General features: G+C 44.9%; 7 protein-coding genes and 1 pseudogene across 20 annotated transcripts; 4 read left to right on the top strand and 4 right to left on the bottom strand.

Annotated features, from left to right (window-relative positions):
- The first annotated feature begins 4751 nt into the window (after positions 1–4751).
- Positions 4752–5766, top strand: LOC100843197 (bZIP transcription factor 11). Its single transcript, XM_003576593.4, has one exon. The coding sequence runs from the start codon at positions 4990–4992 to the stop codon at positions 5554–5556; it is 567 nt and encodes a 188-aa protein (XP_003576641.1). The 5' UTR covers positions 4752–4989; the 3' UTR covers positions 5557–5766.
- Positions 5767–7549: 1783 nt separating this feature from the next.
- Positions 7550–13357, bottom strand: LOC100835583. The gene is made up of 4 exons (XM_003578232.4): positions 13010–13357; positions 10738–10850; positions 8096–8150; positions 7550–8022 (listed from the first exon to the last, which is right to left on the bottom strand). Exons 1-4 carry the CDS (start codon positions 13042–13044, stop codon positions 7806–7808), a joined length of 420 nt encoding a protein of 139 aa, XP_003578280.1. The 5' UTR covers positions 13045–13357; the 3' UTR covers positions 7550–7805.
- Positions 13358–18869: 5512 nt separating this feature from the next.
- LOC112268774 lies at positions 18870–20343 on the bottom strand. The gene has a single exon (XM_024454875.1). It carries the CDS (start codon positions 19591–19593, stop codon positions 19135–19137), a length of 459 nt encoding a protein of 152 aa, XP_024310643.1. The 5' UTR covers positions 19594–20343; the 3' UTR covers positions 18870–19134.
- A 1677-nt stretch (positions 20344–22020) lies between these two features.
- On the bottom strand, positions 22021–23506 carry LOC100842893 (protein WHAT'S THIS FACTOR 1 homolog). Its single transcript, XM_003576592.4, has one exon. The coding sequence runs from the start codon at positions 23472–23474 to the stop codon at positions 22275–22277; it is 1200 nt and encodes a 399-aa protein (XP_003576640.1). The 5' UTR covers positions 23475–23506; the 3' UTR covers positions 22021–22274.
- A 139-nt stretch (positions 23507–23645) lies between these two features.
- On the top strand, positions 23646–30116 carry LOC100834446. The gene is made up of 4 exons (XM_003578228.4): positions 23646–24483; positions 26090–26219; positions 26303–28324; positions 29502–30116. Exons 1-4 carry the CDS (start codon positions 23756–23758, stop codon positions 29883–29885), a joined length of 3264 nt encoding a protein of 1087 aa, XP_003578276.1. The 5' UTR covers positions 23646–23755; the 3' UTR covers positions 29886–30116.
- A 12521-nt stretch (positions 30117–42637) lies between these two features.
- Positions 42638–48022, bottom strand: LOC100834145 (ABC transporter G family member 11). Its single transcript, XM_003578227.4, has 8 exons — positions 47322–48022; positions 47003–47082; positions 46293–46763; positions 44464–44550; positions 44191–44322; positions 43882–44076; positions 43698–43784; positions 42638–43604 (listed from the first exon to the last, which is right to left on the bottom strand). The coding sequence occupies exons 1-8, from the start codon at positions 47830–47832 to the stop codon at positions 42921–42923; spliced, it is 2247 nt and encodes a 748-aa protein (XP_003578275.1). The 5' UTR covers positions 47833–48022; the 3' UTR covers positions 42638–42920.
- An 11610-nt stretch (positions 48023–59632) lies between these two features.
- On the top strand, positions 59633–62449 carry LOC104584692. Of its 14 annotated transcripts, none has more exons than XM_024454865.1 (7): positions 59633–60007; positions 60112–60436; positions 60710–60774; positions 60858–60944; positions 61578–61652; positions 61864–61972; positions 62120–62449. In XM_024454865.1, the coding sequence occupies exons 2-6, from the start codon at positions 60376–60378 to the stop codon at positions 61969–61971; spliced, it is 396 nt and encodes a 131-aa protein (XP_024310633.1). In that variant the 5' UTR covers positions 59633–60007; positions 60112–60375; the 3' UTR covers position 61972; positions 62120–62449. The 14 variants fall into 14 exon arrangements, 7 of the variants coding, with proteins under 7 accessions (XP_024310633.1, XP_024310632.1, XP_024310631.1 ...); XM_024454864.1 differs by having other exon boundaries at positions 62105–62449; XM_024454863.1 differs by having other exon boundaries at positions 61864–62000.
- A 4233-nt stretch (positions 62450–66682) lies between these two features.
- LOC112269057 lies at positions 66683–66830 on the top strand (annotated as a pseudogene).
- Positions 66831–70372: the final 3542 nt, after the last annotated feature.

The raw sequence follows: 70372 nt of genomic DNA, 5'->3' as shown, positions 1-70372 counted from the left end.
TTAACTAGTGGGTCGAGTGCGGCCGCCAGGGGGCACTATTTCTTTGTGTGCATGAGCAGCCAAAGAACAAGCACATGAAGCATGATGTGCAATATACCCAATTCGGATCAGCAATGGAGTACGGAGAACATTGTTTAGGAGCAGAGGACATACGCGTGGGCGGCGGCTTGCAGCAATCCCCACTTTCTGGCTTGAAAATTATATCCATTCAAGTCTGCTGTCATGCAATTCAAATGTAAAATAATAATTAACGGAGTTAAATTGTACCCTTATAAACACTTTTCAAAGAGGGAGGGACAACAATTCCCTGTATGTATCTCTAACTCTAAGGAGAACTCCTCTAGTTGATCTCGTCAGTTGGACGGGAACTTATCAATAGACAACAAAAGAGACGTTTTTGGAGAGAATAAAAGCACAAGAAACTGTACTACCGAGTACAACATTTTCAATTACGACTTAACAGTGGCAGGCAAAGTAGTTAAGGCAACCGATAAATGTAGCAAACACGAATGCATGTTGCGACTCGATCGGAATCTCGACACCCGGCATATCATCTCGAGCTGATGGGGAGCTCTCTTTTTCTTCCCTTCACTCATGGTCTTTGCAACTTTGCCCTTGAAGGAGATGGATGGTGCATTCGTGTCTCCGCAAAGCAAGATGTGCATATCCACCAGTTTCTCGGAATGCTACGAAATTTACAGTATATTTTTCGTGAGACATTTCACTGCTTTTTGCGAAGAAAAAGGGTGATTTAATTTGAGGAGTGCCAAAGTATCGTGTCTCAAACACTGTCAGGTTAAATTCAGATTGATATTACGAATTTGGTCGAAGATCATCGATTCCTTGGTAAAAAAAATTCGATCATTACAACATTTGCTGAAGTTTTCAGACCATACCTTTTCCAAATGTTAAATTGAAACCTTAGGTACAATAAATGCCTAAAATGAGTGAATTAATTTTTCATCTTTCAAAGGTACCCCTAGGCCCTAGCAATGGTTATATATATTTTTTAATTGCCCAAACACTAATCCGTCTCTAGACATTCCTTCCCCACCCCAGCACTAATATGTGTCTCTCTTGAGTCGATCTTGATCTCCTCGTCTACTTCCTAGCTATGCCTCCACAACCTATAATCCAGACAAGTCACTAGAAACCGGGGTTGTTTAAACTGCTCTTTATAAGATTGACTTCTTTTTGTCATTTTAAGTAATAAAAGTGGGAGAGCCGAGTTCGAAAAATCTTCATGGGTGAGGAGAAGCAGAGTAGATTTTTTCTACATGACCGGTAGAGTCGAGTTCCTTTGTTGTGTTAGATGTTTGGAGTTGACTCTACAAAAATTCCAAACCAAAAGTGAGGCATGCAACAACTAATTAATGGGTGTCCCATAATAAAAAAGCGACATTATTGTACCTACCACATTCTTTTCACTACTTTCCGAAGTGCAGACACAGTTTATCTGCATTTCACGGCTCATGTGTTTCCGAAGTCCATTCACATGAGGTTTCATCACCCAACACCGCATCCAATTCTTGGATTACTCAAGTAGATATATAATTCCATTTGTACAGGGGCTTCCCAGATATGCTAGGCCACAGGCGACCCATATCTGGCAAAACAAACATAACGACCCAGGTCAGGTTTCTCTGTCTCACACTAACCCTTGGCATATATTCTTTCACCTCCTCATGAGTCATGACATGACTTTGTTGCATGAACGGAGAAAGCACGGCCCAACTCCTAAGTCCCAAGAATATATATATCTGGGTAATTGAAGAGAAAAAGAGAATACTCTAAAAAAAGAAGAAGAGAAATTTTACCCAAGGATCAGGGAAGGCTGCAACCAGGCAAAAGCCAGAAATGCAGAAACATTGTCGCAATAACTGATCAAGTGGCACCTTTCATCTTCATTTTATTTTAACTTGTAGAATGCTCATAACACTCTGACAAAAATGAATAACCCCCTTCTATTTACGAGAAGAGTAAATTTCAAGAAATCACAGTTCTTGGGACAGGTTTCTCACGGAATCACACCTTTTCTTTTTGTAATTTGCTCGCAAAACCACACATTTTGGGGCTCATTGTCTCAACTTACCCAAAACCGATGTTTAAACCGTTTTGACAGTTTTCCTTACATGTGAGGCCCGTTGTAAGTTTCCATGTCGGACGCAAACACGATCCGACCCGTTAATCCGGACAGACTTTCAACTCTCTTTTTTCCGACTTTATGGTTTTTTCTTTGATTAAAAAGATATTTATAGCGGGCCCAACGTGTAAGGAAAACTGTCAAAATTGCTTAAGCATCAGTTTTGGGTAAGTTGAGACAATCAGTCTGAAGAAGTGTTGTTTTGCGAGCAAATTACCAAAAAGTGTGGCTCCGTGAGAAGCCTGCCCCAAGAACTGTGGTTTCTTGAAATTTACTCTTACGAGAATTATAACGGATCGTGTATCATTGCATTGAAAGAAGAATTGTCTCCACATTTTCATTTTAAACAAGCTTGTCTTCACTTTGCAATCTACCTTTTGAACTACATGATTGCTGTTGGCTTCTGTTCTTTTCTCAATTTGAGGATTAATTTGATGCCCAGTTCTTTACGATTAACTAGCACCACAAAGACACAAACAAACTCGGACACTGTTCCGGTTCACAGCCAAATCTTTCTTTTATTGAAAATACAAAAAGCTAGATCTTTGAGCCACATAAATTGAACGTACGCACGCAGACGACAATAAATTGAAAATACAGAAAATAAAACGAAAACGACGCATTCGACAAGCACATCCCAATGAGCAAGTGCTTTATATATTATTGGTAGTGATCGTGGTTAAGTGTCGTATTAGTGGTGGCCTTCTCTCTCTCTCTCGACCCCTCGGTGCTGCGGCTGCCGTTGTGATAGAACGGGAGCCCAACTATCCATTTCAGCTTCGCTTCAATCATCCAAAATCTTGTCCATGTCGTCCCCCTGCTTTTCCAAAGCGACCAGCAGCACGTATGGCGTCACCTTTCGGGCCCAACTAACGCACAGCCGACGCTGCTAGTGCTAGCTAGCTTCCACAAATGGAGCAACAGTGTTCCGGGTTTGTGGACAGCGTACGTAGAGGCCAGTTTGACAGAGCATGTGATGGGTTTGAGCTCATTGATATGAGCATGTGACGTGAATGTTTGAAGAGATTTAATTGCTAACATAGTTCAGCTGCACCAATAAGACCTGATATACCCTGTGTGCGTTGTGAACTTGTTAATTGCATACTACTATTTAAGGAAGATGATTATTAACTGTTTTCTAACCTGGAAGTGCAGTGTACAAATCGCTTAGATATGAGTACCGTTACATTCTTAATTTGGTCTATATGGTGTCTCTGGAGTCTGGTTGAGTCTATTTTCATGATTTGGTTGTGAAGTTAAAACATATATTATTTTTCTTCCAGGAATTGCTTTTAGTTGTCAAACAAAGGTTTGATGGAGGCCTCCTCTCCTGTTTAACTTGATTTTCTATATGTGTTTTAGTTGTCAACTAAAGGTTTGTGGGGGGCCACATATCCTGTTTCGATCTTTTTCCCCAAAAAGAAGAAACCTAAAGAACGATCAGAGCGTTACGTTGATAGATGTATCATATATGTGCATCCCATCCACCAATGTGGCCAAATTGGGTCGTCTATTAGTTTATGGCAAGGTTTAAGGAAACTCGTTTAATTAAATTGCTAGGTAGTGTGTTGGTATTCAATAGAAAATGTGTTCTTGCCATTGAGAAGAGAAGGCATATATGGGTTATAGCTAGGCTCTTATATATAGTACTGTACCGTGTTCTAGCTAGTACGAGTGTATGAAGAGAAATCTACCATTTTAACCTAACAGCCAGAAAACTATAATTTAAACATGCATTTTAAAAACCTGGTTGGACTTAATTTGGATACACCGTGGTTCGATCCCTTCAGACAAACACAGGCAACTAGAGCTAGCATGCCTTCTAGGAATGGGTCTAATCCTTCCCTACCAGAACAAGCCCTGAAGTTCCATAGTGTGCCTCAAACATTTCTAAGCTATACCAACATATCCTTCCTCGTAGGTGTGACACCATGGCAGTAATCCAAACTTAGTATACTAATTTAATCAAAGCACTTGCAAATTGTGAACTTAGGTGTCGAACTTGCACGGTCCATTCTGGAACATGTAGAAATTCTATAATGCTAATGCCCTAGAGCTAGCCGATCTAGCTACTTCTCTGACTCTCTAGTGGCCTAACATTTTTTGTTCGTTTATTCCCACAGTAGCTACATGTCCATCCATCCATCAAGCAGCTGGCTGATGTGTCTGATGTCCCTGTGGTGGATGTCATGCCACTCTAAACTAGGCACAAGAATTTTTATCTGCGAACTAATGTGAGTGACGAGAAAAGCTAACGGCAGATCGAGCATCTAGTTGGGTTACCGATGGGGATAAAAAAGGAAGGTTTGGCATGGATTAACTGGAATAAGATTAATTAATTACCGTAGACAAGACTACTCAGTACTCACGCAAGTCAAGTCCCCGAATATGCAAGCAAGAGGGAAAAGAAAAGAGACCGCAATGTTCTATCCGAAAAGCAAAGGTAAATTGATGGGAAATTAATCTATGGCAGGCATAATATTGTTTGGATATTATGGCCCACGAAAGGCGGAAAAGGTGGGGAGTGCCTCATGGCCATGTACCAAATCGACAAATCTAAAGCTACGAAAATTCTACAAAAACAAGGAGAGGAGAAGGTGGCTGGCTTCTCTCTCTCTCTCTTTCGATCTCTAGCCATAGGCAGCAAGCAAAGGTGACCTTTGCTGCCACGCTATAAAACGCCCTGGCACCAACCCTTGTTTCCTCCTCCGCTCACCCAGAGCTAATTAAGCAAACCCATCAACAAGCTTAGCCTAGCCAAACCATACCAGTTTAACTACATCTATTACTTCCAGCTCTCTAAGCTAATTAAGCAAGCACAAGTACTGAAGCTAGCAAGCAACACCATGCTGCACCATTACCATGGCGAAGTGGCCAGCCTGCACTGCCTCACGCCTCCAAACCCACCATTATTCCACACTCACTACCAGAGCAGCATGATCACCATGACTCCCCCTTCCTTCCAGTTCTCAGCGGCTGCCTACGACGACGACGAGCCTGTCCAGGAAGCGCTGGCTGCTGCTATCAGCAACAACAGCTCGGCCCGCTCCGGCGGTGCCGCCGGTGACACTGACATCCATGGCCGGGCGGCAGCGGAGGAGGAGGAACGGAGACGGCGGAGGATGGTGTCCAACCGCGAGTCGGCGAGGCGGTCCCGCGTGCGCAAGCAGCGGCAGCTCAGCGAGCTGTGGGCGCAGGTCCTCCACCTCCGTGGCGCCAACCGCCGCCTCCTCGACGAGCTCAACCAAGCAATGAGGGGCCGTGATGACGTTCGCCGCGAGAACGACCGGCTCAGCGACGAGAAGGCCGAGCTGGAGGCCAGGCTCCAGCAGTACCTCATGCAAGCACAGGAGAATAACAACACCCCGTCATCGAGCTCATCCTACAAAATTACTGCCACCGCTACTGAATAAAACCTCTTCTTATACTATATCTTCTCAATTTTTACTACTACCAGGATTGCAATTAGTACACTGGAATAAGACCGTGTGTTGAGGTGGTCTCGTCGGATTAATTATTTCTTAATTTTAAGACTGTCCTTATTAGTCCTTACTGCACATATATATTGACATGTTTTTGGCAAGGTGGCTAGATATATAAAATATTGATATTGGGAGTACCAACGAGTTGCCATCAAAGACAATAGTGCAGTAGCCACAACATGATACATATACGATGAAACAAGAAACCGCTGCAAAAGCATCGAGGAATGAGAGAACCTTACCGATGGGTTCTTCCAACCAAACGACGTTTTCCACTGAAAATGATGCAGTGGATGGGGCTGCACATGTTGCCACAGTAAACTTTGCCTGCTTCTGGGTTCCTCAGTACTTGCACAAAGTAATGATCCCCGAAACAAAATCATGAAGTTGATGTTTCCCGAAACAATGCCAAATGATCTTATAGCTCGCTTGGCACCCCTCCTTTCATTTCATTTGGTAGAAATGAAATGAAATCTAATTTTTTGATAGGATTTCATTTGGTTGAATTTGTATTCTAAGTTCAAAAATCATGTTTGTCTACCACATGGATCTGTAGAGCGAAAGACAATTCTGAAAAAATGATAGCTTTTAAAGAAGAATTGAAATTAGTTGTAGTGTGGTTCCATGACATTGCAAACTGAATTCATGTAACCAATTCCGTGCCAACCAAACAATTTAGTTTTTAGAATGCAAAATGAATTCCACAATTCTAGTCCCAAATGATGGTGCGAAAGGAACCGTTACATTAAATATTCTAATGGAACAGATAAGCATAAGCATAGATATACTGATACATTGCTCACGTTTCTTGTTACTAACATAGCATAGCGGAGAAGAGAAAATCGTAGAAAACAAAGGTGTGGCAGTAGGCTTATTTATCAAATCCACTGAACTCACCGAAGATCCAGACTTCCCAAAGCAGGATATAAAGCAATTTTGAAACGGCCATGCACTCTTCCAATAGCAAGTGCAGAATTACATAGCAAAAATGTGCAGTCTCGAACCCAAAAGTGAAACTCAAAAGTTTAGGTGTCATTGCAGCAAGACAGCAATGGTAAACCAGGCTTCTGCTTTTCCTGCTTGTTTACCTACAGCATACATGGGCATCAAAATTGCCAATGACAACCCTGAACATAACCAACAAACAATTCAAACAAGACAGGCTTCAGGTATATACGCATGGATTTCAAATTTGCAGTTCGTAAGAGTGTCATCAAATCCACGCTGTCCAAGCTTATGTGAGCATGTGAATACAAAATTGAAAGGCATACCAGTGCAATGTGCTCACATCACAGTGGACCATGCAGAAGTGGTCAGAATTGCATCAGAAAGCAAGAGCTTTTGATACATACTTGCATGGGTGAACAGCCCGGGACAAGCACAAAATAATGTCTTTGCGGTGGTGGAGATGGAGCCTTTTCCATGCAACAGAAAGTGAACTAGAAAGTACTACTGTACATCACTCCAAAAGGCTAGGCAACATTCACATTTTACCTATGTATTTCCAGCTGCGTGTAAATAAGGCTAACTACAGTTTTGTATACGGTTATGTAGATATGGATAGTCTACCGCACATAAGTCCATAACTGATTGCATAAGCATGTTTGAGAGTTCAGCTGACAAGGATAACTTAAATGCTGGAAGTGAAGAAAAACATTTGTCCTTCGTTTCGATCAGTACTGGAACAAGATGACACAGCCCTACAATCACTAGCACAGTGCAACAGGGAAATCCTGGAAAAGGGAAAAGCAAGTATTGAATTGGTCATAAACAAGAGATAAAGTATAGAAAACATTGCCGTGAATAGCAGCCCCATCAGCATAACTTCCAGAGCTATCTATGGTCTACCGCAATGTGAAACAGTAGCTTCGGGTTTTCGTCTATTTGGGTATCACAGAGCATGTTATCACAAATGAAACTCAAATTGCATAGCGAAATTCAGAATACCAACCGATTAATGTTTCACCACGAATGTGCTATGTTACCTCAGAGCAAATATCAAGAATACAACAATTCTTGGCAAAAGACGCTGCTGGAACAGGTTCAATGAAATGAATCTAGCACCGCATACAAAGATCTGCAGGGAGAATTTTCCTTTCTCATGACAACTTACATGCTTCAGGCTGCATACCTTCTGACTTCAGAGGAAAATACAACCCCGCTAGCCTACCATTATCCCATCAGGTCTCCTTGGATGGCTGTTTCTTGCCAGATGTTAGACTGTTTTCTGTTGCCAGAGCAATTCCATTATTCTTTGGTGAGGCTTCAGCTGCTACACATGGAGAACTGTTCTTGGTAGAGGATTCTGCTGCAAAAGATGGAGAATGGCTTCCCTCATTGCTGTTCTTGTCTCGGATAAAATTTACTGGGTTTGCAAATGAACTTGTACATGGCCACCTAAGAACAAAAATGCAGATCGTTGCTATATTCAAATGTGAGATGGTTAATGAAAAGCACACAGGAAACACACCTGCTTGACTGGATAGTTTCACCTTCAACAACGGTTTCTGCTTCAAAGATTTTTCCTATCAATAGAACAAAGAAAATGAAGAACTAAACATTGACATAAGAAGAAAAGGCCAGCTGAAACAGACCTATTAATACTCAGGAAATGATAACATAATTTTTCACATTAAAAACTGAACATGGAAAAAAATCAAGAAATGAAATGACTATTTTTAAGTAAACAATAGCAAAACAAAATTCACAATAAACTAAAATATCTAACATTAGATCGTTTTTTAAGATGAAATAATAGACAAGGATTTATTTGAGTCATACACCATTTCAGCCATTTACACATGTTTGTAGACTAGTTGTATTCACTATTGACTCCTCAGAATGGCCAAATATGCAAATTGACCTAAAAGAATATCATAGTAATTAGCTGTCCGCCTGTCCCATTCCATAAAGTCACTTTTTTTTATCTCTTTTCCCCTGAAAATCATTTTATGTAGGAGTGTGCTAGTGGAAGCTAGCAAAGTAAATGGGAATTCAGGAGAAGAATGGCAGCTTATCAAAAAAGTGTGAACATAAAGTACTTGTTGTATTGTTAATAATTTTCAGTAGGTATATTTCTGTAACCACAGATTTGTAGTGCTTTGATATGTTGATCAAATGACCTATTAACATAAAAGGTCCATTCACAAAGTGTGATTAGTAAGTCACACGGCCCCATATGAAGAAACAATGGATCATTGTCAATATGAGGTGACAAACTAGGTATAAATATCACAAGTAACATGTACTTCAGATGTAACAAAAAAAAAACATGATGGTGATACATGTACAAATAAAACACAACTCAAAGTTCATAACATGTACTCCCTCTGTCCCATATTAAGTGACGAAATATTACATGTATCTAGACACTTTTTGGGTATAGATACATCCATATTTGGGCAAATTTGTACGTGAGAGATCATGTGGGAGATATCATTGGCAAAAAGAGAGTTGTGGTTCTTGTTGAAACTTATGGTTACTGGTACTCTGGTAGTAATTTAGCTAATATAAAGTTAATCCCCACTAAAAGTCATTTAATGTTTGCAAGCTCAACATGCAAAGTGTCCATATCATCATGTTGATTTCCACTAAGCACAACATGCAAGGTGTCCACATTATCAAGTTGGTTCCCACTAATCCACATCATGTGCATGCAAAGTGTCCACATCGTCATCTACATCATATGTTGCAACCCCACTAGCAATTCATTTTGGTGGTCCCTTCTACGATTCAACATTTTAGCTCATAATACTTTTCACCTTCACATTCTATATAGATATTTCACCAAGTAGCAATATTTTCATAATATGTATGTTGATCTTTTTAAGAACTTGATTCGGATATTCAGGTTGCTGAAACTTCTCCTTTTGGTTTCCCCGAAGTTATTAATGTGTACATCAAAATTACTCTTATTATTTTGTTGCATATGTGTTATGGATGATAAAGTCGCTTGGCCCTATGGTATTCATACTTATTTTGCATTTGATCGTATTATTGTCATTTGTTCCTAACATCATGTCCATATCTGCAAACAGAATTGCCCGCAGTAACACGCGGGGAATCACCTAGTTTATCCTATAAAGATGTGATCTTTCCTATTAGTATTTTAAACTTTATGTATTAGTTGTCCGACAAAACACTTCAAATTAGATTTTCAGTAAATGATATCTGGCTGCTTCAAATGAAGATGCGTAAGTTAGTTCCTTATTAAGTAAGTAAACAAGACAAGCTTCTTTTCTTCATTTGCTATATGAAGCGTTAAGATCATATAGCTAACCTTAACTTAAAACAGCTCAAATCAACTCTACCTCTACTTAAAGTCTTCCATTGGAAAAATATAAAGAAATTGTTATTAGATTTGGTGGATCAACTATCAAGATACCATGACACAGAGGTTGTGTGCTTCTTCATATGGAGCTCTGGTCCTTGTAGGCTTGAGGTATTTCAAGTCCAGGTAGGCTTGAGGTATTTCGGTTTCTGGTAGAGGTTATGATTAGAGACCATGTTCCTAGCAACATCATGAGTCGAGAATGTGGTTAGTTTGTGTTTATATGCCTTTTTTCAATTCAAATATTGATTCATTTCCATATAATAAGCAGGGAAGTATTGTACTTAATATTTGTGGTTTAAGTATGGAGTACTGCATAATGTCCCATTCTCTCTTTTTAAACTGATGGTAATTGGCTTCAAAAGGCGTACCATTCGCAACATAATTACGTCCTTGACTTGCTTGTAGAACAGATAACTGCTCCCTCCGATCCATATTAATTGTCTTAAATTTTGCCCAAATATGAATGTATCTATGTCTAAAAGGCATCTAGATACATGTAATATTTCTACAATTAATATGGATCGGAGGGAGTAATGAATAGGAAAATTTTCGTCCTGGCCCACACTGAACAAAAATATGAAGAGCACCACCACCACTATGTATAATTCATTTTGCTTATTTCATCCTAATACTTTATTTTGGAAAAACTTCATGCATTGTGAATCAATGGCAAAGCTGATACAGCTACAGACGAAAAGAACTACATATCTGAGATAAAAATAAGTGAAAAAAAATACAATGATTCTAGTTACTGTATGAAGCTGAAATTCATAAAATACCTCCATCAAAAGCTTTGTCAGAGAAGTATTTGGCCTTTATACGTGCTGCAAGTACAGCTTGGTGTTTCTTTATCCTCTGTTCATCCTCCTCAGTTTGCTGAATTTCCTCTTCTCTGCACATGATGACACAGTAAACTTACTATCATGTTTGATGATTTCTTATAGCAAAAACAAGCAGAACCTAAACTACATGACAGAGGAGGAACTGTACTCTGTCAAGGATGGGCTAAGATGTTCTAAACTCTTGAGCAATTTGACTTTGAAGTAATGTGGAAGGGCATTTCTCTTTTTCAAAGCCCGTGTGTGTATAATTTGCCTGCTAAAACTTTTGAATGATCTAAGATACTTGATGAAGAAGTTCCAATATTATATGAACACAGAAAGTTGTTCAGGTTGAGATTGTCAGAACTAGAATATGAGTACATGGCAGCAGGGGATACGAGAACTAAAGCCTCCTCATTTGTTAAGTTTTTTTTTTTATTTGGCACTGTTTCTGCCTTATTGTTCTACCTCTAATGTCTGTTAAAAGTGACATGGCACTATGCACTTCAAAAGTTGGCATCTGCATATTAATACCGAACAGGAACACTTGGTTCATGCGGTTTATGGTTTTCGGTATGGTATTAAAATTCTGTACCATTTTAGGGTCAGTTCAGAAAGAAACAGAAAATTTCCGGTATAAACCAAATTACTGAATTTCTCTTGGGCTTAGGTTCAGTTCTGGCAATTTGCTCCCTGCAGGGCCCATCCCAATAGATAAGGGTGGCTCGATCTGCACAGACCCACATTGCACCGCTCTCTACTCCTGCATGTTCACCGCTGCTCACCTTGCCTAATCTTCTCGAGTCACAAGGTACATCAAGTCACTGGCTGCAGGTTAATGCTACTAGCTGAACTAATGTTAACTTGGAGTAATATGCTAAACTTGTAATGCACCAATGGTTCATGGCTGGAGCCTAAGTCCCTGTTGATCGATATTGCCGATTGTTATTATCTATGTGGTAAACTTAATGGAGTGATAAGTAGTGATGTCTAAACTTAATCTTGTAATGCACCAATGACTCATATATATATTAACTGACTAATTGTTTGTCAAAGGAAAATACGCCATAGATTTTCAAACGGATGGAGTATTTTGGTATTGGTTGGTCAGTGAGATAACATTGCACATTTACACTGGCATGACAACTTAGATATACATGTCTCATTTTTAAATTCACGTCAAATTTGGTTACTTTGGTATTTACCGAAACCAGACCATATTTTGATTCCATACCATACTGACCAAGCAAACCGAATAGACAGGATATTCAAAAGATAGTCAAATGATATCAGCAAGCATCACCAAGTCTAGCACAAAACTACAAAGTGATATATATGCAAGTTAGTCCTTCTCTCACAAAACTACAAAGTGATATATATGCAAGATCATACTGATCTGTTGAACTCCGGCCTTAGATCTTCTGTTTGAAATAATCTGCACTAACATTTGTTGACAAGGAGAAGATTCACTGTGTTACTTGCATAGTCAAAACCGTAGACATCAGCTTCTCAAGCATGGGATAATATTTGGATGTGAAATAAATTGATGATCACACCTAAACTCTACGAGATACGATGCATGCCAGTATGAAATTACAAATGTGAAGGATCAGAAACAGACAAAAAATATAAAGCATATAAGCACAAAGTCTAACTTTCTGCATCAACTACTAGAGGACAAAAGGTACCCTTCTTATTTTCTGCAGAACCCAATATGCTGAAGAGGAACAAGCAATTATCCTTAAGGCAGCAGTCTCTTCGAAGTAGAAAAATACCCTTCCCTCTCTCGTAGATGCCCATTGCCCACTCGGACACAATTATCTACGTCAGGATCATACAGCACACCTAACATCTCTCCACATGCCCTCACACTACAACAAATGAAGAGATGCTATATTGTGCAGTGTGCATAAGGTAAACCGCAGAAGTGATGGCGTACTCCTTCCATTGGCCATCTGGTGCACAAAAACCATTGCGGGCGTGTTTTCTTTACGACACGAACTCACCCCACCAAAAAACTGGCCATGCCAAATATTTTTGCTATTGCTTGGTTTGTTGCCAAAAATTTGTTTACCTGTGAATCCTTTGGTATTCCCTTCACAAATTGTTGGCTAACCAGAATCCTTCACCACAAAATTAGAGAGACAATGTTTGGCAGGGCAGGCTGTGAATGGAAACCTAACTATAGGTTTCAAACAGATATTAACAGTAGAAGGCAAGATCGACTCACCTTATTGCGGGTTCGGACTTAATGTTGAGCATCATGGGCAGAGGTCCCAGTACTCCAGTAGGGTGGCCGCTCTACCTTGATTTTTGCCTCAGTTACGAATCGGAGAGATTAAGGAGACGAAACGGGGAGCTAAAGGGCAGAATCGAGAATCGGTTCGTGGGGTGATGGGAGGAGAAACGGCCGAGAGCGAGAGAATCAAACAACCGGCGGCGGCAGCGCTTGCGTTACTGGAGTCAGCCGTGCGCGAGGAGGAAGACGACCGAGGGGGATGGGGCACTCGGCGGCGAGAGGACTAGGAGTGAGGGATCTCCATGGCACCCGGCGGGTTCGGGCCAGGACGCGGACCCGACCCAGAACTGGTATCGGGTCTGAAAATTTACCAGACCCGGCCCGAGTCGGGTCTCGGGACCTGTGGGTAAACCCGACCCGCACAAGGAGAGGTTGGCGGTGGGGGAGGTGTGGAACGGGGAGAAGCGCGGGGGAGGAGTCGATGGAGGAGGCCAGCGGCAGCGAAGGCTGGCTCGCGGCGGCGGCGGTGGCGGTGGCGGCCGATGGGGTTGCGGCGGGCTCGAGGCGGCGCCGGCAGGTGGCGGGAGGAGGCGACGGGCGGGCTGGCCTCGACGGCGTGGGCTGTGGTCGCGGCCTTCTTGGGGAGTCGGGCAGAGGAAGAGGAACGGGGGATTGGGAATTTGGGATCGAGGACTTGCTCAATGGGGACGATTAGGTTTAGGTTGATGGGTGGGCTGCACGTGCGCCTTGGGCTGTGGCTGGGCTAGATTTGTTAGTCGACCAAGTCAGATTCAACGTACATACATACAGGCCGGGTTTTCGAGTTCGGGTAGTGGTCTACCAGACCCGGACCCGTCAGACCCAACGGGTCCGAGATTTCCCCGTTTGCAAACCCGCGGGTTTTATTTTTCCTCGGACCCGCATCTAATCGGGTCTAGACCCGTCGGGTAATCGGGTTTCGGGTACACATTGCCATCCATCGTGAGCGGTGCGGTGCGGTCCAGGAAGGAACAAGAAAAGGAGGTAGAGAGATACATGGGCTCGCAGTCGCAGACGACCGGCGTGCTCCCTTCGTACACAAATATACTTTTAGTTTTGTTCTAACAAAAAAAATTAAGTTTGACTAACTCTATTGAAAAAAATGTCAACACATATGACATCAAATTAGTATATTATGAATCCACATTTCAAAACGGATCTAATGATGCTAATTTAGTGTCAAATGTTTATGCATATTCTAATAAAGTCGATCAAACTTTGATATCTTTGGCTTGGAACAAAACCTAGAAGTACACTTATTTGTGGAGTTGGATTCACTACTCCCTCGACTCATATTACTTGTCGTTTTGTCTGGATGCGCATGTACCTACACAATGAAACGCGTCTAGATACATGCGTATCTAAGCTGCGACAAGTAATATGGATGTATATGTTAATTGGTCGATGCATGATATTGCTATTATCTATTAATTTGTAAAATATACGTATTTGGAAATAACATGTCAATTCATGATTTCTTAAAGTCGCCTCTCTTCGTCACAAGTAGTAGTCAACTTATTTATCTATATTTAGTAATTCCTCTTTTGTTTTCTATATGTGACTCATACTTATACCAGAAGTTCGAAAGAATGCAACATACGCAGAAAAGATGCAAAACAACATAAGATAAGATACTAGCGAACGAGGGTTGTCGGATTTTCTTTTTCTTGCCTTTGTTGGCTTGTTATTTATTTATTTATTCAAGATTTGCTTTTGAATTTTTAATTTTATTTTTTTGCTTTTATTTTTACGGTGTGATTTCGTGCTTTTTATTTTTTATTTTTAGCCTCTAGTTTTTCCATTTTTATTTTTAGCACATATTATTTTTATTTTTGAAAAAATTAAGAAAAGAGACACGAAAAACTCACCGTTTAAGAGTAGTGTCCGGTAGCAGCACCTCCGAATCCGGCCGGAGGAGGACGCCCGCCTCCTGGATTCGGCCTCCCGCGGGCAGTCGAAAGTTGCGACGACGGATCCAGGCCATCGCGAGGTCGGTGGTGTGAATCCGGCTAACCTCGTGGCGGCCCGAGGAGGGCGGTGGTGTAGATCCAGCCACCTTGGAATTACTTGAGGAAGGCAGCGGTGCGGAGGGTTGGCGGAGAGAGGGGAGCCCAGTAGTGACAGCGGTGCGATGAGGCGCAGCACGGTGCGAGGAGGGACTGCTGTGCGGGAGAGATGGGGAGGTTGGGACAACGTCTTGAAGGAGAGGAGGAGGTTGGGGGCGGCGCATGCTAGTGGAGAAATATGGTTGAGGAGACGAGAGGAAAGAATAGGTGGGGCACGTGGGGAAGTGGGGAAAGAAAGAAGGAAGGATGGCAAGAGATTCATTCCACGTATTTAGCTCCTGGTGGAGCCCATCAAAAGAGCCTTTTTTTAGCATAAGATAGCACTTGGTCAAGATGCATGGTGTACTGCTAGAATCAGTCAAAGTATTTGTTTGCTAAGAGAAATCAGTCCTATATCTCTTTCAATTTTTTTCCTTCGCTTTATGATAGTTTATTCTGGTTTGTTGATTTTAAGTTATTTAAGATCTCTTTTCAACTTCCTCTGCATAATTACCCAACATCTAAAATTTTGAAAATGCTAAAATGATGAGTATTCCATTAACAAGTAGGGTCAAGCTAGTATAGATTTTCCCACTTAGGAAATTAAAACGAGTTGTCGGCTCTCAAGTAGGGGTCAAGCGGTGCGAGTTGGCAGACGTGATAGGTTTGTCTCATGTTAGAGCCAAGAACGAGTTGAGGGGAAACAAAGACCCGGAGTTGCTTGGGTTGGGGCTAGGGGAGGGGATTGCCTAGGTTTCGAACCTTGGGGCCTCGGGCCACCCTACATTTTCGGTCTTTCTGGTTAGTTAGGTTAACTGGTCCTAAAATCGAATACATAATGTTATTGTTTAGTTAGTATGACAGCATAACGAACTAATGACTAACACTAAATTAACTAACAATTCAATTTTACCTTTTGAAGCCCATTCTACTTGTAGGAGGTTCATCGTGCTGTGAGAGTAGGCTTTTGAACGTATTTCTTTCCACTTTGTTCGTCTGTGATCATCTAAATATCTTTTTTATTCTCTAAGGCCTTTTTTATTCTTAGGAATTCTTAAACAAAGCAATTGCAAAAACGTAGAATTAAAGTGGCTTGTACTCTTAAAAATTGTACACACGGCTGAAAAACTACAAAAATTGACATCCATGAGTGTTTGAGACGTCACATGAAAACAAAGATTTTTTTAAGAAGTTTGAGTGGATGTAAATGTTTCTCAGAAGTAGAGTACAAATGAGGCTTAGTTTGACATTGCTGAACTTCGTTGCGCTGAACTTATTTTATAATCCGTTATGAAAAATACACAGAAAAATAGGGAAAAATTGGTTAGCCAAACACAAAAATAGTCAAAAGCTTATTGAAAAAGATGGATTATCATAATCCAGCTCAATGCCAAACTCACCCTGAATCTCTAGGAAAAATCCTTAATAATTCCATCCTTGTGAATCAAATGACCACATTTTGCTAAGGATTTAAATCCTCCAAATTCCTATAAATTTTCTTTCCTAATTCATATGAATTCCACAAAAGTTTGTTTATTTTCCGCGTGAATATGGAGGGCCAATAAACTTGCCCATGAATTTCCAGGCGGCAAGAAAAGCATGGTTAGCAATCTCCAATATAGACTATCATTAACTCGTCCATTCTGTAAAGAAAACTCGTCCATTCTGTTTTCATATTTTCTACTCAGAATTTTTCGAAAGAAAGAAAATCACATTTCCATGTGATTACTGCGTCACGGTTCACAGATGGCACGAGCTTTTGTCCAGGTGGTCGGCTCGCCGCCTCCCCTCCCTCGTCGCGGTGCCGCGTGGCGTGTCGCGCCGCTTCTCCTCCTCCTCGGCTCCTCCCCCCGTCTGTCTGGCCATCTCCGTCTCTGGCTCTCTCTCGATCCGTTGCCATGATATAGGCACTGGTTTTCCCCGAGAAGCGCGCACCGCAGGCGAGGCAAGGGGTCTCGGAGGGAAGAGGATGGCGCTGGGGTTGGTGTTCCACGGCGCGCAGCTGATGCTGGATCTGGCGGTGGCCGGGCTGTCGCTGATGTTTGCGCTCGGCCTGTTCGCCCTCGTCACCACCGTGCTCTGCTCAGCCGCCTTCTTCTATCACTCAAAACCCGTCGCGTCCTAGCCGCGATCTGCCTGCCGCCACGCTCACAACGCCTCGGTACAGCCCTAATCACACACGCGAATTTGAGAATTTCCTCACTTTTTTTTTCAATTCATTTCGTTGTTATTCCGTTGATGATGAGGAATATTGGAGGTTCCCCGCACCCTTTCCCTGGCAGTGTACTGTAAATCTTTAATAATGCACTTACATTGGAAATCTGTATCATCTCCCCTTATCCATGTCTCCCTAATAATTAAAAATTACTACTGCAACATGTGCCATGTGGAGTACTTTTACCTAAGGCTGCCTTTTCTGATTAATCTCACAAATTAAAGTATCAGGTTGGCCCTCGTTGCCTTAGGCTTGTTATTGATTACTTGGAAGGTTCCAAGCTGGAACACCCTGGATCGATACATACTAAAGATCGTGCCTACTATTTCTCTGGGTTCTCACTTCTCAGAATATCTAGTTTTAATTTTTGCGAAAAGAATATCTAGTTTCAGATTAGACATGATGGTAATCTGGGTGGTTAAGGCCTTTTCGTTTTGAGAGTTGAGACCTTAACCAGTTGCCTGGTTCATGATGCTTTTGAATGAAAAGGATTAGAAATTTACAAATAGTGGTGTTAAATCTTGTTTTTCCATCAAATTGAGGAAATTCACAGTTTGTACATACTTTGGACAGTTATAGGGTATATTTGGTTTGCGCCCAAGCTTGCCTTACCAACCAAACACACCCATAATTCCACAACAAGACACGGATTCTAATAGCCCAGTCATCGTAGTTAAACATGTGGATTTGTTCTAAGCCCCATCAATAGTTATTTCAATTTTCGGCTTAAGTAATCCACTTACCCCTTTTTGGTTTACCTTGTATGCTCTAGTTCAATCGAGCTCAACATCATGTACTAACTGACTAGTGATTACTATTCCCCTTAAAAAATGTTAATTCTTTTACCTCAGGTATGAAATTACTGTTGGGGTATACTTTCCTCCGCATCAATTGCTCAGCAGAAGGTGCTACATTTGATGCCACAGCTACTTTTAGAAAATTACTGTAGATGCAAAGAGTAGTGAGTTGCACATATCAGGTGATAGCTGGAGGCTCTTGTTTGTAGCACTTGTTATGTTTACTCAAGCTGTTTTGTAAACTGCACATGTTTGTGTCGTGAATTTTCTAATTAGTCTTCATCAACAATGTTGAGTACTTTTGCATCTTATAATTTTTATAAATGTTCTGTACATTTTCTAATACTTTAATTCTTGTACGAAGGGCTAGATATTTCTAGCGGCAATAGGTTTCATGGGAAAATTGTGCATTACTGTAGTAAGATTACGCCATTACTAGGATGTGCTTAACTTAAGGTCAAGAAAAATGGGAGTATAGCTAAGCTTGCCTGTAAATGCTGTTAGCCTGTTACTTCTGATTTCTGTCTTATATTCAGATGATGTAATATCTGATAGACAAAACTTGAGTTGATTACTTATTAAGTATGAAAAGGTTGTCCACAGTAACACCATAAAGCAGATTTCCATGTATGTTCTTTTAATAAACTGTAACCTCATGCAGATATTCCAAGTTATAAAAATACTGCGAAAGCAGAAGGCTATTGAACTGAATTATCCTTTAGGTAGGTGACTGTAACAGTTCATACATCTCAAAGTGTATCCAAGCAAAGGGATCATTAATGGCTATAGATACATAGGAGAGAATGCAATGTTTGAATGCTGATATTAAGAGTTCGGTATCGAATAATAACAAATGGTGACAATTTTCATAGTAACAATTGACCTATGAGGTGGTTAACAAATGGACAAAACCATGGAAGGCAATAGCATGGACCCCCATCAGCCCTTCAATTATCGAGGTCTCTAACATGCATTCTAGCTTTATAGGAAAGAAATAGGTGATCAAGGATTTTACACCATTTACCAAAAGAAGCTTGTTCTTGAGGAGCTACGTCTTTTGCTGTGGCCTCTTCTGCTGGTTTTCTCATCCCCTTTCTTTATCTTGCCTGCCTTTTTGTTGCAGGTTGTCAAGATTTTGGTACGTATCTCATCTTGTTCATCCTTACCTTGTTCATCGCTGCAACCAACATTTGTCTGACGATTTTTCTCTTCTTTGCCTTCAAGCGCCTTCACTTGAGCTGGTCCTGTGGAAGCATCAGAAGCGAGGGAATCATAATCTCCATCATCATCCTGATTGTGGTCTTCTTTCCCTTTCCTCCTCTCATTGATGTAGCCACTGCCATCTTCAACATTACTTCCTTCGCTGCCATTTTCTTTCACATCATCGCTACGCATGGGGGAGGCCAGGTATATTGTCCATCCAGATTCATTACTGCTGCACTCTTCCCCATCATCCCCGGTGATCTGGGAGGATTCCATAACAGAAGATGGGAGTGGGTGATAGAGAGACAGACAGACAAACAGACCGAAGAAAGGCCAAATACAAGAGGCAGAAGGTAAACAGGGCAGAATGAGGTCGAGAGTGAATTCTAGAACACCCACTCTTATGCTTCTTCTGAAATCTGAATCTCCTCAATAGTGCAGCACCGAAGAAGATATTGTTCTTGTTTGTGCTTCTTGAACACTGACAAGGCGATAACCTGAGAAGAGCGCTGAAGTCTTCAACATGCAGCCACCTTCACAGGACGGGGAACTCGGAGGAAGGGCTGGATTGCATGGTTGTGTCTGTGCGTGTTATGTCAAGGGACTGCACAAAGCAGGAGGGCAGTGTGTTTAAATGGGAAGACGGCATATCCTTCCAACTGTCACCCATAACTTTCTCAACCGTCTCTGTACTCTCTCTTGTCACCAAAGCCACGAAGGAAACATTTGCTTACAATGCAGTGTTACAGGTATTTCCATCTGTAGTCCATGTGGCCGTAGCTTCTCACCTCATGGTGGGGCCTGGGGAGATTAGATGCACCTGCTTGGGTTAGGGGTATGATTTAGTAGGATTAGAAGGTTACAGAATGAGGCTGGCATAGCTCAAAAGGCTTGTTGTCGCTGCTGTGTCTGTCTGTCATGCAAAAATGCGTAGCTTGTTTATGGCACATCTCTGCAGGACCAGGAGAACATGTCTTTTGTTTGCTTTAGTGTGTGAGCAATTAAACCCAAATCCACTGGATTCATGTGCTGCATCTTTTTCATTGTCATGCCAGTAAGTAATGCTCTGCCGCTTCAAGTGCTAGTTTTTCTGCATTTACAATATCAATAGTATCTCCCAAACCAGATATGTCGCAGTAAAGTGCTTGATGTGTTTAGCCCGCGGTGCTTTTTGTTTACCCTGCAGATCAGCAAACACTTGGGAGAAAAAAGATACCAAACTTGTTTACGTGACATCCTTTCCTCCGAGCTGGAGAAAGGAACAACTCTGGCTTGTTTCTGAAGCTTTGAGGATGGAAAAAAGGCTTTTGCGAGGTCAGCCAGAGCTTGCGGTCCCTATAAGAAATGCTGCGACCCAGTTGTTTCTTCTTGTGCTGCGTTGTCCGTTAGTCCTGTGAATACTGATCCCTCTTGCGTTGCATCTTACTCCAAAACCATACGTTTAAGGTTTAACTCATCCTATATTCTGACGTGATTACTACTCCGTATTTCCTATCTTATCTTGATATCCGATTGCTGGTGCTGCATGTACAATGGCTACTTCGAGCCATCCGTTCTTTGCCTCCCTGTTCCTGCATTTCCTGCAAAGTTTGGACGTGGAGCCGGTAAGTAATCGAAGGAAGCTTTACACCGGTTAAGGGCTCTGTATGCGTAATGTTGTTTCTTCTTCCTGTGCTCGAACCAACAACGTGTTGCCACGAACTGACGAACATATACACCCTGTCCCCGTTGCCGCGTGCACATACTGTTTTTTACTACTGCCTTGCTGGTACGGCAACCAGTTCTGCCGTTCAGGTTCACCGCACGTACGCTGTCGCATCTCCGTGGATTACGCCTAGGTGTCACGGCGGTTGTTGAGCGTGCGCCCGTGCCCCTACCGGAGATATCTCTCCTCGTTTGGTAGCACTAGCTCGCAAGCGACGATGAACAGCAAGGCTCTGGAGTAACTTGACGACCACTCTGATGTTTGAACCAGAATACACGGTCCATGGACCAAACTCCCGACGCCTGAAACTCGCGGTCGGTTTTGGGACTCCGGGTTGGTGATTGATCGTAAAACGTTGGCCGCGGTTGGTTGTGCTGAACATTGCTCGAGGACATGCTGCTGCTGCTGCTCGTCAGAGGCTCAGAGCAGAGGCCTGCCGTTGCGTCGGTGCCTCTGCCGTCTGGCACTTTGGCGGGCAGATGGCTAGAAACGGTGTTCCCGCCTCGTCCCCCGTTGACATGTGCGCGAGGCTTTCGGGCTTTGGGCGGGGCCGACCCAAACGCACGCGACACGGCAACATGGAGGGATGGCCCGTGCGTTGTGTCAGGGATCGAGAAGGTCAGGCGCTCAGACTCTGTTGCGGTCTTGCGGAGGTCTACATGGATTGCTCGACGTGTCAGCTCCATGGGAGCATCGGGCCGGGCTGCGTCTGTCTGTGAGGAGTAGGAGAAGTAGTTAGCTAGGAGAGGACGAGGCTCCACCGAGGCACCGACCGACGGCTGTTTGTATATTATCAACCAAAGGGAACATGAATAGGCGTCGGGCGCGTAGCATATGTTGCCACCGATTTTTGAGTTTGGTCGAGGAAGATCAAAACGTGATGCGTTTCTACTTGCTTCGAGTAATAACAAGATAAAGTTCTCACTTCTCAGGGGCTGTTTGTTAGCAAGTGATGAATATTCACGACGTAAGTCGCCAAATACCAAAATAGAAGGAGCTTTGGGGCAGAGGTTTTGCTTCCAGGATCCAAACGGAAGAAATCTGTTTATGATTGCTGTTGCCGGTTCCAGGAGGTAACCATGAAGTACGCCACCATCTCAAAATTCTGACCAGGGAAGCAGAGAAAATCAGCCTGGAAGTGGAAACCGAACAAACTAAGCATCGAATACATGACAAAACAATGCACCCAACACAGAATGCAATTGCAAATCCAGCGCCGAGCTCTGCAGCGGCGGGGCGTCTTACTAGGCTACTACCAGCTCTGCTTGGAATCCATCTCGGTCATGCACGCGTAGCCCTGCAGCTTCTCATTGAAGAGCACGAGGGGGTCCTTCTCCCTGAGCACGCCGTCGTCGTCGTAGGCGTCGCGGAGGAAGATGGTCCAGTTCATCTCCGTGCCGGCGAGGTAGAAGGCGCGGCACTGCTTCCGCAGCGACGCGTACATGTGGCGCGTGAGCCCGAGCTCCTCCTTGAACTCGAACACGTGGTGTATCAGCGCGCGCTTCTCCAGCGTCAGGCTCAGGAGCTCGTGCACCACCCCGACGCGGTACTTCTCCGCCTCCGGCGTCCACGGACTCAGCAGCGCGCCGTTGGTGTAGGGGGAGACCAGCGGGAACGTGGTCGCCGCGTCCAGCCGGTCCGCGTCCTCCGCGTCGAGCGGCATCGACCGGCGGTGCGGGACGGAGAAGCGGAAGGTGCGCCGCACGCGGCGCTCGTCCACGACGAAGTCGCGCTCCAGGGCGCTGACGGCGAGCGCGGGGTCCCAGTGCGCCAGCTCGAGGACGCGGAGGCCGTTGGGTTCCACGGCGACACGGAAGTCGTCGGGGAACTCGCGGACGCGGTCCCGGAAGTCGTCGGGCAGGCCGAGCACCGCGCGACAATGGTGGAGCTTCGCGAGGGGAATGCGGCGGTGGGCGGTGAGCATGAGCAGCTTCCGCACCGCCCGCACTCGCGTGGGGAGGAGCTCATCGTGGAGGCGGCGCTCCTCTTGGAGGAGCGAGCACATGAGCGGCGTGAGCGCGAGGTGCGGGACGGACCCCACGGTGGTGAGGTGGAACAGCAGCGGGTGGCGGGCGGCGGCGCGCGAGACGCTGCGGCCCCGGGGGAAGCCGAACTCGCGGTGCAGCTTGCCGGCCGCCGAGAGGGGGATGCGGTGCGGAGACGGGAGGGAGGCCATGAAGGAGCGCGCGCGGTGGAGGAAGCGGAAGGCGGCGTCCCGGTCGAGGACGGCGTCCAGGGCCGCCACGCGGCGGTCGGCCTCGGGTTCGATGGGCGCGACGCGTGGGCTGTTGAGCTTCTTCAGGAGCTTCTTCCGCCGCTTGCACGGGAGCAGCGGCAGGAGCGACGCCGCCGCTTCCGCGGCTGCTGAAGAAGAGGGAGGCGGCGGCGATGGTGAAGGAGCTGGGACGGGCGCGAGGAGATCTCTCGCGCCGGAGAAGAGGCGGCGCGCCATCACTAGGCGCGGGGCGGCGGCGGTAGCCTCGTGGTGTGAGTACACAAGGGGAGCGGGGGTTTCAGTTTTATTCGATCAATGGAGCGCACGAACATTAAAGTCAGCGCAGCCGTTTGATCTGGAAGCCCACTCCCCTTGTCATCTCCATCCCCGCCGCAATAACCGCATTCGCATCCACGCCCTTCTGCGTTTCCTCGGAACCAAACCCCAAATCACCCCATCTAAAAAAACCCAAATCACCCGTCCGCAGCAACAAGACGCCGCCGCCGCCGCCGTCCGCCATGGGGACGGAGGTGGCTCCCGTGGTCGACCTTGCCGCGCTCTCCCAGTCGGAGCTTGTGGCTCTCGCGGCTTCATCGCCCTACGCTATCGACCGCCGCCGCGGTCGGCGCGACGCCGACCTCCTCCCGCCCCCTAAGATCGATCGCGCCGTCTTCAACGAGAGCGCGGGCTCCCGCAAGCAGACCTTCTCCCGACACCGCGTCGCCACCAATATCTCCCACAACTTGACCCCTAGCACCGCCTCCTCCTCCACCGCCGCCCCCACCGAGGCGGACTCCGAGAACCGCCTCATCTTGTTCCACCTCCAGCGGCTCTTTGCGCGCGATGACCCCTCCTACCCGTCACCACCGTCGATTCCACTCCAGCAACAAACCCTAACCGCACCCACAATAGCTCTCCCCGCGCCCCCCGACCCCTCCCCGCCGATCCTGGACCCCGACCGGGAGCTGATGAATCCGACGGGGTTGGCAGTTGATTTGGGCAGGCTCGCGGAGTTGGTGGATCCGTATGGGGAGGAGATACGGAAGCGGACTGAGGGACTGAGTCTGGAGTCTGAGCTGCTTGGTTTCATGAATGGGCTGGAGGGGCAGTGGGGGAGCCGGAGGCGGCGGAGGAAGTTTGTGGATGCCGCTGTGTTCGGTGACCACCTGCCCTGTGGGTGGAAGCTAATCCTTGGGATCAAGCGGAAGGAGCGTGCTGCCTGGATCAATTGCCGACGTTATGTTAGGTTTGTAACTCTCTCCATATAGTTTGTTTTGATCCTAGTGGTTGTGGATGTCAGTTGGTACTTGATAGCTGTTCTAGCCTTCTGGGTGACGGATGATTCAGGTTTATGATCTAAATATGATGCAAGTTTCTATGCAGTGGTTCTCACTAGTCACAAGGATCATGGTTCCTTTTCATGCTCACATCAGAGTAATGCATTCCGTAGCTGAAAAATAATGTCTTCTAAGCCAGTGATACTGATCGCAGTAACCAGATGGAAGCACTAAACTAGATATTTGAAATTTATGCATCAGGACAATGGGGTTTCTGAAATGTGTAGTCCATTTTTTTTTTTAATATTGTAGCTGGAGCAGCATTTGCAGTGTTGTTTCAGGATGCCTGCTATCTAGTTTTTAGTGCCTCCGATGGTTGGGAATACATGCATCAAAGTGCATTTAACCTAATCATCTGTTAGTTGGTCCTCTTTGTTTCCATTGCTTGACGTCTGAAATCTAGGTTTTCAGCGCCTTGATCATAGACATTACATTTTGTAAAGCTAATCATTACTCCCTCCGATCCATAAAAAGTGTAGTCCATTTTGTACTAGGTTAGTACAAATTTTGTACTAAGTGCCTGTATATAATGTTGAATGTACAATCTAGTTATCCTGTCTCTGGTAGAGCATTAGCTGAAGGTGCATGCCTAACCCCTAGGTTGGTCTGGGATGCCTGATGTCTCAATGCTGCATATACATATGATACTTCCAAAGTATAAGTTCTTCATTAAGAAAAAGGAACAGCTGTTCTTATTTGTTGGTAGTTCAAGCATCCTGGCAATGATTTTCTTTATTTTTTTGATTTGTTTATTTAAGCAAATAAACAGGTGCCTACTGCCAACTCTGTTTTTTGTTTTACTATTTGTATTCTTCCCTGGGTATATGCACGTGAGTAGTTTTGCAAACCTGAAATCCTTGTCCAGGCATGCACGCTCTTGCACAGGCTCAACAATCCTCAGATTGCATTTTGGCAAGATTAGGCGGGTTAACTGGTCTGGTAGTTACAAATTCGACCCACAGACAGTTAGAGGTTAAAAGGCTTTGTCTGAGTTAACATGACCCCTAACCCAAAGAGCGTGTTGTGGGTTAAGCCTCTAAGCCAAATCTTAACAACAAATGAAACGCAGCCTAAGAATATAAGGATATGAAGTAGTTATTTCCTTGTTTCTAACCTGCTTGCAGTGTATATAAGGCTAAGCATTGTTACTTACATGGAGCAAAATGAATAAAATTTCTCTAGTCCCTCTGTCTTCTTGTATTAGCCCTCGGAGCCTTGGTGTGGCTGATCATAGTCAGTAGTCTCTCTCTCTCTCTCTCTCTCTCTCAAAGATATACTACTCTCTCGGTACTTTGCATAAGCTATATTTGTATTTCTAAAAGCATCCATGTGAATAACCAAAAATGGTAGATGTTTCTTCGAACAGTGTAGCTTGCCTTATATCCTACTGGTGCTTGGACTGTTAGTCTGTGAATGTTTTTTTCATCCAATTCAGTAGCAAATTGTATTTTTTTTCATGTCAATTTCCTACTACTGTTGTTTGTCTTAGCTAATGTGCATAAATATCTTCCTCAGCCCCAAAGGACTTCAGTTTGCTAGTTGTAAAGAAGTTTCTAACTATTTCATGTCACTTCTTGGATATTTGGGGACAAAGCCAACTACTGTCCAGAGCAATGTAGGAGTGCATGAGTTGAGTGCTGATAATGTAAGTTTTTTTTTAATATGCACCATATCTCTGTAATCTGCATTCCAGCTTTCACTGTCTGACTTGATGAATTTTTTAACTAGTCTGTAGGTCTGAACCAACAAATTGATTCAACTGAGGAAAAACGGAGTGTGGTACCAGCTACTTCTGTTACATTGTCCATTCACAGTGGTGATTCCCAGGTGCATAGACAAAAATCTTATAAGGATGAAACTAGGATAGAAGCAGCCAAGAAAGAGTGCAAAAAATGCAATTTGACTTTTCAGAACCAGAGTGGCTATGTGCAGCATCAGTTGTCCTTTCACCAAAGGAAAGCTAAAAGGCGCAGGATTAATAAACCTGTTGAAATGGGAGTCGGCAAAGATGGGAAGCTTGAGACTCAGGAATGCCAGAGGGCCCTTGAAGATAAACATGGTTATTTCGGGCGTGACGTTACTGATGTCAGAAGTCATGGTCAGAGTCCAGCAGAACTGTTTGATGGAGCATCTTTAGAAAAGCTGGATGCTCAACCGTCCTCGTGTGCAGTGTCATGTGGGTTGCCAGAGATGACTGGCTTACCTGAACAAGATGAAGAACCTGCTGCCGGAGAGCCTTTCTCTGGGCATCATAAGGACCTTCCCCAGGATATTACTGGCTTACCTCAACAGGAAAAAGGAACTTCTGGTGGAGATATTTTCTTTAGGCAACTTAAGGAACCTGTCGACAATTCTGGTGACCATAAAATCCTTGATGGAGCATGTCTTGTTGCTGAAGAGTCTCCTACTTTTGTTGTAGCAAGCAAGCTTAGTACATGTAAATCTGCAGAAGTTCATGAGCATGCCAGCTCAGAAGATCTAGATTTTCCCAGCTCAGATCACTCTGAAAGTTACAGCAGGCGTGATGAAACATGTCTCATACCTCAACAGGTTCCACCTACTACAGATGCTCCAGGTGAAAGCAAACATGCAGATGATCCAATGGACTATACGGTTACTACACAATTAAAACAAGTTGCTGAGCACTGTGATCTACTGGATCGCAAAGTTAGCAGTTTTCCTGGAGAAACTACTTTTAACGACCAAGTGGAAAATAACGCACTGTCTGCCAACTTGGATGAGCCTGATCTTAATTCCATTGCTATGGAGGTAGATGATGGCAAGATAGCTTGTAACTTTGGGGGTGTGGTCCATCCTACTATCTCTGAATATGACAAACCTGTTGAGGATCAGATAGATTGTGGAGTGAAAAATGATGAGATCAACAGTGATGTCAGAATAAGGGATGTCAATCTCAATTCATGTTTAGATACAATACCTTCTCCTGTTTCTAGTGCAAAGTGTGAAACATCTGATGCGCTGGATGACGGGAACAGATCACCCATTATTGTCCAATGTTTCAATGCTACCTCTGGTGACAATGTCTGTCAGGATGAACATTTTGTCAACCAGAACAATGTTTGCAAGCCTGAAAATTTTGTCAGCCAGAACAATGACATGGTGTATCAATCCAATTTGACCATGAACCCTATCTCTCCTCAAATTGGTGTGGATTATTTTACCTCTTCCTGTTCATTGACTTCCGAGATCAAGAACAATGGCAACAGATGTGATGCTAATGCCAAGGAACAGTTTGTGAACCCACGGAACTTAACGAGTAACGAATCAGGTTTTGATGCTGAAGCTTACAACAATGACATCTTCAATGGTGCTATCACAGAAAGTAGCCTTGCCCAGCTCAATAATGCCATGAATATGAAAGCTGATTTCTCAAGCTGCTACTCAATATCTGATCTAAACACACTGACTGGTGGTACTGCAACTGATGCAATTGATTTTCATGGTATGAGGAGTTCTTTTGTAAGTGGCTCCACCAGTCACAATGAACCAAATGAACATTGCACACTCGATTTTGATATCAAGGGTTCCATGCTTGAGGCTCTGGAAAGATCTGACAGTGACCTGGATAATCAGTACAATGGTGGTGATCCTTCTTGTGACTCACTGCCTGCAGCTGGCACAAGTGGGAGTGTCGATGATTTTCTGTCCATGCACAACAATTTTGGTAGCCTGACCTCTTTGGTTCGTGCTGTTGAAGGTGGTCCAATGAGCAGAATGATTCAAGATCAGGTAAATTTCACGGGATATGCTACTCACTCCGATCCATATTAGTTGTCGAAATATTACATGTATCTAGAAGCTTTTTAGTCATAGATGCATCCATATTTGAGCAAATTTAAGACAATTAATATGGATCGGAGGGAGTAACATTTTACAACTCACCTGCTGTTCCTGCTTATTGATTGTTTGAAAATTTGACTCAAGTCAATATCAGACTAGATCTATATAGTGCGTACTGCATACTCAAATCTTCAATGGGTATTTTATTCTTTTGACTTCCACACATACCTGGTGATAGACAAATTTGCTTTTCATTTTAATTTTATCAGTAATCACTGAATCATAGGCTCATGTCAATATTGAAGGAAACAAAAATGATTCTTTGCTTGATAACTCAAAACATGTAAAATTGTGAGGTCACACAATGTAGCATGTTCGCAAACTATTGCATTAGTTGAACTAGTGTAATTACTGCAAGTCTCATCGTATGCTGATCATAAAGAATCTATTAAGTAAGGGATAATTGGCTGGAGGACACCGTTATTTCGTGGCCTTTGCCGAAACACCCCACCGGAATGTGTCTTTGCCCAGTACCATTACAATTTCGTGGACATTTGCCAGAACACATTGTATGGTCCAAAACGGAAAGTGTGACTTTTTTTCACATTGAATTATCGTTCTACCCTTTAGCAAATGTGTCTAGAATTTTTCAAACTCTTTGTTCGAAGCGTTTTCCTATCCTGCAGAGTAAATATAGCAGTAGAACACACCATTATTCATTATATTTTACCTATTTTCTTGTTGACTCTAGTAATCCATTTGTCATGTGCTAAACTTGGTAAAGGCATCCCTGCCGTGATTAGAGGGGCAAATTATACATGGTGTCTTTTTTATAGAGATAGCTGGACTTAATGCTTAAGAAACTAATCCACCAACATAGAGGAAACCATCTTTAATTGAAAGGAAGCTAATCTTATCTCTATCTCAGTTTCACTAACTACTTCAGTCTCTACCTTTAGCTTCCTAAATAAGATCACTCTTTCTTTACTCTAATTGGATGAGATTAGGATCCCGTAACTTGGGCTAGGGTTGTGTCGTCGCCCGTGACACCATTTTTTTACGCCATTCTATTATTTGATGGCATCTTGGAGATGGGCATGATAATTTGATTATTATTTTTCAACAGTGCGATTTGCAACTTGGATTTGGTGGGCAGAAGCAGCAAATGTATCCTAGTTTTGAGGAGCATCTTCGGATGGCCTCAGCTGGAGCTCCGCAGTTTGGGATCATGGGCAGACCTAACCCTGTACCTGTGCCTGAGCCAACACTCATGTTGGGCTATGAGCCAACATTGATGCTAGGCTATGCACCGCAGTTCGGGGGCTGCCCCCCCCAGCTAGGTTGGGGCGACCTCGGCGTGCTCCAATCTGTATGTGTATGGTGCAACACAAGGTTCCAGCATTTCTGCACCGCCGAGCAGCAGGCTGATTCTGTTGGCTTCATTTGCCCCGCGTGCAAGGACAAGACATCTGGTCACCTTAGCATACTCAATAATGGTTCATCGCTTTAACATTATGTTACCATTGCTGTTTTCGTCTTGTATGCCGATCTGGTGCTGACAATGCATCCATTTACTGGTGAATCCCTTGTTGCTTCTGGAAATTAACTTGCCCAGCTTTTGCTATCGTAGTTATCTATGTCTCCGGTGGCCGTTTATTTTGGAATGGGTGATGTATGAACACATTGCGTGTTATGAAACTATGAAAGACGTGACCGAATCATTGGTTAATTATACATGGTATCTCTTATTTTGTACTAAACACGGTAATCTCGTTTATAGAATTGGACTTGACGCTAAGAAACTAACGCAATACATAAGGGAAGGAAACCATGTAAACTAACCCACATCTAGTCGGTCTCGGAACGCTCGATCGCCATCTTCGACACGCGCGGACGAAGCACTCTTTGCGCCATCTCCTACTGTCCTACATAAGAGGAGCCCGTCTCCTGCCACTCCCCCCAGCCCCGTGCTTCTTCCTCCTCCCCTCCCCCCCGCGCCGCCCAACAACAGCTAAAGCAACTACAAAAGGGATTTCATCCTACTCCAGTTTTGCCATGAGCTTGGCCTAGTTCACAGATCATCAAGTATTCAAGTGTAGTCTTGCCAGCATGGCAGCATCTCATCCACCGCTCCGCTGTCTTCTGCTTCTTAGGGAGCATCAGCCTCCAGCGTGTGCACAACGCCTGCACCTTCTGCAGTTCCGCGCTGGACGAAGCACTCTCTACCTCTCCCCGGTCGCTCCCCCTGCCCCGTGCTTCCCCGTCTCCGCTCCCCCCCCCCCCGCGCGCGCTTCTTCTTCATCCTCCCCGTGCTCCACCGAACTCGCCGCCGCGGCCACCCCCCACCACCCCGGCACCCTCGCGCGCGCCGCCGCAAAGTTCTCAGTCCGCAGCAGCACTCGCACAATTAATGCCGACAGTTGGGGACCGTGCACCGCCTTCACAGCCGACCAGCGGTTGGTTACAGCGTGGTGATGCTCCGTACATGGAAGGCGGCGGCGTCGTCGGAGCTATTGTGATCCTCGGCATTTTAATCTACATCTTTTACCGCCGGTGGTCCTCGAGGCAAAACTCCGGTGGGCCAGCTCCACGCTTCGACGCAGCTGCGTTTGCTGGGCTGCCAACGGTAGGCTATACGCCGCCACCGCTGGAGGAGGGAGAGCCCGCGGCAGAATGCGAAATCTGCCTCGAGGAATTAATTTGTCCCAGATGAGCCGGTGAAACAGCTTCCCTGCGGGCATGTTTTTCATCCGGAGTGCACCCGAAAAGCGCTCGTGGTGATGAAAAACAGATGCCCTAAGTGCAAGGAAAATGTATAGGTGAGTATCCCCATGCATACGTTCGAAATACGCTGAATCTTTTTTGTGCCCGCGCACCTCGTTGCTCTTAACGAGTGCGCACTCTTCTCCTCCGTTAGATTTCATCACGCGGCGAAGTTACTCGTTTGACTACTGCTCTTTTTGGGCTGTTACACAGAGATGCCAACCCCAGCTCCAATCGCTGAAATACCCTTCTTTTCAAGTGGAAAAACGTCTCGATTGAACGGTGCATAAACCACCCGGGCTGGTAGAAACCATCCCGACTGGTGCATTAGACTAAACTTAGTCTAACATGATTTTTCCATATTGCTTTCGGACTGAAAAAACAAGAGAAAGGGGTTATGGGATTGGAAGGAGACAACAAGAGAAAGGATTCAGTTCTTCAATGCTCTGTTCGATACTTTCAACTGGAAGCTGACTCCGTCTCTTATAGCTAGCCATCGCTTCAAGCCAATGAATTGCCCATGTATATGTGTCCCAACTCCCAAGTCCCATAAAGACCCAACCTGATCTATAGTGGGTGTTGCATGTACAGATCGAGCGTTTGCTCATATATACTTTACCATCGATTCACAATTTCTACTGTAATTTGTTCACATCGGCGACAGGAGTTCTGTATGTCTGTAAGAGTTATTTTACTTTCAAGAAAATAGACTTACTTTATAATTCAGCTAGATATAGTTCTAATAATTTTAGATGTAACTTCTAGTTCTATTAGTTATAAGAATTACTTCACATATTAAATCTGGATGTAGTTTTACTGTCTCTGGAAGTAACTTTCTATCTATTGACTTTGTACAGTACACAATTTGTTTTCAGTTGCAAGTAGCATTGGATGGAGCCTTCCATTCAAATCATGTCCACCAACAATGGTACTTAGTAATATTCACATTAGGAAAATTTGTTGTATTTCCCACTCTTTAATTCATGGAATTTGTGTGCAAAGACTATGTTTATCTCCATTTAGCTTAGATTGTCGCTCCCCTAACCTTCATTATGGCTTTGCTATTGGGCAGGGCACCTGTGGTGGACAGCCTGGTGAATCGTTAGCGAAGTCGCGTGCCATGAGGCGTCAGGATCGATGTTAGCATGAAGGAACACAACTATGACTCATGGCAATGGTGGCTAGCTGGCCTCGACTAGATGTCCAGGACTCTACGGCGGGCTGAAAATAATGTTTGCTTGTCACAAACTTTGGTGTGAATTACTTAGCTTGATCGGTCACTTTACAAACAAGCTGAGTTACTTCCTTACGATGCACTAATGAATTATTTTTTCTCAACCTGGAGTCATTTGTTACGACAAAAAGACTTTTTGAAACATGGGAGTATATGGTATATATTTCTAGGAGCCTGAAGCCCTGAACTAACTTTTTCGAACAAATTGATGTAAGTTATCACTGTCAATCTATATGCATGTAACAGATTTGATCGTTTTAGATGGACTTGATCCGCAACCTAATTTTCCCTCATTTGTTGGTGCATGTTACTACTAATGCCATGTAGGTTAGCTTTTAAACTAATTGATGTAAGTTAACAGTGACAAATCGATACTACAGAGAGAGGAGCCCTTTGTGAGCTCTTTCACGATGGCAGCAGCAGCTCGTACAGGGAGAGCGGGTCCGTGTGAGCTCTTACAAGAGCCGAGGGAGCTGCAGCCTCATGTGAACGCAGTACGTGTTTGGGAAATGGTTGCCGTTTTCAGAAATAGTGCGGAAGGCAAAGTTTCCTAATCAAGGATGTCCAAAAGTGAGCACCGCTTAGGCTAAATCATGCCTGCGCCCTCTGTAACCGAGCCCTTTGAAATATGGGTCTAGCTACCGTCGACTGAGCGAGTTGGTATGGGCGTACGGCATGCCCATGGATTGTTTCCACCGATCTAACGATATGTTGCTTGTTCTGTGAATCGTGGGCTTTGTTTTTTATTTGGGGTGGACTGAATGGCCTTTTATTTGTGTGACAAAATAGTTGGGCTGTTATTTCTGATATGGGCTGGATTTTTAGAAAAGCATACCAATCTATACCACTATAAAAAAAACGCACCATGCGTTTTCGTCGCCTGTCAAGCTTTTCTTGTCAAACCCCCGCGTGCTGGCTCGGTCGCTCCCTTTCACCTTTGTCGAACCGTTTATCCTCGTCCGAGTCGTCCCCTAACCGACCACCTGCCGAGCCAAAGTTAGGGTTAGCGCATCGCAACACGATCCCGAGCCAAATCACCGCCGCCGCCGGTCCAATCCACCCTATCCTAATCCAGACAAACGCAGCCCGTCGCTCATGCTTGCGTACACGGGCCAGCGCCACCGCGACGCCGCAGATGGAGATCCCCTCGAGGATGGAGCATCCTGCGGCGGAGGAGGAGGGGGAGAAGCCCGCGGCCGTTATGGATGCTGCTGTTGCTTTTGCTGCAGGCGACAGGGGCAAAGGCGCCGCCCGCGTGGACACGCCGCTCGCCTTCCCCAAGCATGGCTTTGGACGACGAAGAAGCCCCAGGGGCCCGCTACCCCGACGCGGAGGATGACGCGCTCGACCTCCTCCTCGACGAGCACGACCAGGAGCCGCGTAACGTACCTACTCGCTTTGCCCTAGCCCTACATGCCGCTGCCTGCAATTCCTCCTCATGCGTGCGGGACCTCTTGCCGGAGCCACATGCGCAGCCCTACGACGACCTCGAGGACAATCTCAGCGACGCAGACAGCGGCGGCTGGAACCGCGACCGCTCGCCGACCCCCATGCACGGCGACGACGGGGCCGGTTCCTCTTCCAGGCCTCGGAAGCACCTTCTGAAGAAGGGCGGCGGAGGTGGCGGCGGTGGTGTTCCCGGCGGCGAGCTAGAGGACTGGGGCGAGGAGGCGGCGGGGCTGGCAGATGTGGGCCTGGAGGACCATGCCGCCAACGAGGCCAAGAAGAGGAAGGGGTCCTCGAGCCTCAAGAACCTCCCGAGGGGTGGCGGCAAGGAGAAGAATGAGAAGAAGAGGAGGAAGCAGGATAGGGTGGTGGAGTGGGAGAGTAGATCGTCCTCCGGTGGGAAAGGCGGTGGGGGTGAGGAGCAGGATGATGGGGAGAGGAAGATCCAGGAGCCGGCTCAGAGGATAACCAAGAAGGTGTTACAACTGCAGATGGTGATAATTTCATTGATGACACCGGAGTTGACCTAGCTGACTGTTATGACAATGATAACGACGCACGCACACGGGCAGATTAGCAATCCATGGAGAAGCCGGCGATAAAGGTGCCCTTTATAGGGACATGTATCAAGTGCTCTTCGGAGGCTCGCTCGTGATAAATATTTCTCCAGCCAGCCTTTGAGACCGTGATACCTGAAGAACCTTTGATGCAGTCTCTTTTGTTCCTTGATATATTTTAGTTTTGTTATATGGAATTACTTATAAAATTTTGCCTCCTTCATGTACATAACTTGTATAGAGTTAATTGGGTGCACCGTACATAACTTTTATAGAGTTAACTGGGTGCATTGGGCATAGATGGATTATGGGGGTCATATCGCAGTTGAAGGAACGACAGTTCTACTTGGAGAATCTTAGCAGTTCCAATTGACTTATCAAATGCAATATCCTGAAAATCATTGTCATGCTACCTTAATTTAATTTGGTTCTCTTTTACTTTATTAGAGTTGTAATTGTAACATCAGTGACTTGTCAGTAGCGAAAAAATATCTTTCAGAAAATGTGGAATGGACTGCAGCGGGCCGTGGCAGCGCACAGGCATTTCGGGTAGTAATGAAAAAAACTCTAAAGAACACATGGAGAAACTCTAAAAATTGCACGTGAAATTTTATGAGAAATTTTAAAATTGCACCTGAAATTTTATGTGCAAACTTAGAAGTCCGAATATCCAATTGCAAATTTCAAAATCCAAATTTTCACATGAAAAAATATGTGCAGCTTTAGCCATCCGAAGGTGCAATATCCAATTGCACAACTGAAAATCCAAATTTGCACGCAAAAAACATGTGCAATTTTAGCTATCCAAGGTGCAATATCCAATTACATATTTCAAAATCCGAATTTGCACGCAAAAAGCATGTGCAATTAACGTTTAATTTTATGTGCGCCGACCGTTCAAAGGGTCCTGTCAAGACCAGAGGAAGGCAAGACGCGTGGAGGAAAGGCTCTGACAGTCAGCACCACACAACACATGTTGAGAGAGTGTGCCCACAGTGTGGTATCCCTTTTAGTATAAAAGGAGGACCAAGGGCTGAGTAGAGGGGGCAGATTGGTGGACAGCACAAGGGGGGTAGTTGGGAGCACCACTCAGCTAGAAGTAGGATAGACAAGAGTAGTAGGAAAAAACCCGGGAGCCAGCTGAGCGCCCCCGGGACACGTGTAGCCACCTTTATACCACCAAGAAGAAACTAGACAGGCAGGACGTAGGGTATTACGCTTCGGCGGCCCAAACTTGGGTAAAATCCTCTATGTGCTTGAGTTCCTGTTTGGTTCCCCGTCGCCCTCACCGAACCAAAAAAGGGGGTGCGCAGCATCTCCGGTGTCGGAGTCCGGGCACCGACACTGACAGCATGATGGCTGTAGTTGTTGGTGCAAGAGGGGCTTAGTAGGTATGATCACACCTCCGACTGGAAAACCTTAGCGGGCTGAGACAATACCATGAAGCGTTGATTGAAAGGTCACGTAATCGATGCCATTGCTACTCTGTCCGGAGGACAACAATGGGGTAACACGTCGGTTTCTTTTGGGTCCAGTGTACAACCTCTGCAGAGTGTAAAACTATTCGAATAGCCGTGTTTGCGGTTAATGGACGGGTGAAGTTGCATCTTTGGTTATCTACCTGTCTTCTCTCTATTTCTCGGTGTTGGTGTGTGAGTGTGTTGGATCGACAGAGGTTGATTGTGCCGTCGGGTCATGAGGATCCCGCCGCTTATCTGGTAGTTGTTGAGCAGCATTGGACAAATACCCCTATAAAACTTGTTTTTGTGAAAAACTGCTTGCATCAAAAGTATGGTTGTATTTCAAAGAAAATTGCTTTTATGCAAAAGAGCCATATAGCCTTCTTTTGAAGCCAAACATGTAGTTATTCAGGTTTCCCAGAGGGGGCATGTTGCGTACGTAATGTACTCATCGCATTGCATTTCTGTTGATGTATAGAGTTCTATGAAGAAGATGCCAACTACGATTACTAGAAGGATCCCAATGTGTGAGGTCACGTGGACTACCGCGACTGCCTATGGCTGAGATAGAGTCTCTACGCATTTTATTTCCGCTGATTTATGATTTTATTGATGTCATGAGACATTGCACTTGGTAGGCCTTTTGGCATATTCATAATAAAGTTTATTTTATCTTTAGTTTGTTGTGCAATGGTACTCATTTTGTCTGTGTTCATCAGCTTGAATCTGTACTGATGAAGTTAAACACATGGAGGGTCTGGGAATTCATTCCAGGTCCTCACGGTACATTTCAAAACGGATCTAATTTAGTGTCATAAATGTTGCTATGTTTTTTTTGATCAAGTTGGTCAAACTTTCATATCTTTGACTTAGGACAAAACCTAAAATTACACTTATTTGTAGACAGAGTTACTAGTATGATATATCGGTGACAGTGATATTTGCTAATACTAATCTCTCCAACTTTTTTTGGACTGAAAACAGTTGGAGAGGCTCCTACTGTAATATCTCCAACTCTTGTGGAAAACATGATTACACCTAAGTTTCTTGTAGTAGATTTGTTGTTTGCATATGAAAGAAATGAAGATTTTTTTTATAAGAAAAGGATGTAATGGAGAGACACCATCTATTGAGTCTTTTATAAAAGTATATTTGCTAATAATAAGAGTAAAGGTTAAATTCCAACAATATGAGTACTTTAAAGGGTGAATGAAGAGAGAAAGGTAATGTTTGCACCTGAGCATCTAATATACAGGTGAGTAATGTGCTAGATATCAAGTGCTGACAACTCCACATTGAATGTTACTCCCTCAATTCCTTAAATTAGGACGTATATTGTTTCCTTTGACCGAGGTTTTGACATAGAATTAGTCTCCTATTAATATCTGTTTTTTGTGAAATTAAATCGATACATTTGCATTCATATTCAAAAGTACTTCTTTATGAGTATGATTTGTATCACATCAGTCACACGTTGATAGAGTAATCTTTGGTCAAAAGTTCGGTCAATGGAAACAATATGCACCCCAATTTAAGTAAAGGAGGAGTCTTACACAACAACGCCAACTATTTATGAGAAAAATATATGATTAGGTAGATGCACCGAAATTGTATCCAATACTTGAAGAATAAATGCATTATACAGATCATACACTATCTGGGAGCATTAATGCATTGATATGGTAATCAAAATAATACCCAGAAATTGAGAGCATGCATTTTTTTCTTTAATAAAAACCCTTGAATTTATTCATTTCAAAAGATATTCATTGAATGTAGATATTAAATCGTTATCAGAAAAGATATGGATATTAATTATGAGAAAAATATATGATTAGGTAGATGCACCGAAATTGTATCCAATACTTGAAGAGTAAATGCATTATACAGATCATATACTATCTGGGAGCATTAATGCATTGATATGGCAATCAAAATCATACCCAGCATTTGAGAGCATGCATTTTTTTCTTTAATAAAAACCCTTGAATTTATTCATTTCAAAAGATATTCATTGAATGTAGATATTAAATCGTTATCCGAAAAGATATGGATATTAAATGAAGTCAAGAGTGCGCGGGTCTATAAATTGCACCCCCGACGGTCATATGGCACCTCACAAATATCATCTCGTACCTAAGGCAGGATTGTTTCATAAACCCAATGGGTTCCCCGGCCATAGTTGTGTTATTGATCCTTTTGTGTTCACCCTACTATGTCGCTTTAGCAGGATCAATAAACGGACATCATAATATACTGGCCGAAGAGAAGTTAACAACACTCTAGAATTATGTATAATTCTTGACATCGTGTTATTACATGTTTTTCTTTGTTGGATTCGTATTTTAGATCTAGCCTCCATTTTGAATAAATTTTCATGTCACTCGTGTTAATTTGTGCCTTTTAGCAGGAGAAAGTAATGCGAATTCTAGAGAGATTTTACGATACCTGGCTCCGTAAGCGTACACGAGATTTGACGTGAAAAGACGAGGCAACCATTATCTGGCACCGTGTGATAGTTTTGCTACTTGGCTGCAATGGCATGCACCTACTCTTTGTTAGCTAGTGGGACCTACATGTTGGCAAAAGTATCAATTGATTTATTCAACCACACTCTCTCTCTCCATCTCTCTTTTCAATGACATGTAGGGTCATCCATCAACTTTATTAGTTTGGATCGGTTCATCCATATGAGTTTGCACCGCCTACTATTCTTGTCTCTAATGACATGAACCGAAGCAAACAACGAAAAGTGAAGTATAAACCGATACATCGGAAAGAAATACGATTCTTCTCCTCCTGTCTGCCAGACTTAGAGAAGACGATGTCTTTTTTTTTTGGAGGAGAGAAGACGATGTCTTTTCCGTCGAGGAAAGCCGTGGGCTGTGCTAGTCATGCGGGACCAAGACGTGGGCTTAATTAGTTGTTCTCAAAATACCCTATATACTGCTCCTTTTAGCTCAACAGTATCATACTGCTCTATTTAATCCAGAAGTATGCTATCTACTGGGTACTGTAAACTGCTCGAATTCTAGCTCAAGAGCGTGTTGAACTTTTGGTTCTCTTTGTATATAAGCAACACTAGGGACTTGGTGTCGTTTGACACCAATGAAATTGAAACTTTATGCCAACATGAGTAACATTAGTTTTGCAGCATGGAACTCCTCCGGTGCCACCATGCTTTATGTTGGCTGCAAGACATAAAGTTCCTTCTGGAGAACCCACGGACAAAATTGTTACACAAGTAAGTCTCTGCGCTCTGTTCTCTCAACGCTGCTGTTCCAAGAGCAGGGTGCACCGGAAAACGATTCAGAGAATGTTTAGAGGAGAAGGAGAAGGAGAAGGAAAACCATTACTATTGTTGATTTGATTATTTTCAAATTGCTCCTCCGGGTGATCATATTCATTATTTTTGAGTTAGCAATTTAATGTAATCTTTTGTTTGTCACTAGTCAGCTGCGTGGGTGACACGACCAGAAAAATACCATGGTCTCCGTGCGAAAATAGGTGTGTGGGCCCCCAAAATTCAACGCGGACACTCTCTGAAGTCTGGTGCGACCATATATGTATCCAACCTAGAGGATGCATCATCCCCGTCCTTCAACATGTTTGCAGCTGGATTTCATGTAAGAAAGAAAATTAGCTCGCCTCGTAAATTTACTATCAAGAAATAATAATTTTTGAAATATGTTTTGCATACAGGTTAATCCCGACTTGTACAATAACAGCGATGTTCGTTTCTTTACAGATTGGATAGTAAGTACTGTACAAAAGATTATATTTCCAGTACTGCACCTCGCACTTAAATATAAGCACAGTGCAGATATGTAGAACGCCCTTTGTTTTATCATCAGGGAAAAGGCTCCGCTGGATCAGGTGACTGCTACAACCTCAGATGCGGTGGATTTGTGCCTGCAGCTGGAGCTGCACTTGTGCCCGGCCAAGCAGTCGCTCCGCCCTCAACATATAATGGAGAAGACCACTTCATCACAATTAGCCTACGCACGGTGTGCTTAACTTATTCTCTAACAATTTTGATTACAATTTATGTGGTATAGCATTCCCTTATAATCTTCAATACCTTGTGTCAAAAAAAAAATCTTCAATACCATAGTAAAAAATTAGACTCCAGAAATAGAAAAGAATTTGAGCATCGGATGGTTTTTTTTCCTTCGGAAACATGGGGCTGAGCTGTTCGGATGACTTTCCACCTCTGAATTATTAGCGCGGTTCACTTTCCCTTAAACATTTTTTATATTACTAACCTACTAAATTATCATGTTCTCTCAGCTTATATTAAAACATGATAAGAGTCTGACTTATGTATCACTAGATTTCCTAAGCTATCCTGTTATCTTGGCTAGGAATATGACTCTTCTCTCTTTTATTTATTTTTTCCACATCAGGAAAATTCAAAGAACCAATTAGGAGTCGATCTTTGTGAATACCCTTACATATATGATTTCTAGGTTACTGGTTGTAAACTTATGAAACTTATTAATTATCGCATTTTCATGAAAATATAGAATCCTAAAACTGGAGATTGGGTATTATACCGGGATGACCTACATACACCTTCATTACTAGGGCACTTTCCAAAGGAGCTTTGTCCGCACTTGATCGGTGGTGCACCTCAAGCATCATTTAATGGATATGTGAGTTACCGCAAGAATGAAAGAGGTCCACCGATGGGCAGTGGCCATTTTCCCGAGGAAGGTGAAAAAAAGGCAGCATACTTTAAGAACATGAAGCTGTTCGACTCAAATGCTGATGCTCAGGATCCCATTCATAGTAACATGGTGCCTTGGCAGAACAGGCCTGACTGCTACAAGATTAGTATAATGTTTAATGCATGAAAGCATGGACACATGTTCTATTATGGGGGACCAGAAGGTTGTAGTGGTTGATATGAAATGGTGTTGGTTCCTAATTAAATAAAAAAAATTGGCATTCATGTTTAGTGTCTCAATTTTTTTTTCAGTACAGACTCAGACTCAGACCCTCACAACCACGCACACACACTCACGCCTATGAACGCGCGCACGTACATCCTACCCCTATGAGCATCTCCGAGAGACTGGTCCAGCACATCATTTTGAGGTTGACGAAGTCACCACAGGCGTCTCGTAGTTGACGGGTACGTCACTCCCACTGAAAACACAACGCGGTTAGGTCCTAGAATAAATCCAGTGAAATGCGAGCACCCATGTCAAGTCGGAGACTTGAACCTGGGTGGGCTGGTTCCACCATAAGGAACCAACCACCTGAGTTACGCTCAGTTCGCGTTTAGTGTCTCATTTCTACTCGTTCTCGTTCAGGATTTAACAAGGTCGTGCGAGCATTTATTTCGATCTTCGGTACCTCGTAGACTTTATTCTTGGAAGATTCAATTAATGGAGTTTTATCAAGATATAAATCATATTCCTCCTTCTTTTGATCATCGGGACCTTGCTCGAGATCAACCAAAGCTTCTTTCTAACCAGATCATGGTGGCGCGTCGCACCCGTCAGTTTCGACAATATAAGGATAGGTACTTTCTCTGATCCTAAATTCTTGTCGTTGCTTTAGTTCAATTTTGAACTAAAACCACGACAAGAATTTAGGATCGGAGGAGTATATGTAGAATGTTTGGTTGCGGGTGTGTGTTTGATGGTTTTGGAGAAGATCTGACTGTCTCTGGAAACTTTTTCCCTATTTTGGTGCCTTTTGGCCGGTAGGAATGTGCTGAAAAACGTCGGAAAACATTGGTGCCTTTTGGCCGGTAGGAATGTGTGAACTTTATCTTCAAGTTCCAAGTTCAAGTCAAGCAACTTGAAAAACACAAATTTCTATTTTGTGCCCCCAACAATTATCAAGGTGATTGTCAGTCACAATGATATAAGGCAAAACAAACAAATACATAAAAGAATCTAGAAAACTAATGCAAGTCGCTGAAAAATAAACTAAATGTAAATATGCAATACTTTAATGGAACTAAATAATGCTTTATTAAAAGGGTAATAATTATACTACTAAGTATTCAAGCAAATAACCGTAAAAGTATTTGATGTTTTTGGGTACTGGCTAATAATGGACATCAAGGTAATGATAGCAAAATAGATAGCTTCCCCTTCAAGAAAAGATATCTCAAGTTTGTTAAAATTTGGATGTATCTAAATTACATGACTTAGTGTATAAATACATTTAAATTTGGTCAAAGTTAAGACATCTTTTGTTGGACGGAGTGAATATAAAAAATGTGTTTTCTTATGATCTACCGTACGTGGAGGGTGCACCATCGGAGGAGATATCGTGGTCCTCACCGCTGGTCCTCACAACAGAACTTTGGTGGGCAAATTCTCTGGTTTTGATGTACTTCTTCCATTCCACAATACAACATGTATAGATTTTTTTCATTTGTTCGACAATACATCTCATTTTTCTCTTGATACCCGCACCCGGCCAATAACTACTCACGTTCATTTATCATTAACCCAATATGAGTGGTCAGGCACTAGAAACGTGAGCTGCCTTGTTTTAAGTGCACAAAACTATATGAGGTATATTTTGAAATAGAGGGAGTAGCTGCCCTTGCTGAGCTGCCAACGGCACCCTACACGCTGCCGCTGGTCCGCTGGACGAGGGCGTGGCCGCACCAAAATGCGAGATCTGTCTCGCGGAGTTTGTCCAAGGTGAGCTGGTTAATTAAGGAGCTTATATGCCGACACGTTTTCCATCTGGAGTGAATAAGTGTGTCCGGAATGCAAAAAGCGACAACATGATGGTGCCCGGAGCATCTTGAAGATGGACTCCAACGGGATTCTTACCACGCTAATCTCTGTGTTCTGCTTTTAATCACTACTATACACAAAAGTTGGTCTAATCTTAAAAAAGAGGTAATTACATTTTTCACTTTGTAAAGATGTTCTTCGTCAACGCGAATTTGACAACACAAGACATTTGCGTACCCTACATTGCCCAACACTGCATCATACAGTTCAGAACTTCATCAGATACATGATGTAACTTGGATTTCTAAATTGTCCTCCTCGATCTACCAATAAACTGTGCTCTCTCTCCCGCCTGACGCTGCAATGCTGCATCGATCACGGGCTGGCGTCATGCTCGGCGACGTGCACCGACTGCTGGGTGCTCCTGAACCTGAACCCCTTCACCATTGGTTTCACCTTCTCGGTAAGCTTCACGATGACCAAGAAGAGCACCCTGTAGATTATGACCATCCCGAAGAGGACCGCGAGGTCGACCCACTTGCTGTACCCCATCTCCACCTGCCAGTAGTCCCTCAGGATCTCGCCGCCGGTGACGGTGGCGCTGGCGCCGGGGCCTGCCTGGGCGGCGGCGTTGGCGCGGGGGAAAGTGAGCCCCATGAACTCGTTCTTGTAGAACCCCTGGTTGGCGTACTTGTGGAAGGCGACGTAGTACATGGGGTAGCGCCACACCGGCCTGGGCAGGTCGCGGGGCAGGCGGAAGAAGCCGCCGTTGAGCATCATGACGCCCTGGATCCCCGCGCCGGTGATGATGCCCATGAGGAAGTCCGGGACGGCGCTGGCCACGATCATCATCAGCCCCTCCACCAGCATCATCGTCATGAAGAGCACCAGCGCGAAGTAGGCGAAGTGGTCGAAGCTCCTCTGGAGGCCCACCAGGTAGTAGGCCAGCGCGCCCGGAACCACGGAGATGAGCAGCAGGTACGGCGTCGCCGACACCGTGTTGGCGATCACGAACGACGACACCCCGTAGTGCCCGTTCAGCCTCTCCCTCCCAAATATCTGCATTGATTCCACATTTGTATGTCAGTCATCAGATCAACGTAGTACATTATTGAGATGAGATCCGATCCACCGGCCGTTCCCTAAATTCACCTTCATGTCCTCCACGAATGACGGGAAGCCTCCGATGGCCATGAAGGTGAGGAAGGCGCCAACGAACATGAGAATGGAGCCACGTGCCTGCAGAAATTTCTCACACGGTCATCAGCACACGCACGTACAGCAAACAGCCAAGCCGAGCCGGCGAGGGGGATGCATGGCATTGCCATCTAGTCACCTGAATGGATCCGTAGGTGTGGCCGATGTCGTAGAAGATGGTGCCGGCACAGAGGCAGAGCGCGAGGTAGATGCCGAAGCGGAGCCAGTAGTAGCCGAGGTCCCTGTACATGTTGACGAAGGACCTCTTGGTCAGCACCAGGGACTGCGTCAGGAAGCTCGGGTGCTGCCCTTCCATCTTCACCACCGGACCACCCTGATTACAAAAGCCACACCGTTAGATTCGATCACCAGAAGAAAAACGCCAGGCAATAAAGTCTGTACGTGTCACACGCTGCAAAGCAGAATTAATGTGGAGGGGGCTACTTACGGTGCCGTTGCGTATGTCAGCGATCTGCCGCGTCACCTTCTCCATGTGCCCCGAGGATCTGTACAAGGTCACCAGGGCGTCGATGGCCTGGGCGGTGGTCGTCTTCTTCCCGCCGAGGCCTTCTTCGATGTCCTGAGGAGGAGTTATACCGGATCAGGTGATGAGTGTTTATTCACCAAGAAGATTTCACACAGCTTTTTTTTTTTTGAGCTGAGATTTCACACAGCTGGTTAAGGTTCTCGTTGATTGAATTCTTGTTAGTGCTGTGCTCACATTGTCGAAGTCCTTGTTGATGGTCCTTAGGAAGTGGTCGGAAGGGTTCATCAGCGACGGGCAAGGGAACCCGCTCAGAACGAAGAACTGTATAGGAAAAAATAATCAATCAAGTGACACACGTAAAACATATCAAGATTTTTCCGTACTACTATGTTGTGATCCAACCCTATATGTCTCAAGTTTCACATGTCTTGTCCTTGCAACAACAATAATGCCATTGTTTTCAGTTATTTAAGGACCGATCAAGACATTTCTTATTCCTCCGTACTCACTAGTCACTAGATGACCGGCATGGTCAGCTAAGAAGACGCGTGTTTTGCCCCTACCTCAAACATGTGTTAACTAACCCACAAAATTACTTGGTCACTGAAAGGGATGAACTGCAAAATATATTTCCTAATTTGTTGTATTAGGACTTCCGTGCACAGTATATCTTATGCTACTAATAATACTGATAACATACACAATCTCCGCAGACTGCAGAGTCATCTGTAAACTGAGCTTTCAACCTAAGCTTTCGGCAGTAAATTTATTGTCAAACTAGCGCGTCTGCATCACTGTACTAGGAACGTGATGCGGCAGGCCTGCAACCAAAACGTCCGGGCATCAAGTCAAAAACGATAATTAAGCAGCAGTGATGCAGCGAAGTTTACTTCCTCCACGTACGAGACATATAACATATTCTCCTCTGCTGCTGTTTGGGAGTCAGCTAGGGGTAGTGTTATAAATTCGTTGCTGCCTGCCAAAACGAATGTCCCCCGCAATTGCAGTTCAGTCCGGATGTCCTACAGCTGTCCCTATTCTCGTTAGAGCCATGTTCCTATTCCTAAGATACGGAGTACAATTACTAGTCCCTACCAGTGGTTTCCAGCACAGTTCTCGCTTTGTCTGTACTAATCGACTTTAGTGGTTTTCGGGTGTAAAGGTGCTCCTGTACTCCTGCAGGGATCAACTGTGGTCTTTCTACAGTCCATTTCCGTCTCCGAGATACAGTACACATATCTAATGAGCTAGTGCCGTCCGATAACTTTTAGTGAACAAAACCATCATACTATTTAATTTTCCGTTGGTTGTATAGTTAAATCCCATGTAAACTGTTTGCGTATTTCGAAATTCAAGTCTGACGAAGAATTTTCAACAAGTTGGTAGGTGGAGCCGTATAGAAATTTGTGCTTGGATTTGTCTAAAAAAAATGAAACGCCAATTGGGCAGGACTTGGTTGATTGAGTGGATCGAATTTGGTTCGTGATTTATTTAATACCGTCAAAAGGGCTTTTGAAAATTGTTTTTGCTTTTCAAAATGTAAACTGGGCTTAAATTATTTCTCTAGAAATAATGCACTTGTAGTTGATTACTCGATATATGGACTTAAATAGCGCATGCCTACGGATAATTTTTTTTCCTAATTCGCGTCACTCAATTAAAATAAGTTTTTGCTATTTCTAAGATGACTGAAAAATAACTAAGTCGATACTAACAACCGTCTAATTCAATCAATTAGATTGACGAAATTTCAATCGAACGGTTATAATTATTGATTGAGAAATAACTATTTTTAAGTCAACCGAGAAATAGACGGTCTTATTGAAATTAAACCTTCGATGAGAGGAGTGATTTGAACGTGTGAACACACACCAGCTAGCACAGGGCATGGCTAGTGGCTACCATACCCTATAGAAAGTCCAAACACGTCTAACGATATATAACTACTCGATTGATTGGAACCACTAAATTCATAAAAAACTTGACGCAGCTGGATACTGTATACAAGTACACTGCTACGCACGTGCGTACGTATACAGTATGCACGCGCGTGTTACACGTACCTGGTTGGCGTCGGCAGCCGGGCCGAAGAAGACGGTGTTGCCGTATGCGAGGAGGCAGAGCCCGGAGAAGAGCCCGAAGACCTCGGTGCTTGGCTGGTGCACGGCGGCGACGACGGCCATGCCTTCCCTGCGGGCGAGCCTTGCGATCCGGCTGACGACGTGGTAGGATGCGGCGCTGTCGAGGCCGCTGGTGGGCTCGTCCAGGAACAGCAGGGCCGGCCTGGTGAGGATCTCCATGCAGATGCTGACCCGGCGCTTCTGGCCGCCGCTGATCCCCTTGTGGGCCCATCCGCCGATGCGGGTGTCCGCCACGTTGCCCTCCAGCAGGCCCATCTCCCGCAGCGTCTCCTCGGCCCGCTCCCGCTTCGCCGCCGCCGGCATGTGGGCCGGCAGCTGCAGCGAAGCCGAGTAGTGCACCGCCTCGCGCACCGTCAGGGTCGTCATCAGCACGTCGTCCTGCGTCACGTACGCCTGCATATATATATGCACCGTGCAAAATTACACATGTGCCGACGGACGCGTGCACGCACACGCAAAGGATTAGGATCCGGCCGTTAGCTGGATTTAATTGGCGTTAATTCATGCTGCACGGCCGGCCCTGCATTAATCCACGAAAACGAGATTCTCCCAACTAGTACGGAGTACAATAGAGAGTACTCCGATCGACCATTTGATCATGATTCATGCATGCGCTAGTCGAGGCGGCTTACCGATGTTCCAAAAGATAGCTTCTGCCTCCGACCATTGATCAGGATCTCTCCCTTCTGGCTGACGTTAGAACCCAACCTCCCTGTACCGCATAAACTCGAACGAATTAGTTTCTTCTTCTTCTCCTCACCCCAAAACAATAATATCTTCCATAAAAGAAACAATAGTATCTGGTACGGAGTAGATCAGACTGTTGATCATGTCGCTACGTCAGGTCGTGAACAGAGAATTCTCCTTGGTAGTATAATATGCGAGTCTTCGCTGCCCAGCGATTATTCTAAGATTCACGTGCATGTGTACGCCTCCTATACGTTACGTTACCTGCCAAGGCGTCAAGGAGGGTGGACTTGCCGCAGCCGGACGGCCCCATGATGGCGAGCACCTCGCCGGGGCGTGCGTAGCCGTTGAGCCCGCGGAGGATGGGCTTCTTCGTCCCGCCGCCGCCGCCGCCGGCCGCCGACACCCACAGGTCCTCCCACGAAAGGACGACCCCTTGGTCCACCCGGCGCAACGACGTCTCCCGCCGGACGACCACGGCGGCGCCGTTGCCGTTGGCGACGAAACCCCCCGCGCCGTTCTGAGCGTTCTCCACGCTGATGATCTCCAGCGAGGAAGAGGACTGCTGCCGCGGCACGAAGGGCGGCGGCGGCGGCGGGAACGTGGAGCTCCCGCTGAGGCTGCCGAAGGGGAAGCCGTCGGTGCTGCGGAGGGAGCCGCCGAGGTCGGAGTCGGATGGCCCCTCGTCGTCGCCTGCGGCGTCCGGGCGGCTCTGGCGGCGCGGCGGGCTCGGCTTCCACCTCGGCACCGCGAGCGGCTGCTGGTCAGACGCCATGTGGGAATTAGTATTGCTTGCGATGGATCTGGCTAGCCACGAGTATTCGGAGTGGTCTGGTCTCTGGTTGCCGCGGTACGGCCGTATGGGTTCTCTTGCTCGTGTTGAGTTGAGTGTGGAGAAGGGCCAGCGGGCTGGGCTGCTTAAATAGAGACAAGATGAGGTCGCTAGCTGGAATGGTTGTGTGATTATTTACGCCTAATTCAAATCGCAATTTGAGTTTAGAATTAGTTCCCTTGAATGCCTTTTTGAACACAGGAGCGGGTCAAGAGTGGAACGGCGTACTTGAGTACTTCCCAGTCGTTCTATCTTTTTGAAGAAGCTACTCCCCAGTTCTATCGGTATCTGTGGTTTTCAACTTTCCATCTTCTTATGACAAGGTGTCCGATTTTATTTTAATCTGCCAAACTAATTTTTTGACCAAGTTGATCAAGGCTGCAAATTACCTTTAGGTGCTGTATATATATTGGTGCGGCGGTTACAATGTTTAGACTTTTTTTTTTCGAGAAAGGATATAAATCTAAGGGAGCACCTGCGGTGCGGCTCAGTCGACTGAGAAAATCAGTCGAAGAGTACGAGCACATGATAACCTGAAGTTTTATCTTTTTTCTATCAAGGTTTATAGTTATTTGTTTTGGATTTGAATATGATATTCAATGTCTCCCACCTAATTGGAAATGGTAACCTCACGAAAAATTGTAGCACTTGCATAGGTCGACTCAACCGTAGTGCACCATGCAATTTTCTTGTGTTCTAGTTTTTTAGAATCCCGTATAAACTTTCATTTATAATTTTTAGAATCGTGCATAAAGTTACCTGCAAATTTTAGAATCGCGCATAACTTTCACCTACAATTTTTAGAACCGCATAAATTTTTACCTGCAATTTTTAGGATCGCGCATAAGATTTCACCTGCAATTTTTAGAATCCCACATAACATTTAACCTGCAATTTTTAAAATTTGATTGTTATTATTTTTTGTTGCATTTTTTCTTTCTCCATGACGTTGGTTGTGTTGTGCAAGTGTGATCGTCATTTTTCATATTTCAAGTTTTTAGCACCGTTTTAAAATTTGTAGCAATACACAAAAAGATCGACAACAAAAATACATACATGCATGTCAATAAAAAAAGAACTGGACTCGACCGCGGACAGGCCAGACCGAAAGAAAGTTGTTGCCGGCCTAGTACGTAGCCGCAGGGAACATGGGTGTGCACATGACAGGGGAAAGAATAGCAGAATCACAGGGATAGTTTAGCTCGAATCTTTGAATCGACTGAGAAAATGAATTTCTTAGGGGACTTAGCGCTAGCAAAAGCGTAAATCTAATATCGGAATATATGTTCACCAAAAGTACAAAGCACCTCAAACATAATAGAAATCACATCGAGGTCTTGGCCACGGAATGACCAGTACCGCCACCAAAATGAGCTGATGACGTGCCGGTGTCGTTGCTCTCCTACCAGAGCTGGCCTGACCTTGTCAATGACAACCAGGAAGTCCGCATGCACGTTTCTTTAAGGACCAGTGATGTGGTTACACCCTATCGGGTACTCACCTTTGGTATACCCCGCGGCGGTCCAACTGGAAGCCCACTTGGTAGCTCACTACGATCCACAAAGCCCAAGATCTTTGGCGTGTGGCACAAGATCAGATAAGGAAACTGACTTAGGCTTTATTGAGACCTATCCAGACTCAGCACCCGAGACCTAACTAGGTTATATATAAAAGACTATGAAGGGCTGCCAGGGGGAGATCCGAACAACCAGAGCAGCACACCATGCCAGATCCAATCTGCGCACCATAGCCTTCACGACGATCTTGTAATCCCTCATTAATATAAGCTCAGACAAGCAGGAGTAGGGATATTACCTCAATGAGGGTCCTGAACCTGGGTAAATCGTGCCTCTTCTCCTTGTTAGCCGACGAATACGCCAGCACACATCTCTCCCCAAAAACCTAAGTCCATGAACATGGGCAGTTCCGTGGAGACCCCACGTCAACCATTCTCCTGGAACCGCAGACGCTGTTGTCTAACCATTCTCCTGGTTCCAGTGGCGGAGGCAAGAGGACCAGCAGGGGCCATGGCTTCCCTATGTTTTGGAAATTCTGTTTAGGTCCTTACTTTTTTGTGTGTCACGAGTCATGTATTTTTATGCTCTCTAGTCTCCACACCAACCCCCCCCCCCCCACCCCCCTAATAATTGTAGAACTCTTCTTTATCTAGAACTTAATAATCTAACCTCATATATATACGATATTCAACTGGCTATGATTTTGGTCTTGACGCGACCGAGAGCCGACACACAATAATCTATGTATGCAAAACACACAATAATCTATATATTGGAATTGGAGTCGCTTACCGGTTTGAATAGCAGACACACAATAATCCATATATGCAAAACATTGAATCCATTGGTACGTGGTTTGTCACTTCCTTTCTTTATTTTACATTTTGTAATGGTGATCCATGTAAAAACTACTATTCCCTACAGCCGGAATTACTTGTCACTGATTTAAATATAACTTTGTACTAAATCTGAGACAAGTAATATGTGTCGGAGAGAGTATTAAAGTTGGGGCCGTGATGCAGGGGCCGTCCGGGGAGAAACATCTCTTTCCTTATCTAAAGAATTCATGTCAGCATGCAAGTACAATTTTCTTTTTTGTACGGAGTAGATTTTTAGGCGAGCCTAACACTGCTCACTGATTCAGAAGGATGCATGGAGTCAGAGCTAGATAGAAGGTGCATGCATATTCTTACTTTTGCCAAGTTGGAAACAATCATGAGTACTGGTATTCTTACTTTTGCTTCGTCGATCTAAGTGTGCTTCATCCAACTATATAGGAGTATATATACTTTAATAGCGCGGTGAGACTACGATGAAGGCACATCTGCATGCAACTTCAACTCGATCATCCGTATAATTAAATACTAACCCTTTTCTGCATACAGGAGTTTCGTACTCTCTCCATCTCATAATACGAGATGCGCAAGCAAACTTAAATTTTCAATTTGATTAATTATATATATATATATATTTTAACAAAAAATACATCAAGATTAATCGTCGGAAAAACTTTCTAATGATATAATTTTTTAATTATTTAAATTATAATTAGTTAACTAAATTGACGATCTATGAATACGTTCGTGCCTCATATTATGTGAGAGAGAAAGAACTTAGCCGGACCTGGAAAAGAAACGGAAGATTCGCTGCTGTAACCTGGCGCGGCGACCGGGAGTTCGCCGGCCGGCGTGCTTCGCTTGACCTTCCTTTTGGGCTTCTTCGATATGCTGCTAGCTGCTGCCCTGCTGGTGGTCACGCCACCAAGCTAGCTAGATAACCGTTGACCATTCTTTGCTTCCCTCGTTCACGTACGCTGCATCATGGGTTAGCTATCTGACACGTGCGGCGCTTGCTTCTTGATCTGTTCCTACGGGCGGCGCCAAGTGGATCAAGACTTCTTTTGTTCGAGTAACCGAAGAAGTGGATCCGGCCAAGACTCAAAGCCGTAAATTATTACTAATTAATGTCAAGTCGTCACTGTCAAAATGAGAATAAAAAAGGCTTCTTTGACTTTGACAATGACGACCTGTCAAAAATGTAAAAATATTAACACAACCTGTAAGTCCATAGATGACTAATTTACATGCGTCATCGTTCTGTTGTTTGAGAAATATTCGCGCTGCGTCTATGAAAAGTGTTTTTCCTTCATGTTGAGAATTGAGATGGGGATCTGACTAACAATATACTCACTCCGTTTGGAAATATATGCACAATTAAGGTTGTGCTAAACCAAACATTGTCAACTTTGACCATATACGAACATATGCAACAACAAACTAGTATCATTAGGACTAATATCAAATATATTTTCATGTCGCATTTGTTTAATATTGCACATGTTGGTATTTTTATCTACAAACTCGGACATAGTTAACAAAAATTAACTTAGAACAACCATATATATATAGAGAGAGACACACACACTCTCTACCCCGGTCGCTCCAACAAGCCACTCGTCGGTCCAAACCAGCCGGATACACCGTGAACGTATTTTCTCAGGGCCTAGAACGTAACTTTTCTTTTTCTTTTGCGACTGCCGTTTCTCGCTAATTTTTGTTAAATAATACGAATTTTTTAATCATTTCCGAAAATAATACGCGTTTTTCAAAAATCTCAAAAATAATGCGGCCTCCGGCTGGGCGAGGCCGATTGGGCCCAGGCGGCCTGGCCCAAGCCGAGTAGGCCCAGTCGGCCTCGGCCAGGCCGACTGCAGGCCCCAAGGGACCCACTCGCGCCAGTCGGCCTGGCCCAGGCCGACTGAAGCCCAGTTGGCTTCGCCCAGGCCGACTGGCCCAGTTGGTTTGGACCAGGCCGACTGGATTCTCCATTTTTCCTGCCCCGATTCAAAGTAATTCCTTTTTTTTCTTCGGATCCTTCCGGTCTTTTGAACTAAAATACTCGACAACATGGATAAAAATAACACGCCGAATCCGATTGGAAGTAATTAGTCTTCGCCGCTAGTTCGTTGCATGAGCAACGCATACACGGCTGAAGCCCATTTTTTGTCTCGAATCCTTGCGGTTTTTTGATAAAGAGTAACATATATCGATAATTTGCTGGACAATTTCCGTGTCGATTCTTTGCGGTTTGTTTGAACTGAAAGACTTGACATTTGGATAAATTAACATACATCGATAATGTGCTGGTTACGGAACCAAGGCACGATTAAATTAACATACATTGGTAATACCACAATTGGACATAATTAAAGATAGAAAATACATTAGAAACACAAGCACTACTGAGTCCACTTAGACCATTTTCCGCTCGTATCGCCACATTCTTTTACAGCCTTTGCCACGGTGGCCCTTTCTCTTTGCCTCTCCCTTTCTGCCTCACGAGCATCCTTGCGCTTTCGTTCCTCCTCTTGCATCTCAAGCGCTTTCTCCCTGTTTTTCCTTAGTGCTTCGTCAATCCAACGACGTTGTTCCTCCCTATGCTCTTTCATCTCTCTCTCTTGCTCCTCCTTCTCCTGGGCTGCAGCTTTTTCCGCACGCTCCTCCGCGTGGAAACGCTGCCATGCATTTCGGGACCTTGTTTTGATCTCTTCCACCGCCCAATCCGGCATCTCCGTGTCAATCCAACGATACCACATGCATAGGGGCGGAGGAGACTACAAAAAGGCCTACTGTTACAAATCTGCTATGACACAGAAAACATGTTTTAAAACACCTAAATGTGCTTACCGGTGGCTTGTCGTACGGCGAAACCGGGATAGGTGGCTCATACTCATAGTTCGCGCACATGAAAAACCTCATGCCCAGCTTATCTGAAAAATCTGTCACCTCCTTCACCTTGCATAGATTGCCGCACCAACACCTGAGATGTTCCACCCCCCAGGCAACATCGCATTTTTCATCCTCCTCGGCCTCTCGCCCTGGTTCGAGCAAGGCAAACTCATTTGGGGATACTGGAATATTGGAAAAAACAGTAGTGGGAAGGATGCTTGGATGACTACCGGAGATGAGGTATTTATAGGCTCTCAAACTCATTCTCCCGCCACCGTTTCCCTCCTCTTTTTCCCGCCTGGTTTTCCCGCCTCCTTTTCGCGCCACTGTTTCCTGCCTCGTTTTCCCGCCAGCGTTTCCCGCCTCGTTTTTGCGCCACCGTTTCCTGCCTCTTTTTCGCACCATCGTTTCCCGCCTCGTTTTCCCGCCAGCGTTTCCCGCCTCGTTTTCCCGCCAGCGTTTCCCGCCTCGTTTTTGCGCCACCGTTACCCGCCTCCTTTTCCCGTCTCCTTTTACCGCCACCGTTTCCCATCTATTTTAAGTTGTCGGTTTTAATTTCAGTCTTTCTATTGCATATGTATTTCAGTCCTGCCGTTATTTATATGCAAATGTAACTTGAATAAGAATGCAAAAATTAGTAACATGTCTCTCTCATACATAGGACCTACATCCAAATATCAGGCACGGTGTCTGACGGCGTTCCGAGGGTGCCTGTGGCGTGGTCCAGCCATACTTATGAGGTGGCACTACGTTGCGCGGAGGAATCACGGACCCATCCTCACGATACTGTGTATCCTCCTGTGTGGGGTCTGGTGGCGGAGTACTGAACATCCAGCTGTGTTGGACAGAATAGTCCTCTCCTTGAGCGTGATCCTGCTCACTACCCCACAAGGGTTCGGACAACGACGACTGATGCCCGTAGGCTCCTGCATGTGGGAAAGTACTTAGCATTAAATTGCGTAGCAGTCACGGTAATGAACACAATAGATAGAAATATACATACCCTGTGGCTGGGTCTGTGGACGAAACTTGAAGTTCATCTTGGGACTCTGCTGGTGCTGCCACGACGAACCTCCAGCCTCAAAAGAGGGCTGATGCTGGTGCCACGCCGAACCTCCAGCCTCAAAAGAGGGCTGCTGCTGGTGCCAATAGTCGAAAGAAGACTGCGGCTGGTGCCACGACGAAGTGGACCGGTCGAAAGCGACCGTCCATACGCAGCGAACTCAGCCTGTAAATCCTGTGTCAACTGAGCCTGCAATTGGCACGAAGAGTATTACATATATATGGCAAAGTACATAACAAACACATGCATTATATTAAGAGAAGATACTTACCGCGTGCTGTCTAGAGCCTGAAGTAGACTGGCTAGGGTACATATCTTGCAAACTCGGCTCGGCTATTTCCTGGGGGTGAGAGTGCTGAATGATGGTCAATCGGGTAGCTGTCATGTACCTCTGCAAATATCCGTTGAATAGATCGAGATCAAAGGCCGCCAATGGCCAAACCCGTGTCGTCGCAGTCTCCCACTCTGTGACGTACGACTGAACCCTCTGTAGCCACTGAGTCTGGGTCCTGGTACTTCCCTTCCTGGTAAATCTGAGATCGCAATAGAAAGTTGAACAATTAAATTATGGACAATTCTGGACGACAATCATAAATTAGAGAATTGCACATACCTGTGGATGACCTGTGGAAGTGGATCCTCCGTCGGTGGAGGAACGACCAACTGGACATGCAAGGGATGAATAAATAAAATGGACATGCAAGGGATGATTGAATAAATACCGCTGAATCCAGGCAGGGTGTATCATCCAATTTTCCTTAGGAGTGCGCGTGACAAGGGGCTCGACACTCCCAGGATGCGCCACCAATCGAGCAGCCCGATGCTTACTCTCAATCTCTGGAGATAGCAATGATACTCTCTCCATTTTGTGCCTGCAACATTTATAAACATAGTTAGACATACAAATTAAATTTAAGCATAGTTAAACCGAGAGTACATATTAAAACATAGTTGAACAAAGCGTAAAATTAACACACAGTTCCACACAGAGTACAAATTAAAACATAGGGCACAAATTAACACTTAGTTTCACAGAGTAATAAATAAAACTTAGTTCCACATAGAGTACAAATTAACACATAGTTTCACGGAGTACAAATTAACACAAAGTTTCACATATAGTACAAATTAAAACGTAGGGTACAAATTAACACTTAGTTTCACATATGCATGATAAGCCTAGTTTCTTCCTCTCCCTCATCGTCCACGTCTCCCTCTTCCACGGGCAGTAGCTCCACTAGTACCTAAAGTTGGACAATAAGTGTCCCTGTGGCCAAAATGGTTGCATAGAAAACATTGTCTTGACGGTCCTCCGGCTTCAGATTCATCCATATCATTTCGGATGCGCCTGGACGGGCGTTTGCCTGTGCCTGTCCACAGTAGCCCGGGGTCAGGGATGTACCGCCTTTCACCAGGGGTTACCTTGTTGAAATTTCCCATTGCACGAAACCCTAGCATCTCACCCGTCCATGTGCTAAGCACAGACTCTTTCAGGTAATAGGGAGACACAAATGAGATTGCGTCCATCCCTAGTTGCCCGCAAGCAGCAAGTACATGTGAGCAAGGAAGGTGAAGCAACTTTGGTTTGTTGCAGGTGCACTCACACGTTGGTCACGCTTCATTTCCAATCTTCACCTCCTGTGTCCTCAATTCATTTTCAACGCCGAACTTGTCAGTTGGCAAGCGCACCTCAAACCTGTGTTCTTGATTACCGATGGCGACGACAGTGTGAGACCTAGCTTTTTCCATCTTCTCATCCATGTACTTCATAATCTTTTCACAGTACGGTGTATTTGGGTTGTTCATGATATGCATTTCAGCTCTCTGTCGTCTTTCTCTGAAATACTTCACCGTGCCATGGAAAATACCCTCGACGATGGCTGTAAGTGGTAAAGCCCTATTTCCCCTCAGGACAAAGTTGTATGTCTCTGCCAGGTTAGTAGTCATGACGCCGTACCTAGCGCCATGTGTGTCGTGCAGCGAAGACCACCGCTCCAGAGGCTCGTGCTCTATCCACTGCTGAAAGTTTTTAATCTGCCTCCCAACCCTTCTCCTAGTGTCGGGTGGGTCAAACCCTGGCAAGTCACAAAGCCCAACAGGTTCTTCCTCAGATGGTCCTGTTCCAACTGCTGTCTGTGCAGCCACTGCTGCTACGTGTGCTGCTACCGCCGCGTTTCGTGCCGCTGTCCTCTCCCTAACATGTTTCTTCGTGAACTCATCAAGATAACCACGTATCCTAGTGTACTTCCATTGTTGGTTCTGTTTGCAGAGTTTCTTAAATAGATTCATAAGTGATTTGTTCCTGAACTGCGAGAAGAAGTTGGCCCCCAAATGCCGCATGCACCAACGACTCTGCATGTCCTGCCATGGAGTCTGTTCATCAGGCCCAGGGTTTGTCAGTGTCCTTATCGCACTGAGTATGCCTGCATGTCTGTCATGAAGGATGCACACATTCGGCTTATCATGCACAACTGCTCTCTTGAGCTGCCTGAAAAACCATAACCAACTTCCAGTGTTCTCACCCTCCACGAAAGCAAATGCGAGCGGAACGATTTGATTGTTACCGTCTTGACCAATGGCGGTCAAGATCTGCCCCCTATATTTGCCAGTGAGAAAAGTGCCATCTACGCATAACACGGGTCAACAATGATGGAAAGCTTGGACGCATACACCGAAAGTGAAGAACAGTCGTTGCAGCACCCTCACAGTTGGATACTCTGGGTGCAGGAAGTGTTGGATGTCGACATAGGTGCCTGGATTACGGGCTTGCAGTGTATGGAGGAGGCGGACAACAGAGTCGTACGAGTCAAAAAACGAACCAAATCTTTCCTCAAGAGCCCTCTGCTTAGCCCTCCAAGCCTTGCCATATGAAATGTTGTACTTAAACCTTACCCTGACCTTATGCATGATGGCCTTCACTTCCATTGCTTTGCTCTCCACTATCTCCGTGTAAAGCAACTGAGCAAGAAGCGTCGACGAGAGGTTACGATGGTCTTGAGGGATACTGGGAATGACACATGTGTGCAACACCAAGTCACTCACAACCCAATCTGTGTCATACTTAGGAACATAGCCATGCACTCTCCCGGGACAATCTATTTGTTCGCACTCCATTGTCAGATATTTTTGTGAAGAGACTGTTGTTTTCAAAACCCTTTGCATGGACATTGCCCAAGCAACTATGGCATCCTGCAAATGTTTCTTGTCACGAAATCTGGCACCCTTCGCAATGTTGTTCTGATGATATTGCCATGCAGAGTCATGCCCATCGTTCACGGTCATAGCTGAAGAGAAGTGCTGATTCCATGATGCAGGAATCGGCACCTCCTCTTCGTCCGACTCATGAGACTCATCGTCATAAGAACTACGACCATCTGTATCTTCATCCTCCATCTCGTTCTGCAAGTGACCATCTTCTTCGTCCGCATCTGCCTCGCCAGTGTACTCATCCTCTCCTACTGCCCCGGAGCTCTGGCCTGATTCATAACCACCACCTCCAGCATTCGACACAGAGTTTGCATTGGACAAGTCATAACTTGATTCACCCTCGCCTTCAGCTGGATTGGTCTCATGAGCGACAACCTGGATTAAGGCGACAGGTGTAGTTCCCCTTTTCTCGCAACTTTCTAACCAGCGCACCCACTTTGATGTCCGGTCTATCGACCTCAAAACCTAGAAAATATTCGAACTTGATTTGGTCCACAATGTTTGCACAAGTACTGTGTATGTTTCAGGATTGACCGCTAAACATCCTGCCAACCATTCCTGCAGCTGACTAAACGTCCATGTTTGAGGGTTTGTTAGATCCAACTCCACATACTTAAACTGACTCAGATCAGCTCCGTGCTCGGTTGTTAAGATAGTACCGAAACCGTAGTAAAAACAAACTTCACTACACCGGACACCTCTGATGCCTAAAAAAATGTTTAGACGCGTCAAATACTAAGCAGTACGGGATATAAAAATATTAAGACCGTCAAATACTAAGCAGTACGACATATTAAAAATATTAATGCGTGACAAATACTAAATAATACGGCATATAAAAAATGTTTAGACACGTCAAATACTAAGCAGTACGGCATATAAAAAATATTAAGACCGTCAAATACTAAGCAGTACGGCATATAAAAAATATTAAGACCGTCAAATACTAAGCAGTACGGCATATTAAAAATATTAATACGCGACAAATACTAAACAATACGGCATATAAAAAATGTTTAGACGCGTCAAATACTAAGCAGTATGGCATATAAAAAATATTAAGACCGTCAAATACTAAGCGGTACGGCATATTAAAAATATTAATACGCTTCAAATACTAAGCAGTACGGCATATAAAAAATGTTTAGACGCGTCAAATACTAAGCAGTACGGCATATAAAAAATATTAACACGCGTCAAATACTAAGCAGTACGGCATATAAAAAATATTAGAACGCGTCAAATACTAAGCAGTACGGCATATTAAAAATATTAATACGCGTCAAATACTAAGCAGTACGGCATATTAAAAATATTAATACGCGTCAAATACTAAGCAGTACGGCATCAAAAAAAATCTATTCTATCAAAATATATTACTACCGGCCATAATATTTAGACGCATCAAATACTAAGCAGTACGACATTAACAGTTGTCCAAAATAATGAGCACTACCAAACGCTATAACATACTTCTATATATACATACACACGTATCTTCATAAACATATACATTATAGGATAAATACGTGAGAGATTAGGATTTACCCTTGAAGCGTGTGAACCCCAGCCTCGAGCAGCCTCACAGTCACCGGATGAGCACCGCCACCACCTCCAAACTCCTCCAAACCACCACCATTGCCCCAACTTAGCAACACGAAATTAGCTCAAAATGTTCAACGAAAAGATTAGATCAAGGTGTCATTGGGTGCTAAATAGCAAGGGGATGCAGTTTTGTTGGTTAAACAGGATCAAAACTCACTCATTTTGGCAAGAATTTGGGGGCATTTTTGAGGAAGAAGAAGAGGAGAAGAAGAAGAACAGAAGGTGCAGCCAGCAGGAAGAAGAAGAGGGCTCGGTGGACTGGGCTCGCGCGATGGGAAGTGAGGAAAGGAAAGAAAAAAGAGAAAAAGAAAAAAGAGAAAAGGAGATTCCCCGGCCTAGGTGAGGCCTGTCGGCCACGGCGAGGCCGAGTGGCCAGTCGGCCTGGGCGAAGCCGACTGGGCTCAGTCGGCCTGGGCCAGGCCGACTGGCTCGAGTGGGCCCCGTGCGCTCGGCAGCCGGCCTAGCCGAGGCCGACTGGGCCTACTCGGCATGGGCCAGGCCGACTGGGCCCAATCGGCCTCGCCCAGCCCGAGGCCGTATTATTTTTGAGATTTTTCAAAAACGCGTATTATTTTCGAAAATGATTAAAAAATTCGTATTATTTAAAAAAAATTAGACCGTTTCTCTCTTGAACTCACCTCCCCACGAAAAAAACCCAACCCCCAAATCGTGCGTGCTTGCTTAGGGTGGCAAACTACGGCAATCCTAGGCGGCTGGGGAAGGAACGGTTAGCGACGCGCGAGAGCAGACGCGGTGCGGCGACGGGCTACGCGGCGGGCCGGCTCGCGCCTAGGCTGCGCCGGCGGTTGCGGTTGGGGTGGCTGCCTTGACGACGACGACAGGGGCCTGAGCGAGGAGAAGCTCGACAAGCTCGACAGCAAGCTCGGCGAGCGCAAGGCCTCCTCCTCCAATGCCTCCACCTCTTCCGCGACCCCGCCGCTGCGGCCGGCGGCGACTGGCGGGCGGCCTCGGTGAGCGGTAGCTATCGTGGTCGGCGGGTGAGCGGCGCCTTGCCGGGCAGGGCATGCTCCGATTTGGTTGGATTTTACTTTTAATTTCGATTTGGTTGGATCTGACAGGGCATGCTCCGATTTTGTTTCAGGTCATAGGTGGTGAGGCGAGAGAGGCGAGGCGATCCAAGCTCGAGGGCGTGAGCGGCGGGGAGGAGGCTGGAGTTGGAAGAAGAACAACGGTGGAGGCTGAGGTCGATGCAGTCGCCGGCCCACAGACTCGCGTCGTGGTAATCGGCGACCTCGGTGCCGAGTCCGCCGCTCAGCCCAGCCCTAGCTCGTCGGCCGGCTCCCCACTGTTGTGTTATGCCCCTCGTTAGCAGCTCGCCAGATCGTGTGGAATTAGCCGCCGCAGCATGGTGATCGCTGGCAAACCAGGTGCAGCCGTGAGGAAAACAAGAGATACATCAGCACTTCGTGAGTCTTCTTGCTGGATTCGTCAGGGCTGTTGGCTCTATATTGTGGCATATTTGTCAAAATTCTTGCTGTGATTTTTGTTATTTGTTCTGAAAATTTTATGGTTTCTTGGGAATTTTGGTCTGCCGTTGCTGCAGTGGAATTTTGGTCTGCCGTTTCTTGGGAATTTTATGGTTTCTTGGGAATCTTTGTCAAATTCCAGTCGTTTGATGGTTTTACAGCTGAGATGAACTACAGGCACTTCATTTTCTCCTCCTGGATTCTTTATTTCAGTAATTCTCATTCTAGATTTGGCATTGTTGATCAAGACCACTCGGATCAACCTGATGAAGGGCAGGGTAACTCCTTGTAGAAACCATGGAACTTTGCTGGGTAATTAGAATTTGCAATATCGTCTCAATGCAAACCTTGTCTCTTTCAGGAACTACAAAGATTTGCTACAGATGGTTTAGCACGTCAAGTATTTGTGCGGACAAAGAAGGCTAGGGAAGGAGGTTACAGTAAAAAGGTGCACTTGGTTTCCTTTAGTGTGCTATAAGCTGTTTGCAGAAGGTATTCTTGATGCTACTTTAATGTGTGCTGTAGGCTAATCTAAGTTTTCCTTCTTCCAGGCTCTATTTTGCTTTTCAGATCATGTTATCCGCTTATCCTATCTAATGCCCACTTCAACTCCTAATTTATTTGTGTCGTCTTGCCCTTTTTTCCGATTGTCAGCATGTGATTCCTTAGTTTTCTTTTGAGTTCCTCCCTATTTTGTCCTCTAAGAGATTTCATTTTGTGCACCATAAGTCTTTGATTGCATACATATATAATTTGGGTATTGATTTATTGCTAATTGAATAATTGTTTTCATATGGTTGGACATAACCAGGTTTAGCTTAAATAAGGTGCTTGCTGGCTTACAACTATGATTTATTTTGTGTTCCAAAATTACAATCTGTACTGATTTATTTGGAAAAATTGGACTTTGACCTTTTTCTCTGTGGATGTGTGTCAAAACAGACAGCTGAGAGCTGAGATTACTCTGTTGTGATTTTACGTTGACGACATTCTAAGGATAATAAAACTAGAACTTTTGATCTGGTGAGAACTTGTTTACTTGTATTCCACCTTTATTTACTCTTTTCCTTGTGCCACACAGTGCAGGTTAGGAGGTTGGACAACAGTACTTTCTGTATGCATGGTTCAAGATTCAAAATCCACTAGATTATCAGAAGTGAGTTTGATTGAATATTTTAGCCTTTTATGATTGCCGAACATCATGATGATATAATCCAAAACCTAATGTCTTGTTGTTTCAACAGACACTCAATCACAAAACAACATGACATCAATTTCTTCTTTTACTTAATTTAATTTCAGATATGGTTTGATCATGTAAGAAACTTAGTTAGCTCAATTTCTTCTTTTACTTAATTTAATTTCAGAATGCAACTTCTGTCATTTGGAAGATGGAGTGTACCCTGCTTGCCAAGATCATGATGGTGATGAGGCCATGGAGTTCAGATCTATTTACTTCTTACTACCTGGCCTAATGTACGATGACAATAATTCTTACCTCTTGGTAAAAGTCTATGTTTGTGGAGCTCCAGTGCTTAGATAATTCTTCTATTCCATTGTTGAAGAGGTTTAGCTTATTGTCCTATGCTTATTCTCTGTATATGCAAGTTGCTGAACTAACAGATCTGATGGTGGTGGTACCATGTGGTGGCCATTTGAAATAAAAATAAAGGAGCATCGAAGATCAAACTGCCGATCTAGCTCTGTTTGCTTTCGCAGATCCTTACGAGAACCGAAGGGCCAGTGGCATCATATTAGATGGCAGCAAGTGAGTAGTGTATGGTTAACTGTTAATTGTCCTCCTTCTGTATGGAAAATTTGTATTTTCTGTTGGCACATAGAATTCTCACATTGACATGAAATTTGTATTTTACGTTGGCACATAGAATACTCACGTTGACCTGGAATTTGATTTTATTGGCACTGAGAATTCATATGGGTGTTTTGTTTTCACTTCAATGATTGCCTAAAAGCTCTGGCGCAATATGAATTAATGCATTGCTGGTCCAGTATAATATTCTGTATTGTGCTCGTTAAAAAATAGGAAGCGTTACGCCTAATGCAACATAATCTCACAACATCTGATGCCTGGCCAACTACGACGGACGCATGCAACATAATATTATTACAACGGACGCATGCAACGTACTTTTCTTATGTCGCATGCAGAATAATTCTGCTTTGCGTTGCAAACTTAGTCAGCGGCAGACCGCAAAGTAATATTATTATGTCACATGCAAAGTAACCGCATTGGCGCGTGAGACGTGCGCTCAACCAGTCGGTTGTAAGTTTCTTACGTCACATGCGAAATTTTCTTTTTGGTCGTGTGGGCTAGCGACCGAGGTCTGACTGGAGTTGAAGCCTCAACTGACTGGGGTGCAGAATAATATTCTGCACCAGGAAGTCAAATAGCGCGAATTTGCAAACAGAATTAGGAAACAGAATTAGTACATGTCATAGTTAGATTCATAAAAGTACTTACCGCTCTCTCCAAACCTAAATGTATGATGTTCTAGCTTCTAATTCAAACTTTTGAAAGTTTAACCAAACTATTTCATAGAAAAATCTATCAACGGTAATAGTTATTCGTCATGTTATATATATTTGTAGTATACTTATTTGATATTGTACATGTTACTTCAAATATTTCATACGTTTTAACAAGTTTGATTTTGGACAAAGTTAGAACATCCTGTTTTTAGGACTGAGGTACTATTATTATTTTATATCGCAAAAACCAGGATCATCGAGAAACTAATTGCTCATTGGTACGGATTGACTGACTGTAAACTGTCAAACGGCTTTAACTCGTTACTTTGGTGGCTCATTAGTACACATGGACGGTAAGACTGGTTTTCGGTCAAATTAGCAAAAAAAAGAAGGGCTCCATGAGAAGATCGACCCGAACACTGTGGTTCTGTGAAATTTGCTCAGTAACATATTTATGTATACTGTCAGCCATATTCTCTCTTTCTTATCTTTCCCTCGTCTCATAAAATATTCCGTGTGACATCTCTTACATACGACTGATAATATCACACTAATTAAGCAAGAGTTGGTGGTGCTCAGGTTTGATCGTGGTCGACCAGCTCATGCATGCACGGGTTGCAATCGACTTAGCCGTCGTTTGACACGTTACTACAATCCAGAGAATGGCGATCGGGCCGGCACACTTGCCATCAATCAGCTGCGTGTGTTTCATCAATTCAAGTGCATGGACAGCTCCATCCATCTGCACGCTTCCCGTACGAACATTTTTGCATGCATGCACCTTGCAGGACTGTCCACTACACCACGGTCCATATTAGGAGGCTTTTAAAAAAGACTCAAATGGTTGACAAAATGCCTTAAAAAAATATGAAGGCTTTTTACAAAATGACAAGGATTTTTGGGAAGGGAAATGTCATTTCACGCAATTTGGAAAAAAGCCTCCAAACATACAGCTAAGGCTTTCTTAAAAATGCCTTCAATTATTATTTATGCATTTCCAAAAATGACTCGGATTTTCAAAGAAGGCTTTATAAAATTTGGATCCAACAATTTTTTCTATGCACTTTCCAAACCTCAAATCTCACACCGTATCCCTCCTTATCATCGCATTTCATATGGACATGATTTACTACGCACTTTCCTAATTTGGTGGCGTAACTAGGCCATCTACACTAACGGACCCTCGCTACATGTCCTCCAATGGTAGACAATTGCTGTAGGCAGCATGCAGCCCAACTGCATAGACTCCGAGCAAACACAGCCACCAAGAAAGCACATACACATTTCATACCCACGCGTACAATCCATATACACAATTCATACATGATTAATATTTCGCACAATTCGCACATCCGTTCAAAAATGTACATTAAAAATGCATTTTATTACATCGTTCAAGGAAATACCAAATAATTTGAAAAAATCGTAAGTCTTGACAAAGCCCTACACAGTACCCACTAAGGCAGAAGAAGTGTAGGCGGCCAGTACCTGACCGGCCATGGTTTCATTGGGTGGCGGGTTGAGTAGCGAGGACAACTTTTTCGTTGGTGACAGATGCATGAAAGAATCATACATCATAGGGTCACAACTTATGTCAAATTGAATGGCCTAGGAGGCGACCGATCGAGAGAATTCTCCACCTCAATATATTACTTCAAAGAACAAGAGTTACATAGGAGGAGGATAGTCACGCCACAAGCCGATGGCTCCAAAAGATCCAGCAATATAGCATTTGCATACACCAAAGTACTAGCCATATAAAACCACAAGCTATCACCAACTAGGACTTGCACCATCATTAGACTCATGCCCTCGAATACTTGTCACCGAAAGGACGATAGAATCCTGGGGGAATTGGAAAAAGCACAGAAGACAAGAGAAGACTCCCGCTCTTGAATCACGCACAAGAAGAAACCCAACTTCTCCACCGGAAGGGTGTGAAACCCATGGGATGTGGGGAGGAGCGATGAAAGGGTGAGTGATCTAAAAGAGTGCCACTGATGAACTTATGTCTACCAACATGGAGGATTTAGCCATGTGGAGAGTGTAAAATAAGGGCACTACACAAAAACGAGTCGAAGATAACAAAGGCAACCAAGCAGCAGATGGTGGGATCTTTGGAGCAGCAAACCAAGGAGAGGGGGAGGGGGGGGGGGGAGAGACTTGGACTGCAACCCCAACGAAAGAAAATGAGCATAAGAACAACGCCTTCAACAAGGACATGACACATGAGCACCCCACTGCTACCGATCTGGAAGCAAGATCAAGGGTTTCCCCAAATAACTCATCCATGCGCTCCGAGAATTCAGGACAACTCCCCCCAAGGAGGTCAGCGGCACCCATAGGGGCGTCGCCGCCTTGCCGGCACACATGCCCCGGATTTGTCTGCATATTCCAGTAAGAGCATCTAATTCATCTAATATGGGAAGCAAGACAACAAGACAAATGAAAGTAGTTGGATCGAGCAGTGGTAGACCAGGGTCAAAGGACACAGCCAACATAGTAAAGGATGGCAAGTGGCCGACACCTGTGTGTGAAGGAACTGCACGAAGGCATCCATCAGAAACGCCCAAGCATAGGATTTACCTCTGGTCCTTCGCACGAGCTCGACAGGCTTTTGCATGGGGGCACTAGTGTTGGCAATGTTGAGGAGGGCGGACTGCGATGGGGTCACGGGCGGTTGGCCCAAGCTGCATCGGGCCGACGCGGCAGACAGGGAGACCCCGCACCCAAATACGGTCGTGCCAAGAAGCAACGGGCCGGATCTAGCAGAGAGGGTGCCGCTGCCGCAGTCAGAGGTAGAGGCAGAGGCCGCCGGATTTATTGAGATGCCGGAATTGGCAGATGCGTAAACGCAGGTCCGTGATTTGCTTACGCCACAACGAATGGGCGGTGCCGCCTGCAGCATTAAGGGAAGAGATCTCTGCAGCCCGTCGCAGTCCGCACCATCGCCGGCTTGCCATCCACAACGCCGCTCCCTGCACTAGCTGTTAAACAAGAAGATCTTGTAGTTGTTGAGGTTTAGTTGTAACCGAGTTGTAATCAAGGATCGTCTGTAGATAAGGACGAATCCCTTAACCTAGTTGTTGTAACTAACCAGATGTAAATCCCCAGGCTAGGGTTTTCAGCCTGAGATCAATAAATACCACGAGGCCTCCTACGGGAGGAGATACGCTTCCTAATTTTACATGATATCAGAGCCATCCTCTTCCCACAATCCCGATGGCATCTAGCTCTTCTTCCTCTTCGAGTCTCAACCAGCAGGTCTCTGAGAAATTGACGCGTGAGAACTATGTGCTATGGAAAGCACAAGCTCTTCCTCCAGTCCGCGGGGCGATGTTGTTTGGCTACCTCGACAGCACCACTCCCACGCCACCAGAGAAGCTCGAGATTCAGAAGGGAGACCTGACCGAGAAGGTCCCCAATCTTGCCTACGCGCTATGGATGGCGCAAGATCAGCAGGTTCTGGGATATCTTCTGAATTCCATCTCAAAGGAGGTGCTCCCGCAAGTCGCTTCCATGACCACTTCTCGTCAGGTCTGGAAAGCTCTCAAGGACATGTTCTCCTCGCAGTCCAAGGCGCGGGCAGTCAATATCCGCACGACGATGGCGAACCTGAAGAAAGGTTTGATGACTGCTGCTGAGTACTTCAGCGAGATTAAGGCCTACGGAGATGAATTGGCTTCCGCTGGCAAGAACCTTGACGATGACGACATGGTGGCATACCTGCTTGCATGACTTGACATCGAGTACACCCCTTTGGTTACCTCTGTTACTACTGACCTTAGTCGTAATGGTAAGGTTTCCGTGAGTGATCTTTACTCGCAGATGGTGAGCTTCGACGCAAGGATGGAGATGTTCCAAGGCGTCAACGGCATCAACAACTTTCACTCCTCCGCCAATGCTGCAACGCGAGGTGGACGCGGTGGCGGCGGCAGCTACAATCAACGTGGCCGTGGCGGGCGAGATGGCCGTGGTAACGGCAATGGAGGCCGTGGCCGCGGCCAACCTGGCGGAAATCAACGCCAAGGAGGAGGAGGTCGTGGATCACGAGATCGTCCTCAGTGCCAGCTGTGCGAGAAGTACGGCCACATGGTGCTAGATTGTTGGCACCGTTTTGAAGAAAACTTCGTCCCCTACAGCAAGACGGCTGGCTCGGCAACAACCAATTGTGGTGTTGACTCGAACTGGTACATGGACAGCGGAGCAACCGACCACATCACCGGTGAGCTCGACAAGCTAATCGTGAGGGACAAGTATCACGGCAACGACAAAGTGCACACAGCAAGCGGGGCAGGTATGACCATTAGCCATGTTGGTAGCACTGTTATTCCTACTCCCCATATAGATCTCCACTTGAAAAACATTCTTCATGTTCCCAATGCCTCCAAAACTCTGATTTCACTAAATCATTTTATCCATGACAATGATGCTTTTGCCGAACTTCACCTCACATTTTTCTTGGTTAACGATCAGGCCACGAAGACAATAATTCATCGCGGTAGAAGCCGAGGAGGTCTCTATCTGTTCCTGCCATTGCCACGACATAGCCTTCCACAAACCAATCTAGCTTTTGGAGTTTCCAAGCCATCTCCCGCAAGATGGCATCATCGATTAGGTGATCCCTCCTATGATATAGTTCAACGAGTGCTTAAAAATAATGAGTTGGCTTACTCTAGTGAGTCTTCGGTTGAGTCTGTTTGTGATTCATGCCAGAGAGCTAAGAGTCACCAGTTACCCTATCCCATATCTACTAGTGTGTCTACGTTTCCTTTAGAACTAGTTTTCTCTGATGTCTGGGGACTAGCACCATGTTCTGTTGGAAACTTTACATACTATGTAAGCTTCATTGATGATTTCAGCAAATTTTCGTGGATCTATCTTCTTAAGAGAAAATCAGATGTGTTCTCTGTTTTCATGAACTTCAAAGCACTTGTTGAACGTCAATTTGATCAAAAAATTCTTTGCATGCAAACCGATTGGGGAGGAGAATATCACAAGTTGAATGAATTCTTTCAGAAAATTGGCATTGAGCATCATGTTTCCTGCCCACACACGCATCAGCAGAACAGCTCTGCTGAACGTAAACACCGACATATTGTCGAGACCGGATTAGCATTGCTAGCCCAAGCCTCCATGCCTCTAAAATACTGGGATGAAGCCTTACTAGCAGCCACTTTTCTAATAAACCGCATGCCTACTAGAACACTTGGTTATGATACTCCACTAAACAAATTGTTTCATCGCACTCCTGAATACAACTCTTTCAGGGTGTTCGGATGTGCGTGTTGGCCACACCTACGTCCCTACAACTCTAGAAAATTGGAGTTCAGATCCAAGCAACGTGCCTTTTTGGGCTATAGTGCATGGCACAAATGATTTAAATGTCTTGATATATCTTCCGGAAGAGTATATATCTCGCTTGATGTCATATTCGATGAGGTTGTGTTTCCCTTTGCCTCTCTCCGTGAAAATGCCGGCGCCAAACTTCGACAAGAAATCCTCCTTTTGCCTCCACATTTAGGAAATCTGGGGACTCATGGTGCTAACCAACATGCTAATGATCATTTTAATTATCCTGATTCTCCTCACATTTTTTTGGAAGAACATGGTGTGGCAGATAACACATAGGAGGATTCCCCAAGCAATTCTGGTGTGGGCACAGCTCCCAAGCGCGATTCTCCCGCCAACAACCTGCCATCATCTACCTCGAATCGGGAGCCGCAATCTCCCTCGGATCGTGCGTCCTCGGGTGGCTCCTCTGCCGGCTCCACCGACCCGCCCCTCCGCACCAATGACGAACAACCACGTGCTGAGCTTCCCGCCGCAGCCGACGCCAACGTGGGCGGCAGTCCTTCACCTGAGCCGACAGGATCGACCTCGGCTCCCACATCACCACCCGGATCTTCTGTGCTCCACCAACCTAAAGTCCCTGCTGCACCTACTCATCGCTGAACAAGACTTCCACATGGTATTATCCAGCCTAAGAAATTATTTCTGGGTCTAATTCGATATGGATTATCTTGCACGACCAAAGAGCCAGGAGATCTGGCCTCTGCCCTGGCAGATCCACACTGGAAAAATGCCATGGATGAAGAATATTCTGCTCTCATGCGCAATCAAACATGGCACCTTGTGTCCCCTCCACAAGGTATGAATACCATTGACTGCAAATGGGTCTATCGTGTCAAGAAAAATTCAGATGGCTCCATTGATCGCTATAAAGCTAGAATTGTTGCCAAAGGTTTTAAACAACGCTACGACATTGATTACGAGGACACGTTCAGTCCTGTGGTCAAGGCTGCTACTATTCGCATTGTACTTTCCATTGCTGTATCTAGAGGATGGTGCCTTCGTCAATGGGATGCCAAGAACGCGTTTCTTCATGGTGTTCTGGAAGAGGAGGTCTATCTCAAGCAACCACCCGGGTATGAAGACAAGAGCAAGCCTGGGTATGTTTGCAAACTTGACAAAGCTCTCTATGGCTTGAAACAAGGCCCTCGTGCCTGGTATTCTCAGCTCAAGCTCTCTATGGCCAAGAACGCGTTTCTTCATGGTGTTTTGGAAGAGGAGGTCTATCTCAAGCAACCACCCGGGTATGAAGACAAGAGCAAGCCTGGGTATGTTTGCAAACTTGACAAAGCTCTCTATGGCTTGAAACAAGCCCCTCGCGCCTGGTATTCTCAGCTCAGCACCCAACTCATTCGGGTTGGTTTTACTCCCTCCAAGTCAGATACCTCCCTCTTTATTTTTCAGCGGGCTAGTGTCACCATATTCTTACTCATATATATTGATGATATAATTGTCACTAGCTCATCTGAGGATGCTGTTGCCGCTTTGCTTAAGGATCTCCGCAGTGAATTTGCTCTTAAAAATCTTGGCGCCCTGCATTATTTCTTGGGTATCGAAGTAAGGGGGAATCATGGTGATCTACTACTCACCCAAGAAAAAATATGCGGCAGATTTATTGGCTCGGACAAACATGATGATATGCAAGCCATGTCCAACTCCCCTATCATCCACGGAGAAGCTGTCAGCGTTTAATGGTGAACCTCTCAGTAATGATGATGCAACGAGGTATCGAAGCATAGTAGGTGCTCTGCAGTACCTAACTCTCACCCGGCCCGACATTGCCTTCTCTGTTAACAAGGTATGTCAATATCTTCATGCGCCAACCACTGACCACTGGACAACGGTAAAACGGATTTTGCGTTATGTCAAGGGAACAATGAGTCTCGGACTGACTTTCAAGAGATCATCCTCTATGCTGGTGAGCGGCTTCTCTGATGCAGATTGGGCCGGATGCACTGATGACAGAAAGTCTACATGTGGGTTTGCAGTATTCCTAGGAGGAAACCTGGTTTCATGGAGTGCCAGAAAGCAAGC

The sequence above is a fragment of the Brachypodium distachyon genome, chromosome 4 (assembly GCF_000005505.3).
Source record: "Brachypodium distachyon strain Bd21 chromosome 4, Brachypodium_distachyon_v3.0, whole genome shotgun sequence".
Lineage (NCBI taxonomy): Eukaryota > Viridiplantae > Streptophyta > Magnoliopsida > Poales > Poaceae > Brachypodium > Brachypodium distachyon.
Note: the sequence above shows the minus strand (reverse complement) of the source record. Positions and strands in the feature narration are given on the sequence as shown.

Excerpts from the sequence above, each read along its gene's own strand:
- LOC100843197 (XM_003576593.4), top strand. The coding sequence starts at position 4,990 with ATGCTGCACCATTACCATGGCGAAGTGGCCAGCCTGCACTGCCTCACG.
- LOC100835583 (XM_003578232.4), bottom strand. The coding sequence starts at position 13,044 with ATGATGCTCAACATTAAGTCCGAACCCGCAATAAG. Across the intron at positions 8,151-10,737 it reads TGACAAAGCTTTTGATGGAG|GAAAAATCTTTGAAGCAGAA; the intron begins GTATTTTATGAA and ends TTCTATTGATAG. Across the intron at positions 8,023-8,095 it reads GAAACTATCCAGTCAAGCAG|GTGGCCATGTACAAGTTCAT; the intron begins GTGTGTTTCCTG and ends TTTTGTTCTTAG.
- LOC112268774 (XM_024454875.1), bottom strand. The coding sequence starts at position 19,593 with ATGGAATCCTCCCAGATCACCGGGGATGATGGGGAAGAGTGCAGCAGT.
- LOC100842893 (XM_003576592.4), bottom strand. The coding sequence starts at position 23,474 with ATGGCGCGCCGCCTCTTCTCCGGCGCGAGAGATCTCCTCGCGCCCGTC.
- LOC100834446 (XM_003578228.4), top strand. The coding sequence starts at position 23,756 with ATGGGGACGGAGGTGGCTCCCGTGGTCGACCTTGCCGCGCTCTCCCAG. Across the intron at positions 24,484-26,089 it reads AATTGCCGACGTTATGTTAG|CCCCAAAGGACTTCAGTTTG; the intron begins GTTTGTAACTCT and ends TATCTTCCTCAG. Across the intron at positions 26,220-26,302 it reads ATGAGTTGAGTGCTGATAAT|TCTGTAGGTCTGAACCAACA; the intron begins GTAAGTTTTTTT and ends TTTTTTAACTAG.
- LOC100834145 (XM_003578227.4), bottom strand. The coding sequence starts at position 47,832 with ATGGCGTCTGACCAGCAGCCGCTCGCGGTGCCGAGGTGGAAGCCGAGC. Across the intron at positions 44,323-44,463 it reads TCAACAAGGACTTCGACAAT|GACATCGAAGAAGGCCTCGG; the intron begins GTGAGCACAGCA and ends ACTCCTCCTCAG. Across the intron at positions 44,077-44,190 it reads CTGACATACGCAACGGCACC|GGTGGTCCGGTGGTGAAGAT; the intron begins GTAAGTAGCCCC and ends TTTTGTAATCAG.
- LOC104584692 (XM_024454865.1), top strand. The coding sequence starts at position 60,376 with ATGGTGATCGCTGGCAAACCAGGTGCAGCCGTGAGGAAAACAAGAGAT. Across the intron at positions 60,437-60,709 it reads AAGAGATACATCAGCACTTC|TAATTCTCATTCTAGATTTG; the intron begins GTGAGTCTTCTT and ends TCTTTATTTCAG. Across the intron at positions 60,945-61,577 it reads AAGGAGGTTACAGTAAAAAG|TGCAGGTTAGGAGGTTGGAC; the intron begins GTGCACTTGGTT and ends TGTGCCACACAG.